A 65,290-nucleotide genomic window follows, 5' to 3' on the forward strand; every position below is an offset into this window, starting at 1 on the left:
CAAAAACCTGAAATAATAATAATAACTTGCAGGGGGGTGGGCAGGTCGAGCCCTGCTGAAGGATTTAATCCTCGCTGAAGGATTTAATCCCCTGCTGAAGGATTTAACCCCCGCTGAGGGATTTCATGGGATTTAATCCCCGCCGAGGGATTTCCCCGTCGATCCCGGGTTTCCTTTGCCCCCACAGGGTGAACCTGGCGCTGGCTTACACGGAGCTGACGGAGGAGCTGTGCAGGCTGAGGAACCTCAGCTCCCTGCAGAGCCAGATCCTGCGGGCGCTGCTGCAGGAAAAAAGCCTCAACGGCGGTGAGGGCAGGGAAAGGGGGGAAAAAACACCGGGAAAAGGGGAGGGGGGACCGGGAAAAGGGGGGAAAAACACCGGGAAAAGGGGAGGGGGGACCGGGAAAAGGGGGGGAAAAACACCGGGAAAAGGGGAGGGGGGACCGGGAAAAGGGGAAGGGGGTCTGGGAAAAGGGGACGGGGGACTGGGAAAAGGGGATAGAACTGGTAAAAGGGGGGAAAAACACCAGGAAAAGGGGATGGGGGACCAGGGAAAGGGGATGGGGGACTGGGAAAAGGAGATGGGGATGAATTCCTGCGGGTATCGGTCCCCAAGGGTGTCCAGTCCTGGGAGGGTCCCACACCAAGAGCATCCCTAGCTGGGAGCATCCATCCCTGGGAGTGTCCATCCCAAAATATCCATCCCTGGGAGCATCCATACGTGGGATCATCCACACCTGGGAATGTCCCATTCCAAGAACATCCATGCCTGGGAGTGTCCATCCCAAAACCTCCATCCCAAAATATCCATCTCTGGGAATATCCATCCCTGGGACCATCCATCCATGACTGCACCCCTCCCCCCGGAACCTCCCCCCACCTCTGGGGGTCCCCAAAGCCTCCTCACCCCCCTCCCTCCAGGATGCCGAGGCCTGTTTTTCGCATTTTCCAGACTTTCCACATTCTCCACATTCCCCACATCCTCCACATTATTTTTTACATTCTCCACATTTTCCACATTCTCCACATTCTCCTCACCCTCCACGTTTTCCACGTTTCCACATTCTCCACGTTCTCCACATTCTCCTCACCCTCCACGTTTTCCAGACGTGCACATTCTCAACATTTTCCTTATTTTCCACGTTTTCCTCATCGTCCACATCCTCCGCCTTCTCCACGCCCTCTACATTTTCCTTCTTTCCCTCGTCTTCCACGTTCTTCTCATTCTCCACCTTTTCCGCTTTCCGCGTTCCCCCCATTATTTCCCACCCTCCATTCCACACTTCCCAACCCTCCGAGCCAACCCCGCGACCGTTTCCCCTTGTCCCCTTTTTTGTCCCCCTCGCCAGGCCAGCGCCACTCCCCGCTGTCCCAGTGCCACTCTCCGGCCCAGCAGCGCCGCTCTCCCGCCCCTCAGTGCCCCTCTCCCGTCCCACCGGGACGTCCCCAGTGCCAATCCCCGGCGCTCCAACGCCGCTCGCCGGGACCCTCCACCCAATCCCCGGCCCAACAACGCCGCTCGCCGGCCCCCGGCCCGTGCCAGTCGCCGGCCCAACAACGCCGCTCGCCTGTGCCGCCTCCCAGCCAGTCTCCGGCCCAGCAGCGCCGCTCGCCTGCTCCTCCTCCTCCTCCTCCTCCTCCCTGCCCGTCTCCGGCCTCGGCGTCGCCGCACCGCCTGCCCGGCGAGAGGATGGAGCTGGCCTACGCCAAACCGTCCAGCCGCCACATCAAGGCCGGCTTCCAGGGTCGCCGCAGCTACTCGGAGGTGACCAACGTGGCTCTGTACCACCAGCAGAGCCGCTCGCTCTGGCTGCAGCCAGAAGCTTCCACCTTGCCGAAGCACCGGCCCTACGGGGAGGTTTATCTGGGCGGCGCCGGGGCGCCGCTCAGCGCCCACGAGCCTTTCGAGGAGCACGTGCGCTTCGAGAAGCAATCGTCGGACGAGGAGGAGTGGGCGCTGCCCAGCCCGCCCAGCCCCGAGGCCGGCGCCATCCGCTGCGCCTCGTTCTGCGCCGGTTTCCCCGTCCCCGACGCCGACGCCGTGCACCGGACGGCGGCCGCCTACGCCCGGGCGGAGCACGCCCAGTCCTGGCCTTCCATCAACGTAAGGGTCGTTCCCCTCCTCGGAGGGGATTGTTTGCCTTCCCGAGGGGTTTTGGGGAGGGGGTTGGGGTCTGGGGCGTGGAGGGGATCCGCGCAGGGAGGTGGAAGTGGTGGCTTGGGAAGGGTGAGTGAAATAGAGAGTGGGCGGTGCTAGAGAATAAATAATATAATATAATATAACATAACATAACATAACATAATATAATATAATATAATATAATGTATCGTAACATAACATAACATAACATAACATAACATAACATAACATAACATAACATAACATAACATAACATAACATAACATAACATAACATACAATATATATTATATAATATAGTATAGTATAGTATATATTACAGATAGAATACAGAATATAGAACATACATTACATATTATATATTATGAATTATATATTGATAATAGAGAATAGACATTATAAGTATCATATTATATAATATAATGTGATGTGAAATAATATTATAATAAATAATATATAAATTATATATTAATAATATAATATTTTATAGTATATGATATGATATAATATAATAATAAGCACTACAGTATATATTATATTATATTATATTATATTATATTATATTATATTATATTATATTATATTATATTATATTATATTATATTATATTATATTATATTATATTATATTATATTATATTATATTATATTATATTATATTATATTATATTATATTATATTATATCAATTGAAAGGCCTCTAGGTTACACCTTAGGCAGGACAAGGCCTGGCCAGGGCTACACCCAAGCTAAACCCAAACTGGTCACAAAAATGGCTGAGCGGTCACAAAAATCTTACATTTTCATAAATTTTGGTGCATTTGCATATTGGGCTTTAATCGCCTAATTACATCTTCAGGCTGTGAGGTCCCATCCTCCGTTTTCCTCCCTCCAGCCCACCCTCGTTTGTGCTGTTGGGCCTGAAAGTTGTCCTTGGCGGGCAGCAGGAGAAGGAATTGTTTTGCGTCCCTGCTGTGCGCAGAGCTGGGCGCCACTGTGAGCTCCGAGCTGCAGCCCCAAAAACATCAAAACTAAAATTTCGTGCCTCCGTTTCCCCTGGCTGCCTGGTGGCGCTGGGCGGGTTCTGGGAGGTGACAGAGGTGACAGAGGTCACACGGCCACCGCGGGCGAGGGGGGGTCTCAGCACCGCTCTGTGCCCCTCCCACAGCTGCTGCTGGAGACGGTGGACTCGGAGGTGAGGAGCTGCCCGCTGTGCCAGCTGGCTTTCCCCATCGGCTACCCGGACGATGCCCTGGTCAAACACATCGACTCCCACCTGGAGAACAGCAAGATCTGAGCCCAGCCTCTCTCTGTCCCACTCTGCCCCCGTTCCCGACCTTTGGATGCTGCATGGAAACACACCGGGAGCGCCCGGGCTCCCGAAATACCTCCAAGTCTTCAGTAGCTACGGAAAGACTGAGCCCCTCTTCACACCCCCCCCCCCACCCGGAGCCCCCCGGAGCCCCCCGGAGCCTCCTCTGAGTGGGTTCACCCCTTCCCCGTGCCGGGTTTGGATGCTGCAGTCGGGGTGACAGCATCACGCCGCGCCAGGTGGTGGCCCGAGGGGACACCTGGGTGTCCCTTCCGTGTCCCCTGCCACCCTCGAGTGTCGCTGCTTGATCTCAGGGAGGATCCCAGGGGGTCGGGTCCCGGATCCGGCCCCCCCGCCCCCCGCAGGAAGCAGGTGAGGGGAAGGGGTAGGCCCCTTTCCCCCCGGCCCCGTGGGGTCAGAGTTGGGGGGTCGGGGTGGGGAGCTGCTTGTTCTCGGTCCCCTTTGCCTTGTCCCGCCGGTTCGAAGCACCTTCCCCCCATTCTTTTACATTAAACCCCCACTTTGCCCCCCCCAAAATGCCGACCCCCCCCGTCTCCCCACAACGATGCTGCTGAGAAACCAACCCCGAGGAGCAGCACGGACCCTTCCCCCCTCCAGCCCCCCCAAAAATTGCACTGGGCTCCTTGGGGGTTCCCCTGACCCCCCCCACACACACAACCCCTGCTTTAACCGGGGGGGCTGCTGACCCTGAGCCCCCCGTCCCCCCCACGTTCGATCTACCTCAAAGCCGCCGGGAGAGAGGGGGGGGGGGTCCACAGCGCTGTCCCCCCCTCACCCCGAGCCGCTCCGCGCTGCATGTCCCCCCGTCCCCAGTGTCACAGCGCACACCCCCCCCCCCTCCCCACGCCACGCCGGGGGCTCGGCCGGGCGCGGACCCCCCCCCCCCGCCCCACACCGGGACCCCCGGGAGGAGGGACCCGCCCTCGGCGCGACGCCCCCGACTCCAAATAAAACCTTTCCAGCGCCTAAAGTGTCCCTGGGAAAGGGGTGAAGGCATCGCCACTCTTGGGGGTCGTTGGGGATGGAGAGGGGGGGGGGTCCAGCTGGAAACACCCCCCTCCCAGGGATGGGGTTGGGGTGGGGAAGGAGTTTGGGTCGGTTTGTGCGGCCGGGGGGGGGTGACAGGGTTGGGGGTGTCCTGCAGCCACGTCCCCTCTCCCGGCCCGTTTGGGGTTTGTGGGTGACACCAAACGGGACGATCAGAACTCAGCCGGCTCGTGGTGACAGTAAGGGACAGGGTGGCAGGGGGACACTGAGCCGTGGTTTTGGGGGGGGAACCATGGACGGCGGGGTGGGATCCTTCCGCTTTTCCTGGAGGAAACGTGGGGGGGGGAATTTCTGTCCTTCCCTCCCTCCCTCCCTCCAGCAGCACCGTCCCCTTTTCTCCGTGTTATTGTAGGTCCTACAGGCCCCCTCCTGCGGGGGTTTTATTGGGCAGGGAGCTCCGGGGGCGTTCGGGGGGATCGGGGGAGCTCCAGGGGGTTCCGGGGGGCTCCGGGATTCCGAGATTCTCCGGGGGGCTCGGGATGCTCCGGGAGGCTCGGGGGGACCGGCGGACTCTGGGGAGCTCCGGGGGGCTCCGGGGGGGCTCGGGGGGTTCCCATCCCGGCTGTCGGAGCTCAGCCCGGCCCCGGGCAGGGTGCGAAGGCGGTTCCCAGTGTCTCGGGGCGATGGTGTGAAGGAGATAAGGAGCGGTGCCTCAGCCGTATCTCCGCCCCATCTCCGCGTCTGGCGGGGCACGGGGGCAGGAAGAGCCGCCCGCCCCCTGCCCACCGCCCGCACCCCCTCGGTGGGCACCGGGGGGGCCGGAGGGAGGGGGTGACCCCTCCATGGGGACGTGGTGCCGCAGGAAAGTGTCCCCAGATGCGACACACCGGGCTGTGCTGGCATCTGCTGTGACAGGGCTCCTCCTCCTGTCCCCAAATTGGGACCGGGGTGGGGGCGCAGCGGGGCCTGGCTGCGGTCAGGGGGTGCCCGGCCCCAACTTTCTCCCTCCGCCCCCCCCTTTTTTTCTTTCCCCCCCCCCCCGGTTTTGTTATATCTTAATTCTTTTTTTCTTAATTTTTTTGAAATCACGTGATAAATGCCAACCGGCGGCTGCCGTTACTCATCCCGGCCCCGCTTCCCCCCGGGGGCGGCGGCTGCTGACTCAGCACCTGCCCGGTCCCCCCACCCCGGGACCGCGGGGACCCCCCCCCCCCCCCGGCCCCCCCAAAAACCACCGTCCCTCCAGGAGGTGTCACCTGGGGCAGCAATGTCCCCACCATGCTCGTGTGAGTCTGGGGGGTGTCCCAGCTCCTGGGGGGGGTCCCGGGTTGCTCGTGGGGTTTTGTCACCCCCTCTGTCACCCTTGGGGACCACCCGGACCCGTGAGGAGACTTTGAGGCCGCCCCGCTGTGAGTGAGAGCCTCTCCCGTGCCTCAGTTTCCCTTTCTCACCCCGCCGCGAGTCCCCCGCCCGCCGCGGAGGGACGTGGGGGCTGTCCGGGGACACCATTTGTGTCCCCAAGTCCTGTCACCTCCCTCCGGAGCTGGGCTGTGCCTTTGGTGACAGGGGTGACACGAGTGTCCCACGGCGTGTCCTCCCCACCCTGGGGTGCCCGACCACCCTGATGTCACCCCCAGGCTGTCCCCAAAGCTGCGCTGCCCCGAGGGATGTGGCCACGCTGTCCCCACGGTGAGGGACAGGGGACAAGGTGGCGTTTGGTGGCTCTCGGGGCGGCTGCAGCCACCAGGTCCCCCTGGTGGCCTGGCTGCGGTGACAAGGGACAAGCCAGGCCTGCCCCGGCCGTGACAGGGGTGGGCTGGGGGGTGACAGGGGCTGGGGTTTGTCACCTCCCGTCTGTCCCGAGGGCGGTCGGAGCATCGCGGGGGGAATTGTCCCCACCGAACGCCCGGGATGTCACAGGGCACTGTCCCCTGGGCCACCCTCGGGCCACCCAGCCCGGCTGTGCCACCCAGCCCTGCTGGGACACACCTGGCTTTGTGTCCCCAATGTCCCCAATGTTCTCCGTGTCCCCTGTGTCCCCAATGTCCCTCATGACCCAAATGTTCCCTATGTCCCTCCTGTCCCCCGTGTCCCCAATGTCTCCCGTGTCCTCAATGTCCCCCGTGTCTCTCCTGTCCCCCATGTCCCCAACGTTCCCCGTGTCCCCTGTGTCCCTCCTGTCCCCCGTGTCCCCAATGTCCCTCGTGTCCACCGTGTCCTCAATGTCCTCTGTGTCCCCAACGTCCCCCATGACCCCAATGTCCCCCGTGCCTCTCCTGTCCCCCGTGTCCCCCATGTCCCCAGTGTCCCCAGTGTCCCCAGTGTCCCCCGTGTTCCTCCCGTCCCCCGTGTCCCCAGTGTCCCCAGTGTCCCCCGTGTTCCTCCCGTCCCCCGTGTCCCCAGTGTCCCCCGTGTCCCCCATGTCCCCAGTGTCCCCAGTATCCCCAGTGTCCCCCGTGTCCCCCGTGTTCCTCCCGTCCCCCGTGTCCCCAGTGTCCCCAGTGTCCCCCGTGTCCCTCCCGTCCCCCGTGTCCCCATGTCCCCAATGTCCCCCATGTCCCCAGTGGGCCACACCTGGCCCTTTCCTAGGTGACAACTTCATTTTATTTTTTTTTTTTTCCCAGCAAAACCCCCTCTTATTTTGGGCACCTTCAAAGTTTCTTTTTCCAGCTTTCACTTGAATTGAGGGAGGGGGTTTTTTTGGTTTGTTTTGGTTGGGGATTTTTTTTTTCCCCTTTTCTCAGCGTTTTTTATCATTTAGGGGAAAAACGAGAACGGTTCTCTCCGCTCGGGTCCCGCTGTCCCCTGCGGAGGGGAGGGACACGGGGACCCAGGACGCTCCTGGTGCTGTGCTGGGAGCTCAGAGCCGGCTCCACGCAGGGGTGGCACTGTCCCGCTGTCCCTGTCCCCCTGTCACACACAGGGGACCCTCTGAGGTCGCGCTGGAACCTCATTTGTCCTTCCGGAGGAATCACCTCCAAGCACAAACACATCCCAAAAAAATCAGGGAATTATCCCCCCGGGATCCAGGGGGGCTCCAGGGACCCCCCCAGCTCTTCTCGGGGGGGTTTGGGTAGTGTAGGGGGAAAGGAGGAAAAAGAGAAAGGGGAAAAAAAAAAAAAAGGAAAAAGAAAACAGAGAGGTGAAGAGGAAAATGAGAAGGAGGGAAAGGAAAAGGAGGGGAAGGAGGAAAAAGAGGGAAGAAAAAGAAAAAACAGAGAGGTGAAGAGGAAAGGGGAATGGAGGGAAAGGAAAAGAAGGAAAATGATGAAAATGAAAAGAAGGAAAATAATGAAAAGAAAGGGGAGGAAAGAAGAGGCTCCAGGGACCCCCCAGCTCTGCTCAGGGGGGGGTGGGTAGTGTAGAGGGAAAGGAGGAAAAAGTGAGAGAGGAGAAAAAAGAGAAAAAAAAAGGAAAAAGAAAACAGAGAGGTGAAGAGGAAAGGGAAAAGGAGGAAAAGGAAAAGAAGGAAAATAATGAAAAGGAGGAAAGAGGCTCCGGGGACCCCCCAGCTCGGCTCAGGGTGACACAGCGGTGGCCTCCTCCCCTCGTCCCTTCCCTCGGCGTTTATAGGAAACGGCTCTGCGAGGAAGAGCCCGGCTCTCCTGCGCGGGGCTGAGCGTTTCTTTCCAGCCGTGGGCGCCCCGAGAAGGCCCCTCAGGGCCGGGGATCCGGTGTGAGTCAAAGCCGGAGCCCCGCGGGTTAACCGCAAGTCCCAGGAGCTGCCGAGTCACGGCCGAGCCGTGCCCAGAGGCGTTTATAAGAAATGGAGGGGCTGCCCTGAAAGGGGGGGCGGAGGGACCCCAGGTGGCACCGCGGATGTGCCACCCCCCCCCGCCTTGGGGACAACGCCTTTGGCTCCGGGGATGGGAGCGGAACCCGCGGGGGTTTTGTGCGGAGCTTCAGCCTCAAAGCTCTGCCCCTGCCCGGGGGTGCCCGGGTGGTCTCAAAGTGCCCGGACCACCCAAGGGTGCCCACGAAGTGTCCTGGTGGTCCCAAAGTGCCCAGAACACCCAAAGGTGCTCACAAAGTACCCAGACCACCCAAGGGTGTCCCCAAAGTGCCCAGATCACCCAAGGGTGCCCACAAAGTGTCCAAGTGGCCCCAAAGTGCCCAGACCACCCAAGGGTGCCCATAAAGTGCCCAGATCACCCAAAGGTGCCCACAAAGTGCCCGGGTGGTCCCAAAGTGCCCGGACCACCCAAGGGGGCCCCCAAAGTGCCCAGACCACCCAAAGGGGGGCACAAAGTGCCCAGACCACCCAAAGGTGCCCACAAAATGCCCAGACCGCCCAAGGGGCCTCACAAAGTGCCCAGACCACCCAAAGATGTCCCCAAAGTGCCCAGACCACCCTAGGGTGTCCCCAAAATGGCCAGATCACCCAAGGGGGCTCACAGCACACTGAGGTGAGCACAGGTCCCTCATCCAGGTGGGTGCCTGGGGCCAGCGTCACCCCAGGGTGGCTGTGTCCGGGCTGGACAGCCAGTGCCAGTGTCACCCTGGTGCCAGTGTCACATCACCCCAGGGTCCCCTTGTCACACCTGGGCACCTTCATCTGACTGGTCCTGGTTCCAGCATCACCCTTGGGACCCCAGGTCACCCTGGGTGTCTTCATTTAACTGGGGGTCCTGCTGCCACTGTCACCCCAGGGTGGCTGTGTCCGCACCGGGTATCTGGTGCCACCATCACCCTGGTGCCGGTGTCACCCCAGGGTCCCCTGGTCACCCCTGGTCCAGCTGCGTCCCAGGTGCCAGCATCACCCCACGGTCCCAGGTGCCAAATGACAACGCTGAAAGGACCCGGCGGGGGGGACACACCGTGTCCCCTCCTGGTGTCCCCAATCCCCGCGACGCCATCCGCAGTGTCCCTGTCCCCCTCTGAGCCGTGGCGGGGGGCCGCGGCCTCAAATGACAGCGCTGAAAGGACCCGGCGGGGGGGGGGGACACACACACAAACACAGCCCCGGCTGCCATGTGCCCAGCGCCACCGCGGCTGTCGCGGAGAGACAAGTGCCACCGGGCCCCTCGGGGACCCGCGGGCCGCCCCGGACCCGCCGCCTCGCTGCGGGGAGGTGACGGAGCCAACGCGCCGTGACACTGGGGGGGGGGGGGAAGAGTGTCGCGGACCCCCCCCCCCCCGCCTCCCCTCGCCTCGCCAGAGCCCGCCCGGGGGGGGACATCTCGGCTGTCACAAGCCATCTGCGTCCGGGACAGCGTCTGCCGGCGCCGTAAGTGGGGTTAAACTCGGGGTCACCCGGATCGAGCATCCAAAAAGGGGAGGAAGGGGGGGGGGGGGTGGAAAGGAGCAGCCGCCCCCTCCCCAAATCGCTCCGTGTCCTGCCCCCCCCCCCCCCCCCCCGCCTCCTGCCCGCCGTTGTCACCAGGGAGGGACGGTCAGTGTGTCCCCCCCGGTCGCTGCGTGGCTCTCGGGGACAGCAGCGGCGGTGACGCGTCCGCAGGGAGGGGACACGCACACAGCTCTCGCTGCGGGTCACCGCGGCCACGGGGACACGAGGGACGTGACCCGCGGCTGGCCCCGCTCTGGCCGCCGGCCCGAAACGCCGCAGCACCCGCCGGGAGCCCGGGGGGGGCCTGAACTGCCGGTGACCCGCCGGGGACAGCGGCTGCGGCCACCGCGGGGCCACCCCGCCACCGGGCCACCCTCCTCACGGGGTGTCACAGCCCGGCGCTGCTCCCGGATGGATCCTGTCCCCATCCCCTCGGGAAAACTGGGAGAGGGAGGGTCCCAAAGCCCTGCGGGGCCGCCACAGCCGCGTTTTGGGGACAATCCGGCCCTGTCTTGGTGGCAGGAGCCGGGTGGGATTTGGGGCTGGGGGTCCCACGGCCGTGGCAGAGGCTCGTGCTGTGGGTGGCGTGTCCCATCACCTCCATCGCCCCCCTCCCTCTTTTCCGTGCCCCCCACCACCGTCCTGGACCCTCGGCTGAAATGAAACCGGCTCCGGCTCCTTCCCCCGTGACCTATTTTTTAACATTTGGTTGGAATTTATTTTTGATTCTTAATTTTTTTATTATTATTCTTTTTATTATTCTTATTCTTTCTCTCCTCCTTTCCTCCCTCCTCCCCGCTCGCCGGCCCCGGGTGCGACCGCGGTGTCAGCCCCGCGTCACATCAATTAACGCGCGCGGGGCGTCATTTGTCACTTCGCGTTTCCCCGAGGTCCCCTCGGCCTCACCGAGGCGGTGGCGGGGGGCGCACGCCGGGCTGGGGGTGACCCCCCCCCTTGAGGTGAGGAGGGACCAGGATGTTCCTCTGTGGGGTTTTTTGGGGGTTTTTTTTTTGGGGGGAGGGATGCTGCCGCTGCCGCCCACCTCTGTGGGGTGGCGGCGTTGGGATCGAGGGTCGCTGGGACACCCGAGTCCGGTCCCCCCCGGCCCGGCCCGGCCCCCGGGGCAGCCGGTGGCGACACCTCCACTTCCGTCGGCCCCCGGGGGTATTTTTAACTGCCGGCTCTGCCGCTTGGCACGCTCCGAGTGTCCGCTCCCGCCGCTGTCCTGCCTCCCCCCGCAGCCCCCCGGGGCAGCACCGGAGCCCCCCGGAGGGCACGGGATAGGATCGGGATCGGTGGGATAGGATTGGGATGGGTGGGATAGGATTGGGATCGATGGGATAGGATTGGGATCGGTGGGATAGGATTGGGATGGGTGGGATAGGATTGGGATGGGTGGGATAGGATTGGGATCGGTGGGATAGGAATGGGATTGCTGGGATAGGACTGGGATTGGTGGGACAGGAATGGATCCGACTGGGGATGAGCAGAGAGGGGTGGCACCCCACAGATTGGGATGGGACTGCACAGGAGAAGGTGGGATCCCATAGGGCAGGATGGGATCCTGTGGGGGGTATCCGCCCCAAAAAAATCAGGATGAGACCCCACAGAGTGGGATGGGACTGCACAGGACAGAATTGATCCCAGTGGGGCAGGGTTGGTCCCATTAGGGCAGGATTGGTTCCAGTGGGTCAGGATTGATCCCAGCAGGGCAGAACTGATCCCAGTGAGGCAGCACCGGTACCTGTGGGTCAGGATTGATCCCAGTGGGTCAGGATTGATCCCAGTGGGGCAGAGCTGATCCCAGTGGGTCAGGATTGATCCCAGTGGGTCAGGATTGATCCCAGTGGGGCAGAACTGATCCCAGTGGGGCAGCACCGGTACCTGTGGGTCAGGATTGATCCCAGTGGGTCAGGATTGATCCCAATGGGGCAGCACCGGTACCTGTGGGTCAGGATTGATTCCAGTGGGGCAGAACTGATCCCAGTGGGGCAGCACCGGTACCTGTGGGTCAGGATTGATCCCAGTGGGTCAGGATTGATCCCCGTGGGTCAGGATTGATCCCAGTGGGGCAGCACCGGTACCTGTGGGTCAGGATTGATTCCAGTGGGGCAGAACTGATCCCAGTGGGGCAGCACCGGTACAAGTGGGGCAGGGTTGGCCCCAGTGGGTCAGGATTGATCCCCGTGGGTCAGGATTGATCCCAATGGGTCAGCACCGACACCTGTGGGGCAGCACCCACATCCCCACCCCTTCCACCGTCCAGGACCGTCCCCACCCCCCACCCCAGAGGGGTCCTGCCCCGCCGTGTCCCCGCGTCACCCGCGTCCCCGCGGCCTCGGGACCCCTCCCCTGGCCGGATCCCCGAGCCGGGGCCGGGCGGGGGGGGACACTTTGGTGGGGATGGGGGGGTGCGCTGGCAGCGGGGCGGGCGATCCCGCACAGGCGCGTGCCCGCGGGGCGCGCGCGTTGTCAGAAGCTGTAGCCCGTGTCTCGCCCGCGCGTCGTCCCCCCCCCCCCGCCCCCCGCCCGGGCAGCGCACATCACTCCCCGGCCTTCGCCTCCCGCTGACGAAGAGGAAGGGCCGGGGGCGCCAGCCCGGAGCCCCCCGCGCCCCCGTCACGCTAAACCGGCCGGACAGGGGCTGCAGCCCCCCGGCTCTCCCCAGGGAGCCGCGGCTCTTCGCCGAGGCTGAAGAAAATCGCCTCCTACAGCAGCGGGGCGAGAGGGGCCGCGGACGGCGGCGGGGGGTGAAACGGACTCCCCCCGGCCCGGCGGGTGCTGGGGGAGGCGGGGGGGGGGGAGCCGGAGACCGCCCCCAGAGCTGGGGACCCCCCCAGAGCCGGGGACCCCCTCCCAAGCCGGGGACCCCCCCCCCCCCCCCCAGAGCCGGAGACCGCCCCCCGAGCCGGGGACCCCCCCAGAGCCGGGGACCCCCCCCCCCGAGCCGGGGACCCCCCCCCCGAGCCGCACTGATGCGCTCACACGGGCACAGCTGCGTCCTTTGCACACCCGCGGCCGCGGCCCTTGCACACTCACGGCACAGCCGGACACCCACCCGAGCCCCTCGCACACTCCGGGACCCCCCCCCCATCTTGCACACGCGAGCCCCCTGAGCCCCCCTCACACACCTTTGCACACCCACGCGGGCCTTGATCCCCCCCCCCCCCCCCGCCCCGGGACATGGTGACACCCGGACGCGGTGTCACCGAGCCGGCGACACTGTGGGAAGCTGCCCGCGCACCTCCCACGCCGGCTGCCACGGGCGGGGGTGAGGAAGAGGAGGAGGAAGGAGCGGAGCCCGACCGAGGATGGGTGTCCGGGGGGAGAGGGGACACCATAGGTCCCCGCAGGAAGGAGCGGTGACCACGCCAGGGACGGGGGATTTTGGGGGAGAAAATCTCCTGGTGGGACCCTCGGTGCTACCAGAGCAGTGACAGCGGGGCAGAGGGGACAGGGGACACGGGGGACAGCGGGGCTGAGCACCGGGGAGGGTTTTGGATGGCAGCGGTTGGAACGATGTTAATGACTTTTCTTCCTGTCGCCTCTCCTTTTACACCGAGGGCAGCTCCGTAACCGGAGCCGCTTCCTTCCCCGAGATTAAGGAGCCGTCTGCTCTCCCTCCCCGGGCCGCTGACCTCCTCCCGCCACCAAATTGTCACCCCCGGCCTGGCCCTGGTGGCGCTGGGGAGGGGGCACCCACTCCTGTCACCCTTGGGTGTCACCGCGAGGTCGGGCGGGGCTGAGCATCCTCCCAGCGCCGCTCAGGAATTTGGGATTTGAGTTTGGGGAACCCCCTCCCCCCGTGCTCCCCTCCTTCCCTCCGGACCCCCCCCCCCCCCAAAAAAAAAAAGTCAAGGTGGGGTGGTTTGAGGGAGGAAGAGGAGCCGGGACCCTCCCCGGGGGGTGAAGATGAGCCCCCCTCCCCAAAACCCCCCCGTGCCTCGATTTCCCCAGCCCGCTGGGACCCTCAGGACGCTCTTGGTGGCCCAGGGGACCCGGCTGGGTTTTTGGGGAGGCACAAAGGTCTTGGGGTGACCCGAGGGAAGGTTTGACAAGGTGGGATTTTTTGGGAATAATCTCAGTCCTGCTTTGCTCAGGGGGGTTTGCCGAGGTGGGAATTTTGGGAATGAGGAATTCCTTCCCCGCTTTGCTCAGGGGGGGTTGGCAAAGTGGGAATTTTTTGGGTATAATCCCAGCCCCTCTTTGCTCAGGGCGGGCTTGGCAAGGTTGGATTTTTGGGAAGAATTCCAGCCCCGCTCTGCTCAGGGGGGCTTGGCAAGGTGGGATTTTTTGGGAATAATCTCATCCCCCTTTGCTCAGGGGGGTTTTGCCAAGGTGGGATTTTTTTGGGAAGAATCCCTTCCCCGCTTTGCTCAGGGGGGGTTGGCAAGGTGGGAATTTTTTGGGAATAATCTCATCCCCTCTTTGCTCAGGGGGATTTTGCCAAGGTGGGATTTTTTTTGGGAAGAATCCCATCCCCGCTCCGGGCGGGAGAAGGGGATGCTGCTCCGTCCCTCCCAGGCCGCTCCGGCTGCAGGTGGGCGGCGGATGCGGCCCCCGGGCGCGGGGGTCCCCCGGGTGGGTGGCAGGTGGCCGGGCCGGGTTTTGGGGGGGGCCCCTCGGTTTGCAATTTATTCCTCCGCACGCCGCTCTGCCTTTCGAGCGGCGGCGAGATGCAAATTCCTCCGGGGTGGGGGAACATTATTTTTGGTTTTCCCTGAGACCAAATTTAGTGTGTCCCCCCCCCCCCCCTCCCTCCTCCTCCCCTCGCGGGTGCCCGGTGGCCTCTTGCTCATTTTAATAATGAGAACAGGAACGATGGCGCTGAGTAAGAAAATTACCCCCGAGTTTCCCCCGCGGTGCCCAAAAGCCGAATTCCTGCCGCGTCCTTCCATGGGAGGCAGGAGCTGGGCTGGAGGGAGGTGTGGGGACAACGGGGACGCTTTGGGGACACTTTGGGGACATTTTAGGGACTTTGCACCCCCGGCCTGGGGGTTTTGGTGCCAGGGTCAGCGGGATGATGGCCACGGGCGGGGACACGCGGGATGGTGACATTCCCCAGAGGTGACAGGAATTCCTGTCCCCTCAGGAAGGCAGAGGGGAAACTGAGGCACGGGGCCGGGGGTTTGACCCCAGGAAGGGCCCTGCGGGGGGGGGTCCGGCTGTGGGGAGGGGGGCCGACCCCAAATCCCCAAATCTTCGTGGAGAGCCGAGCTCAGGCTGCTTGGACTGTCCCATCCCAAGGGATGCTGTGTCCCCGAGGTGTCCGGGATGTCCCAAAGGCCTCCAGGATGTCCCAGAGGTGTCCAGGATGTCCCAGAGGTCTCCAGGATGTCCCAGAGGTGTCTGGGATGTCCCAAAGGTGTCCAGGATGTCCCAGAGGCCTCCAGGATGTCCCTGAGGTGTCCTGGATGTCCCTGAGATGTCCGGGATGTCCCAGAGGTGTCCTGGATGTCCCAGAGGTGTCCGGGGTGTCCCAAAGGTGTCCAGGATGTCCCAGAGCATCCCTGTCACCGGCCAATGGGACACTTGGTGGCTGTTCAAGGTGACGGTCAGGACACGGCTCCTGTCCCTGCTGTCCCTGCTGTCCCCGCCATCCCTCCTGGCCCTGCGCGGGGACACTTGGTGACAACCATCTCCCCAGGAGTCCCGCCGCGCGCCTTCCAGTGTCCCCTGGTGTCACTTTACGGTGGCAGGAGGGGGGGGGGGACAGACTCAAGGGCGTGACATCCTGGGGACAGGGCCACCCGCTCCTTGTCCCGCCCCTCCGGACCCCTTTGGCGCCATCGGGAGGGGGACACGGGGCGGCGGGTCCCCAGCTGTGGCCACGGTGGGGACACCCTCGGGGTGGCCACGCCGGCTGATCCCGCAGCGGGGGGGGGGGGGGGGGGTTTGTCCCTGTGAATTAATGGGAATTAATTAGCGCGTGGTGACGTCAGCAGCGCTTGTGCCTCGTTAATGAGTCGCTGCCCCCACCCCCCCATCCTTAACCCCCCTCCGGTCTTTATTTTTCCTCCTATAAAAATAAAAATCTGGATTTTTCCTTGTTTTCCTTCTTTTTCTCGCTGGGGAACTCGGCTTGGAAGGGGGGATGGTCTCTGATGGGTGGGTTGGGGAGGGGGTGGCAGCGCCCTGGTGGCCTGGGGGTGTCCCCGAAGGGTGGGGACAGCTGGACGGGGGGGATGCCAACCTCAGGGAGCCGGAGAAGTGTGGGGAGGGGGCGCTGGGGGTCAGCAGGGGGGGAGCCGGGGGTCCCGTCCTGCCCTCCCTCCACCCCCCAGGGCCGCCCCCCTGTGCATCCTGAACTCCCCATTCCCTCCCGCCCCACAGGCGCGGATGTCCCCGTTCCCCATCCTCGTCCCTGTCCCTGTGACTGGCCTGTCCCCATCCAGGGCCACGTCCTCTTTCCTGTCCTCATCATTGTCTGTGTCCCCATCTCTGCCCTCGTCTCCTCATCTGTGTCCCCATCTCCAAACCTGTCACCTGTCCCCAACCCCATTCATGTCCTTTGCCCCCATCCCCATTCCTGTCCCTTGTCCCTTTCCACACCCCCATTCCCGTCCCTTGTCCCCATCCCCATTCTCATCCCTTGTCCCCATCCCTATCCCCATCCCCATTCCCGTCCCTTGTCCCTGTCCATGTCCCCAGCCCTGTCCCATCCCTTCCCCTGTCCCTCTTCCTGTCCCCATCCCCAGTCCTGTCCCATCTCCATCCCTGTCCCCGTTCCTGTCCCCATCCTCATCCCTGTCCTGTCCCCGTTTGTGCCCCATGTCCCCATCCCCGTCCCCATTCCTGTCCCTTGTCCCCATCCCTATCCTTATACTTGTCCCCACTCTTGTCCCTTGCCCCTGTCCATGCCCCCACTCCTGTCCCGTCCCCATCCCCATGCCTATCCCTGTCCCTCTTCCTGTCCCTTGTCCCCACCCTTGTCCCCATCCCCATCACCGTCCCAACCTGCATCCCTGTCCCCATCCCCATCCCTGTCCCCACCCCTGTCCCCACACCCATCGCTGTCCCCATCCCTGTGCTGTCCCCACTCCCGTCCCGTGTCCCCAAGTGCTCCCACTGTCCCCACGGGGTGGTCCCGGTACCGACCCCCGGCTCCCCCCTCCCCTCCGTCCCCACCCCCCCGAGGGGTCCCGCAGGTGCCGGGAAGGCGCCCGGCCGCCGCCAGGGGTGACAGCGTGACGGTGACACTGTCACCCGTCCTTTCCGTGCGCTGTGGGAGCGGCGGGGGTGTCACCGAGCCCACCCCGCGCCCTCCCCGCGGCGCTGCCCCACCGGGAATGGAAAATATTGACGGGAGCCGAGCTGGGCACCTGCCAAGGGAAGCGGCCGCCGCAGAGCCAAGTGCCTCCGGTGGTGGCTCCGGGGGACAGCGGGACTTCCCCGGGGACAGCGGGGTCAAGGACAGGGGCCGGGGAAGGCCTGGCCTCGGGGGGTGGGCGCCGGGGGGGGTGGCACGGCTTGGCCGAGCCCCCCGAGGCTCTCAGACCACCCCAAAACCAGCACGAGGGGAGTGGGGACACCCCTCAGGAGTGTCACCCTTTCTAGTGACACCAGAGTAGGGGTGGACACCCAATTATCCCGTCCCCAAGAGCCCCAAAACACGGGGAACAGCGTGTCCCCTCCTTGTCACTGTGCCACCTCCCGTGCCCCCCACCTCCTCCCCGCCGTGCCCCACGTCCCCTCCACGTGTCCCCCCTCCTGTCCCTGTCGCGGTGCCACCCCCGCGGGGGCGGCCCCGAGGCGGGGCGGGCTCGGCGGGCGGAGCCCCCGGTGCGGAGCCGCTTCTTTGGATAAGAAGCGCGGAGACCACGGGGACGAGCAGGTGGAGCGTGTGAGGGCACCGGCACTTCCCCCCCCCCGCCGCCCTCCCCACGGCACTTTTTGGGGCTTTTCCGGCTGTTTTAGGGTATTTTTTACGCGGTTGGGGCTTTTTTTGTTTTTTTTTTTTGGTTGGTTTTTTTGGGTTTTTTGTTGTTTTTTTTTTTTTTTGCCCACACTCCTTTCTTGGTTGCCCCCGCGACACTCGGGGACCCTCCCGGGATCACCGGGCATGGAAGGGACGGTGAGAACCGGGCCGGGAGGGCAGCGCTGACCCGGCACCGCGTCCCCCCCCATGACCGGCTGAGCGGGGGCCGGTGCCCCCCGCCCGTCCCATGGGCGCGCTGGAGCCGGGCACCGGAGCCCCCCGGCCCGCCGCCCCCATGCTCAGCACCGCCGCCAGCTTCTCCAAAGAACCTCCGGTTCCCCGGGACGCCGCCGCCGCCGCTTTTTTCGGTGATGGGGGAGCACCGGAACCGGGAGCCCCCCCGCTCCCTTACGGCGCTCCCGGGGGTTTCGGCGGCCGGTTTTTGGGGCCGTGCCCGCCTTACCGGGCTCCGCCGCCTCCCGCCGCTCCCGTGGAAGGTTTTGGGGGCGCCGAGGGAGGTTTTGGCGGCGGGGGGGGCCCGTTGTGCCCCCCGCTCTGTGCCCTGCCCGGGTACAGGGCGGCCGGGAAGGTGCAGGTGATGCTCAACAATTACCCGCTCTGGGCCAAGTTCCACAAGCATCAGACCGAGATGATCATCACCAAGCAGGGCAGGTGAGCCGGGAGGACCGGGGGGAGACCGGGGGAGGGACCGGAGAGCCCGGGAGCACCGGGGGGAACCGGGCCTGAGGGGCTGGAGGGGACTGGAGGGGACTGGGATGGGCTGGAGCGCACCGGGACGGGGATTGGGATGCGCGGGGACAGGGAAATGTCGCAGGGCGCGCGAGGGTACGAGGTGGGGACACCGAGGGCGACCTGAGAGCACCGGGGGAGGGGAACGGGGGACGGGGACACGGCGACAGATTCCGGCTGCGCCACCAGCACCGGGGATGGGGACACCGGCGGTGACGGGGTGGGACAGGCCCGGTGAGGGGCCGAGGGGGGTCCTGCCTCGTCTCCCCGAAGGGTTGGAAGGGTGGGAGGTGTTTGTGCAAGAGGGGACCCCGCCATCCTCTCCTGGGTTTCAGGAAAATCCTGGGCGGGGGAGAAAAAGCGTCCCATGGTGGTGTTTCCTTGAGGGAAGCAGAAAAAAGGGTCTGGGGGTGTCCCCAGCTGTGTCAGGGAGGGACAGGGGGGTCTCTCCAGGTGGCAGGAAGGTGACAGAGTCGCAGCTTTGATCCGGCCCCAACCCACGGGGCCGGATCCGGAGCTCGGCGCTGCAACAAGTGGCGAGGACGGAGGGACGGAGGGTGACACGGAGGGTGGCACCCGCGCCACTCCCTGTCCCCTCTGTGGGGTACAAAGCCCCGCGCTGCTCTGTGGGGCAGGCTCAACCCTCCTGCCCCACATGTCACCAGGGGAAGGGGGAGAGTTGTGGCCTCGTCCTGGTCCCCAAAAACGCCCCTGGTGACGCCACAGCCCGGCTGTGGGGACTCGCTGTCCCTCCCTTGGCCTGCAGGTTCCCGGGGCTGGGAGAGGATTGGGGGAGTTTTGGGGGGGTCTGTCAAACCCCATTTTGGGGGTTTTGGCGCCCTGTGGGGCCGCGGAGTCGTCACGACTCGAAGCAAAGAGAAGCCCAAAATGTTAAACCCGCATCGGGGTGATGAGGATGAAGGGAACCAGACGCAGGGCTGCACTTTTGGGGGGAGGCGTCTCAACCCCCTAAAAAAAACACTTTGGGGGGAGTCTCAACCCCCTAAAAACCCACTTCGGAGATGGCGCTGGCAGCGGGATCACGACAGGGCAAGGGCACAGAGCTCAAAAACCATCCCGAGGGGGAAAAAAACATCTCCGCATCCCCCCGCCGTGCCCTCAGCAGCTTCCAGAGCCCCTCCTGCCGTGTCCCCCCCCGCCCCTTTCCCAGCCCCATCCCCTCGCCCAGGGGGTCCCTTCGTGCCCGGCGCCCCCTCGGCCGAGTGACACAGATGGTGTCACTTCGATGCTGTGCCCGACCTGCTTTTAATGTGTCGGAAGTCTAAACACGTTAAGGCCGCTTGGTTTGGCACGGCCGCGCCCGGCCCCGCTCCGAGCGAGCCGGCGGCGGGCGCGGAGGGGGTGGCACGTCCCCAAATGTCACCCCGGAGGGGTTGGCGGGGCACCCCGAATCGTCGTTGGTACCCCAAATCGTTGCTTTTGTACCCCAAATCGTCGTGTTTGCGCCCCAAAACGTTGGTTTTGTACCCCAGATCGTCGTGTTTGCGCCCCAAATTGTTGTTTTTGTACCCCAAAACGTCGTGTTTGCGCCTCAAATAATTGGGTTTGTACCCCAAAACGTTGTTTTTTGCACCCCAAAACGTTTTTGCTCTCCCAGTCATTGCTTTTGCACCCCAAAACGTTGTTTTTGTACCCTTAAATCTTTGTGTTTGCACCCCAAATCGTTAGTATTGCACTCCAAATCCTTGTTTTTGCGCTCCAAATCGCTGTTTCTGCCCCCCAAATCATTGGGTTTGCACCCCAAAACGTTGGGTTTGTACCCCAAATTGTGTTTGCACCCCAAAACGTTGGGTTTGCACCCCAAATCGTTGTTTTTGCACTCCCCTCCCCCCAAGTCGTTGCTCGTCGCCCGCCGCCCTCCAGGTCTTGGGTTTGTTGCCCTCCCAGGCCTTGCAGGAATGTGCTGAAATTCCGCTTTTTTGGGGTTTTTTTTTCCCCCCTTTTCTCGTCTCTTTCCCAGCCGGGGAAGCGCCCACCCTGCCGAAGGTCTGGAAATTGGGGTGACCCCACAAACCCCGTCCCCTCTGCCCCGCTGCTTTCACCTCCCAGCCTGAAAACAGACGATTTTTGGGGGGTTTTTTGGGGGGCTTTTTTTTTGTCCCAACTCCATCCCCCGCCGCGGAGGGGCTGCGGGCTGAGGGGGGGTTTGCTCTAACGCCGAGGAGAGCGTCTCTCGGAGCCACAGAACATCCGCTTCCCCCGGCCCTGAGCTGCGTCTGCAGCGCTCGGTGTGCAGGGCCGGGCTGCGGGCACAGGAAAAACCCCAAAAAAGGGGCGCGAGGGGGTCCTGAACCCCAAAAACGGGAGACGAACATCAAAACAGGGGGACTCGAGGGGGATCTGAACCCCAAAAAGGGGCTCGAGGGGGTCCAGAACCTCAAAAATGGGACACGAGGGGGACCCGAACCCCAAAAACGGGACCCGAACCCCAAAAAGGGGAACCGAGGGGGAACCTGAACCCTTAAAAGGGGACCCGCGTGGGACCTGAACCCCAAAAAGAAGATCTCAGGGGAACCTGAACCCCAAAAAGGGGACCCGAACCCCAAAAAGGGGGACCCGAGGGGGATCTGAACCCCAAAAAGGGGCTCGAGGGGGTCCAGAAACTCAAAAATGGGACACGAGGGGGACCCGAACCCCAAAAACGGGACCCGAACCCCAAAAAGGGGAACCCGAGGGGCAACTGAACTCCAAAAATGGGACCCGAGGAGGACCTGAACCCTAAAAAGGGAACCCGAACCCCAAAAACGGGACCCGAGGGGGAACCTGAACCCTTAAAAGGGGACCCGAGTGGGACCTGAATCCCAAAAAGAGGATCCAAGGGGAACCTGAACCCCAAAAAGGGGACCCGAACCCCGAAAACGAGACCCGAGAGGGACCCGAACCCCAAAAAGGGGGACCCGAGTGGGACCTGAACCCCAAAAAGAGGATCCGAGGGGGACCTGAACCCCAAAAAGAGGATCCGAGGGGAACCTGAACCCCAAAAAGGGGACCCGAACCCCAAAAAGGGGGACCCGAGGGGGACCTGAACCCCAAAAACGGGATCCGAGGGGGACCTGAACCCCAAAAAGAGGATCCGAGGGGAACCTGAACCCCAAAAAGGGGACCCGAACCCCAAAAAGGGGGACCCGAGGGGGACCTGAACCCCAAAAACGGGATCCGAGGGGGACCTGAACCCCAAAAAGAGAAACCGAGGGGCACGTGAACCCCCAAACTGGAACGGTGGCACTGGGATTTACCCCGCTGCTTTAGTTCTCTTTTTATCTTTATTTTTTTTTTCTTTATCTTTTTGCTTTATCTTTTCCTTTCTCTTCTTTTTACTGTTCGCATCTTCTTGGGTTTCGTCTTACTTTATCTTCTTTCACTTCTCCTGATTCTTCTTCATTTTTCCTTATTTTTTCCCCTTTCTTTTTCTTCTTTCTCTGCTTTTTCTTCTTCATCTTTTTTCCATTCTTTTTCTTTCTTGTTCATCTTTTTCACTTTTTTCCCTTCTTTTTCTCTTTTTTTTCTTCGTAGTTTTCTCTTTTTCTCCCTTCTTTTTTTTTTTCTCCGTATTTTTCCTCCCCCCCTCTTCTTTTTTACCTTCCTTTTATTTCATATTTTTCTCTTTTTTTTCCTCCCCCTTCTTTTTCTTTATTTCTCTGATTTTTTTTCCCCTTCTTTTCCTTTTTTTTTTCCTCTTCCTGCTGTCCCGTGGCCCCCCACCCTGTCCCGAGCCATCCCACCCCAACCATCCTAATCCAGACCCTTTCCTGCCGGTGTCCCCCGCCTGTCCCTGTCCCCCCCGGTGTCCCCCGCGGTGTCCCCTCAGTGTCCCCCCGTGTCCCCGCGGTGTCCCCGCAGCTCCCGGGGCCGGGCAGGGCAGGATTTCTGCGGAAAGCCCCGAGGGGAGCCGCGGGCACGGGGAATTCCTGCCGCGGGCTCCTGCCGCGGGGCCGGGGCTGGCCCTGACATTTTGGGGTGACACAGGTCCCATCTTTGCCTTTTGGGGTGACACAAAGGTCTGGCCCAGTGTTTTGGGGTGACACGAGGGGCTGGCCCTGCCTTTTGGGGTGACACAGGTCCCGTCTTTGCCTTTTGGGGTGACACAGGGCTGGCCCCAGAAGACACCCCCTCTGTTTTGGGGTGACATAAAGTGCTGTCCCTGTGTTTTGGGGTGACACGAAGGGCTGTCCCTGTGTTTTGGGGTGACACGAAGGGCTGGCTTTGCCTTTCGAGGGGACACAAGGGTCCCCTTGTCACGTCCCCGTCATCTGGGGACACACGAGGGCTGTCCTTGCACTTTGGGGTGACAGCGCTGCCCTTGTGGGGTGCAGGGTCCCCCTGTGCCTTTGGGGACACAGGGGACGGCTTTGCCTTCAGAGGGGACACCGGGGTGGCTTTGGGGACACCTGGCAAACACCACGGGTGGCTTTGAATTGAGGGGTGACAGTGCCCGAGGAGGGACAGCAGAGGTGGCAGTGCCATTTGGGGACACTCAGGGCTGGCTGTGCCAGGGTGACAGTGCCCGGCTGGCAGCTCAGCAGGGTCGGTGCAGCCATGCTGTCACTTGTCACCGTGTCCTGCTGCGCTGTGACATTCAGCTGTGGCCTGTCACCCGCACTGGGCAGGGCAGATGTGGTGTTGTGCCACACAGCTATGCCGTGTCACCAGGGCTTGTCTTGTTGTGTCACCATGCTGTGGCACCGTGGCGTGTGTTGGCATGTCACTGTGCCATGAATTGGTGTGCCACCGTGGCATGTCACCGTGCCATCCATTGCTGTGCCACCACACCGTGTCACTGTGCTGTGTCACCCTGCTGTGTCCAGCAGCCACGCCATGTCACCGTGGCATAAACTGGTGTGTCACCACTGTGCCATGTTACTGTGCCACGTCCAGCAGTCATTCCATGGCACCGTGCCATGCATGGCGGTGCCACCACGCCATGTCACCATGCCACATCCAGCAGCCACTCCATGTCACCATGCCGTCCATTGGTGTGTCACCATGGCATGTCACCATGCTGTCCACCGCCATGTCACCACACCGTGTCACCGTGCTGTGTCCAGCGGCCATTCCATGTCATCATGCCATGCACTGCCGTGTCACCACGCCATGTCCAGCAGCCATTCCATGTCACCGTGCCATGCACTGGTGTGTCACCAGGCCTTGTCACCACGCCATGTCCAGCAGCCATTCCATGTCACCGTGCCATGCACTGGTGTGTCACCAGGCCTTGTCACCACGCCATGTCCAGCAGTCATTCCATGTCACCATGCCATGCATGGCAGTGCCACCACGCCATGTCACCGTTCCATGAACTGCTCTGTCACCATTCCATGTCACCGTGCCATGCATGGCAGTGCCACCACACCATGTCACCCAGCCCTACCTCCGTGTCCCGGGGCGGGGGGGGTTGGGACATGTCCCACGCGGCCGCGGTGGCTCCTGCGGTCCCCGCGCTGCCACCAGGGGAGGAGGAGGAGGAGGAGGAGGAGGAGGAGGAGGAGGAGGAAGCTCAGGAAGCCGCAGCCCCCCCGTGTCTGCCGGCGGCGGCTCCGTTGCCTTTGGGGGGGGGTTTGATCCCCCGGCCCCCCTTTCCTGTGCCCACCCTCCCTGTCCCCTGCGCCCCGCCGTGTGTCACCAGCTGTCCCCAACTCCCCGAGCCTCGGGGTTCACGCAGGGACAACCCCCAGAACAAAACCCTCCAGGGGTGAAACCAGCGGTGCCCACCCGTCTTTATTTATTTTTTCTTTTCTTTTTTTTTTTTGAGGGGGGGGGTTGGTGGGTGGGGGGCACCTCCCAAACCGCAGCGAGCGAACGGCGGGGAGCCGAGTCCTGCAGCGAGCCGGAGCTCTCGAACACCGCCGGGGGGTTTAAAAATAAAGGCGAGGAGAGCGCGGTTTCGGGTCTTGCCCCCGCCCTGCCGTGCCCGGCCCCCGGGGCTCGGTGCGGTTTCTTCCGCGGCGGCAGCAGCGTGTGAGCTCTCCGAGCCGGGCTGGCAGCGCCTGGGAGCGAGCTGTGGGAGCAAAGGGCAGAAAAGAAAAAAAAAAGAAACAACCCCAAAACAAACCCAACCAAAAAAAAAAGCCCCAAACCCCCCCCCCCCAAAAAAAAAAAAAAAAAAGGGAAAAAAACCCACCCAAAAAGCACCTTAAAAAAAAAAAAAGAGAAAAAAAAGAAAGAAAAGAAAAAAAGAAGAAAAAAAAGAAAAAGAAAGCCTAGAAAATGAAAAAAAAAAAAAAAGGAGGGGGTGGGGGGAAGCGGGCAAAAAAAGAAGAAAAAAAACCCCAAGAAATCAAACAAACAAACAAACCCAAGAAAAAAAAAAAAAGAAAAAGAAAAACCCAAAAAAGCTGTTTTCTCGCTCTCTGCTCCTCGCAGCAGCTGGGGCCGGCGCTGGGAGCTCGGCGCGGGGCTCCGGCGGCACCCGGCGGGCTTTAACGTGGTGGGAATTCGTTCTCAGCGGCCCGAGCCCGGCTTTGCCCTCGGGGAGCGCTCCAGAGGAGACGTGAGCCCGCGGGGACGGCCCGTTTGGGGACAGAAAGGGCAAAAACGGGGTCTGAAGGCTCGGGGGGACCTCGCTCCGCTTCTTTCTCTTTTTACTTCTCTTTTTATCTTTGTCTTCTTTTTTATTCTTCTTTTTTTGCTATCTTTGTCTTCTTGGTTTTAGTCTTCTTTATCCTCTCCTGCTTCCACTTCTCCCGATTCTTCTTCGGTTTTTTCTTCATTTTTTTTCTTCTTTTTTTTCCCTTCTTTTCCTTTTTTTTTTCTTCAACTTCTCCTTCTTTCACTTCTCCTCCTGATTCTTCTTCATTTATTTCCTTCTTTTTTTTTCCCTTATTTTTCTTCTCTTTTTTCCCCCCTTATTTTTTTTTCCCTTCTTTTTCCTCTTTCTTTTTCTTACTTTCTCTTCCTTGCCCCCCCTTTCTTTTTCTTAATCTTAGTTTCCTTCCCTCTTTTTTCTTTTCTTTTTTTTTCTCATTTTTCTTTTCTTTCTCTTTCTATTATTCCTTTTTTTAAATTATCTTTTTTCTTTCTTTTTCTATTCCCCACTCTCTCGCAAAGGCAATTTTGAGTCAGCCGCCGCCCGCCGACTTTTCTTTCCGCCGCTCTTCTCACTCCGCTGCCCGAGCCCGGCTTCCTGCGGGGGCCCGGGGCCGATCCCCCCTCCCCTGTTCCCGGACTCCCCTTTTCCCCTCAAAACCCCCCAGCTCCTTTCCCTTCAGGAATTCGGGGTGAATATTCCGTTCATCGGGGCTCCCCGTGTCCCCCGTGAGGGTTTGAGGGGTCTCCGGTGACAGTGACATTAAGGGGGTGGCAGCACGGGCAGGGGGGGACACGCTGGTGTCCAGCTCCGGCCATGAGAACTCCAAAATTTCCCCAGATTTCCCCAAATTTCCCAAAATTTCCCCAAATTCCACGGCTGGAGGCCCTGCCGCGAACCTGAGCAGGTCACTGGCCGGTACTGGGGGGCTACTGGGGGTCAGTGGAGGCTACTGGGGGCTACTGGGAGCTACTGGGAGCTACTGGAGGCTACTGGGGGGTTACTGGGGGCAACTGGGGGCAACTGGGGGCTACTGGGGGGGTTACTGGGAGCTACTGGGGGGTTACTGGGGGCTACTGGGGGGCTACTGGGGGCAACTGGGGGCAACTGGGGGCTACTGGGGGGTTACTGGGAGCTACTGGGGGGTTACTGGGGGCCACTGGGGGGCTACTGGGGGCTACTGGGGGGTTACTGGGAGCTACTGGGGGCTACTGGGGGCTACTGGGGGGCTACTGGGGGCTACTGGGGGCTACTGGGGGGTTACTGGGAGCTACTGGGGGCTACTGGGGGCTACTGGGGGTTTACTGGGAGCTACTGGGGAGCTACTGGGGGGCTACTGGGGGGTTACTGGGAGCCACTGGGGGGTTACTGGGAGCTACTGGGGGGCTACTGGGGGCTACTGGGGGGTTGCTGGGAGCTACTGGGGAGCTACTGGGAGCTACTGGGGGCTACTGGGGGCTATTGGGAGCTACTGGGGGGCTACTGGGGAGAGTGGTCAGTGGCGGACACGAGGGACAAGGCAGGGAGATGTCCCAACCCAGGGCTGGGATTTGAGGGGTCACCGGGAGGGGACACCGGGAGGGGACACCCCGGGGTGGGGGGGTGGTGGCAGCTGCCACCCTGCTGTCCCCCCCCGCCCCGTGTGTCCCACCGCGTCCCCTTCCTGCCCTTGGCTCAGGCTTTGGCCCGAAATAGCCGCCGGTGTCGGTTTCGGATCCCGGAAGGTGCTCGGGGAGGGGGAGGAAGATCCCGGGATGGGGCCGGGGGGGGGGGGGTCGGCCCCACAGAATCCCCCCCACCCCCAGCTGCCGGGGTCACTCAGCTCCTCACGGACACCCCGGGGAGGGGAGGGAGGGGAGGGGAGGGGAGGGGAGGGGAGGGGAGGGCGCCGCCCTGCCTCAGTTTCCCCATCTACACCCGCCCCCCGGGAAAAACGAGTTCTTGTCCCTCAGAGAAATTTATAAGTTTAATTTAAAAAAAAAAAAAAAATTAATGAAAAGAGGCGGTTAGGAGGCAGAAAGGGGCAAATGTTCTGGCTGTCCCGGTGTTTGCCTCACTGGAAAGCGCACACCTTTCTCTTTCCAATTATTGTGTTTTGAGTGCTGAATTTACCTATTCAGTAGATATTAAAACGTTCTCTTTCTGTTCCGAGTGTTCCCAATCATTTTATTTGATAGATTGTTTTGGTTTGTTTTGTTGGGGTTTTTTTTGTTTTTTTTTTCTTTTGTTTGTTTGTTTTTTGCTTTATTTTGGGTTTTTGTTTTGGGGTTTTTGGGGGTTTTTTGGGTTTCTTTTTTTTGGTGGGTGGCTCCTCTCTGTCTGGTAACGTGGGCCTTATAAATATTTTTTTTTTGAGGTTTTTTGGGGGTTTTTTTGGCTGTTTTGATAAGAAAACTAGAAATCCAGCAGCCTTCATGCAGGGCCACGAGGTGATGACCTCTCCCCTACAATTTCTGGCCTGGTCAGCTTAGGAAAAAAAAAATCATTTTTATTCTAATTTACAATTATTCTTATATTATAATTATGAATTTTCTAAATGTTCTAATTTACAATGACCAACAATCCTACAGATTTTGCATGCAGCCTCTGAGAACCGCTGTATTACCATATAAATCTGTGTTCTCAACTCCAAAGGCTGGTTTTTTATCTCCCTGATAACCTTGGTGGGGCCACACCTTTGGTGTCCCTTTGTTTGTTATCACTCAACCCATCTCGCAGCTAATCACTTTTTTCCTGCCTGCGCTGCCGGCATCTCAAAGCTCGCCCTCATTCCTATTCCACTCTACAGGTTTCGTATTTTTATAATCTCTTGCTGTTATAAATGAACGGCCAATTGAATCATCAACGGGAATTTATTAATTTATTAAATTTAATTTATTGAATGTATTAATTTAATAAATTAAGTTATTAAAGGGTCAAAATACGGGGTTTTTTTGGGAAAGCCGCTCGCGAAACAGCGCAGGGTGGACACTGGGTGTACAGTGAATCGGACTCTGTCACCCCGATTCCCCCGTGGTTCACAAATTCTGCCTGTGCAGGGTCTGTTTTTATACAGTAACGGGGGTTTCCTCATCCTTTCCTCGCTCTTCTACCAACAAATTCACCTTTTCTCTTCTCCCGCCGCCTGTCCGACGAAAACCTTCCCGAGGAGCGACGAATAATTGGAATAACCGATTCTTTTAACGTACATCGTCCGTAACACTCACCCAACGACGTCCGCAATCTTTTCCCGTCTCATCTTTCCCAACCCAGGCGCATGTTCCCCTTCCTCAGCTTCAACCTGTCGGGGCTGAACCCCGTGGCTCACTACAGCGTCTGCGTGGACGTGGTGCTGGTGGACCAGCACCACTGGCGCTACCAGGGCGGGAAATGGGTGCAGTGCGGCAAGGCCGAGGGCAACATGCCAGGTACGGGCCCTTCCTCCTCTTCCTCGTCCTCCTGGGTGCTGTCCCCAAGGCCGGGGGGTGACACTGTGGCCGCTGTCCCCTACCCCGTAGCGGGGTTTCCTCAGACGGCGAGGGTGTGATTTATGTTTGGATTGAGGTTTGGGCCGCCCCAGCCTGGCCAGTTCAGAAATTACGTTGAGGTGTGAGCGCAGGGCAGCGGTTTTTCTAGGCGTTAAAATTACAATTAATAATGCAATTATTAAACAATATTATTGGATTAATAACCCATTAATTGAATAATGAATTTGCTAGGTCTAGTTTGTAGTGTGGACACTTCAGCCACCTCAAGAACGAGACAAACGATGTCTGTTCGCGTCCCTCCTCGTGCTGTACAGCAACGAGAAAACGCTTTTAACTGTATTGAAGCGTACATAAGCCGCCACTTTAGACAGAATAAAGGGAGGATGTGTGTTTCAAACGGAGAATATACGGATCTGCGTTGCTCTGTCCAGCTTCCCATGTTTTAAGGGGTTCTCTGCTTCGGTCCCCACCCCAGGGAACCGCCTGTACCTGCACCCCGACTCCCCCAACACGGGCGCGCACTGGATGCGGCAGGAGGTTTCCTTCGGGAAATTAAAGCTCACCAACAACAAGGGAGCCTCCAACAACGTCGGGCAGGTGAGGGGAGGGTCCGGCCGGCGTGGCAGGTCGCCTGTGACCCCCTCCCTGACGGCTCGTTGTCACCTTTTTGTCCCCTCGCCGCCCTCAGATGATCGTGCTGCAGTCGCTGCACAAGTACCAGCCGCGGCTGCACGTCACGGAGGTGAAGGAGGGCGAGGTGGGCGAGGACGGGCACCCCTCCCCTCACACGCACACCTTCGCCTTCCCCGAGACGCAGTTCATCGCCGTCACCGCCTACCAGAACGCCGACGTGAGTACAGGACACCCCCTCCTCCCCCCCAAAAAATCCCCCAACAGCACAAAAAACCCCCCGAGTCCTCCCAGAAAGCGGCGATGGGATATCCCGGAGTGATCACAGGCGGCCCAAACCCACCCCGGAGCAGCCCCGTTAATCCCCCGGCACAGCCAGAGGTGTTCTCCGCTGCAGGAAAACCCCGCTGGCCTCGCCCCGGGTCATCCCTGCCTGCAGCGTCCCTGCGACCTCAGGGACATCCCCTCGGCATCCCAGGAGCTGTCCCTGTGTCCCTTCAGCGTCCCTGAGGCCTCCCGGTGTCCTGTATCCCCTCAGACTTCCAGAACCACACTCTGCATCCCTCCAGCGTTCCGCTGTCCTCCCCCAGAACCATCCCACACATCCCCTCGGCATCCCAGGATCTCCCCCTGCATCCCTTCAGGATCCTAGAGGCTTCCCGGTGTCCTGTATCCCCTCAGATTTCCAGGATCTCCCCCTGGATCCTCTCCAGAACCATCCCCTGAATCCCTTCAGCCTCCCAGAGGCCTCCCGGTGTCCTGCATCCCCTCAGCATCCCAGGATCTCCCCCTGCATCCCTTCAGGATCCTAGAGGCTTCCCGGTGTCCTGTATCCCCTCAGATTTCCAGGATGTCCCCCTGGATCCTCTCCAGAACCGTCCCCTGGATCCCTTCAGCATCCCAGAGGTCTCCCAGAAGTGTTCCATACACCCCCTCAGCATCCCAGGATCTCCCCCCGCATCCCTTCAGCCTCCCAGAGGCCTCTCGCTGTCCTGTGTCCTCTGAAATTTCCAGGATCTCCCCCCGGATCCCTTCATCCTCCCCCTGGATTCCCCTCTATCCCCCCCAGGACCACCCCGCACACCCCAGAACGCCTCCTGAACCCCTTCAGCCCCCCTCAGCCCCCCCCGCACTGACAAAGGGTGGCATTCTGGTGGGCTGCGGGCCAAAGGGACAGCGTGGGGACATCCCGGAGGAGTGACAATCCCCCAGCATCCCCCCCCCACCACCATCTCCATGTCCCCCTCCCCTCACAGATCACCCAGCTGAAGATCGACCACAACCCCTTCGCCAAAGGATTCCGGGACAACTTCGACTCGTGAGTGCCACCCCTCCTCCTGTCCCCTCCTGTCCCCCTCATGTGGCAGGAAGAAAACTCCCCCCCCCCTAAAAAACCCCACCCTCGCCTCACCCGCAGGATGTACACGACCTCGGAGAGCGACCGCCTGACGCCGTCCCCTCCGGAGGCTCCCGGCTGCCAGCAGCTCCTGCCGGCCCCGCGTTTCCAGCCTTTCCTCCCCGAGCAATTCCCGCTGACCCCGCCGGGGCGTTTTTTCGGCGGGGACCGCGGCTCCGCGCTCCCCTTGCCCCCCAAAGAACCGCCTCACTGGTATTTCCCCCCGCAGCAAACCCCGGCTCCCGGCGGGCTGGAGTACGGCGGCTACGACGGGGGGTACGGAGCGGGCAAATTGGTGCCCTACGGGGTCAAACCCTTCCCGTTACCGCCCGCCCCACACCCGCCCCTGCCCTATTACCCCGAGGGGCCGGCGGGTTTTGGGGTGACGGGGGGTTGGGGCTCGGGGCAGTTCGGTTCCAAAGGGGGAACCGCGGCTCTGGGCTGGTACCGGGAGCCCCGGGAGGAGAAGGGGAAGGAGGTGGAAGGTTGGGCGCCCGAAACTCCCGGAGCTTTGGGCTCGGGGGATTCGTCGGACTCGGGGTTGTACGAGTGTAAGAGGAGGAGGGTGTCCCCTTACCCCTCGAGCACCGAGAGCTCCCCCCCGGCCCGCAACGGCGACATCTACGGCGACAAGGACCCGGTCACCGACGGCGGCTACTACGGCTTCTACGGCAACTGAGCCACACGCCGGGGGGGGACAGAGGGGCCCGAGAGCCCCAAATTGGGGTGTAAATAGGTCCTGTGGGCCGGGGTGGGGAGAGAGGGGACCCCCGGCACCCCAAATTTGGGTCCTGTGGGCCGGGGTGGGGAGAGAGGGGACCCCTGGCACCCCAAATTTGGGTCCTGTGGGCCGGGGTGGGGACAGAGGGGTCAGAGCCACACCCGAAAACCCCAAATTTGGGTCCTGTGGGCCGGGGTGGGGAGAGAGGGGTCAGAGCCACACCCGAAAACCCCAAATTTGGGTCCTGTGGGCCGGGGTGGGGAGAGAGGGGACCCCCGGCACCCCAAATTTGCGTCCTGTGGGCCGGGGTGGGGAGAGAGGGGTCACCTGGGCACCCCAAATTTGGGTCCTGTATGTTGGGGTGGGGAGAGAGGGGACCCCCGGCACCCCAAATTTGGGTCCTGTATGTTGGGGTGGGGAGAGAGGGGACCCCCGGCACCCCAAATTTGGGTCCTGTATGTTGGGGTGGGGAGAGAGGGGACCCCCGGGCACCCCAAATTTGGGTCCTGTGGGCCGGGGTGGGGAGAGAGGGGACCCCCGGCACCCCAAATTTGGGTCCTGTGGGCCGGGGTGGGGAGAGAGGGGTCACCTGGGCACCCCAAATTTGGGTCCTGTATGTTGGGGTGGGGAGAGAGGGGACCCCTGGGCACCCCAAATTTGGGTCCTGTATGTTGGGGTGGGGAGAGAGGGGACCCCTGGGCACCCCAAATTTGGGTCCTGTATGTTGGGGTGGGGAGAGAGGGGACCCCCGGCACCCCAAATTTGGGTCCTGTGGGCCGGGGTGGGGAGAGAGGGGTCCCCCGGGCACCCCAAATTTGGGTGTAAAGGGGTCCTTTGTGCCCAGGTTGGGGCTGCGGGGTCAGAGCCACCCCCGGTTCCCCAAATTTCGGTATAAAGGGGCCCTGCGCGCGCCCCACCCCGGTATTTAACCCCCCAAATCCTGGGACGACTTGAGCAGAGCGGGGTGGGGGGATCTCTCAGTGACACAATCAGCCCCCGGTGCCACCCCGGTGGGGCCGCGGGGGCGAGCGGGGAGGGGACGGGGACAGGGAGGGCAAAAAGGTGGTGAGGGTTGGTTTGTTTTTGTTTTTTGTGTTTTTTTTTTTTTTGCTGCCGGTGGTTTTTAAGGGTGGGGGGGGGGGGATTAACGCTGAAATATTTATTGAGCCGCTCCCCGTGCCCGGTTTGGGGCGGGGCGGGGCGGGGGGGGCTGCAGCATATCATAATAAATCGTGGGACACGGCTCTGGTTAATTGTGTGCGTGTGGGGAGGGGAAACTGAGGCACGGGGTGGGGGGGATTTGTGCACCCCCATCCTCATTTGGGAGCCCCCCGGGGGTGGGGATGGTGATGGGGGGGGGGAAAGAAAGAATCTCTCTGCACACCCCGACTCTTCACAGCCTTTATTAGAGGGGCCCCTGTGCACAATTTTGGGGTGGTGGGGTGAAGAGTGGGGGGTCATCCCGCCCGCGGGCACCCTGCGACCCCCTAAACTCCCCCCCCTCCCCTCATTATCATCCTGTGCCCCCAGGGCAGGGTGTTGGGGACCCCAAAGTGCCTCAAGCCGTCCCCAAGGCTCTGCCCTGGGGATGAGGACGAAGGGGGGGAGGCACTGCCAGTGCCCCCCTCCCACCCTCCTCCTCCTCCTCCTCCTCCTCCTCCTCCTCCTCTCCCGTTTTTAAATCACAGTTTTGTGGAAACACCGGCAAAAATGGCTCGGAAAGAGGGGGGGTCTGCATCCCCCCCCCCAGTGCTGGGGGGACCAGCCCCGCTGCTGTGAGGGGCTGGGGGGGCTCAGCACGGCCCCCCCCGGGGTTTTGGGGGGGCTACCAGAGCACGGCGCTGTCCAGGTGGGCGAAGCCGGGGTCCAGGCGCAGCTTCCAGTAGGTGTTGTTGGTGACCCAGGACTCCTTCCCGCTGGCGTCCGTCAGGCGCCTGGGGACGGGGGCAGGGATGGGACTTCCAGGGGGGGTTTCCTCATTTCCTGAGAGCCCCACGACCCCCTGAGAGCCCCAGGACCCCCTGAGAGCCCCACGACCCCCTGAGAGCACCAGGACCCCCTGAGAGCCCCAGGACCCCCTGAGAGCCCCAGGACACCCTGAGAGCACCAGAACCCCCTGAGAGCACCAGAACCCCCTGAAATCCTCACATCCCCCTGAGCCTTGGGGTGTCCTCAAGACTTCCAAGGGGTTTTTTCCTCATTCCCTGAGAGCCCCACAGCCCCCCCGAGCCTTGGGGTGCCTTCAGGACCCCCAGAAGCTCCCCCCATTCCCCGAGAGCCCCCCATCTCCCTTCCCACGTGTCCCCCCGTCCCCGGGAGCCCCCCAGACCTGAAGAAGCGGGCCTGGTGGGTGATGTTGTTCTCCTCCATGACGCGGCGCCGGTCGCGCTGCAGCTGCTCGATCTGGCGCTTCTGCGCCTCGGCCGCCGGCACGTTCCCCTCCTCCAGGAACCTGCGGGGACAAGGGACACGGCTGTCACCAGCTGACCACCCTCTGACCACCAGCTGGCCTTAGTGACCAGCTGACCACCCTCAGTGATCACCTGGCTGTCTCCAGTGACCACCTGTCCGTCCCCAGCGCCCCCCAGGCCCCGCTGACCGCTGGTCCGGCCGCAGTGACCATCTGACCAGCCTCAGTGACCACCTGTCCGTCCCCAGCACTCCCCAGCCCACCCCCAGGCCCCGCTGACCGCTGGTCCGGCCGCAGTGACCATCTGACCAGCCTCAGTGACCACCTGTCCATCCCCAGCCCACCCCCAGGCCCCGCTGACCGCTGGTCCGGCCGCAGCCGCGTGTCCGTGGAGGGCAGCACCCTGCGCAGCTCCGGCGTCAGCTCGTTCAGCTCCAGCGCGAACTGCGTGAAGCCGTAATTCCTCTCGTGGTCTCGGGGCATGGGGTCTGTGCGGGGCCGCGGGGGACACTCAGAGACCCCTCCAAACACCGCGGTGACCCCCTCGGGGCGGTGTGTCCCCCCCTCCCCGGTCCTTACTGGCTCTCCAGACGCAGAGTCCCGGCGCGGGCCCGCGGTGCAGCCCCTCGTGCCACTTGCCGGCCAGGCGCTCCACGGCGGCGCCGCCGCGGCTCAGCACCGCGCCCTGCACCTCGTTGGCCCCCGCGCCCCAGTACCGCGCCTGGGGACAGCGGGGACACGGCGGGGACGTCAGCGGGGACGCGGTGGGGGCGTCAGCGGGGACACGGCGGGGACGTCAGTGGGGACAGTGGTGGGGACAGCAGTGGGGACAGCAGAGATGGCGGTGGGGACATCAGTGGGGACAGCGGTGGAGGTGTCAGTGGGGACAGCGGGGACGTGAGCAGGGACGTCAGTGGGGACACCAGCAGGGACGTTAGTGGGGACAGCATTGGGGACAGCAGTGGGGACAGCAGTGGGGACAGCAGAGATGGCGGTGGAGACATCAGTGGGGACAGCAGAGGGGACAGCAGTGGGGACAGCAGAGATGGCGGTGGAGACATCAGTGGGGACAGTGGGGACGTGAGCAGGGACATCAGTGGGGACAGCAGCAGGGACGTTAGTGGGGACAGCAGTGGGGACAGCAGGGACGGCCGTGGGGATGTCAGCGGGGACAGCAGTGGGGACGTCAGTGGGGACGTCAGTGGGGCGGCCACAGGGGACTGGAGGATGGAGTGGGGAAAATGGGGAAGGCGTGGGGCTATTGGGAAAGGGCGGGGCCAATGGGAAAGGGCGGGGCTATGTTAGGGTGGGGTCACTGGGAAAGGGTGGGGCTGCAGGGAAGGGGTGGGGCTCTGATAGGGTGGGGCCCTTGGAAAGGGTGGGGCTATTAGGAGAGGGAGGGGCCTATTGGAAAGGGTGGGGCCAGTGGGAAAGGGGTGGAGCTATAGGAAAGGGCGTGGCTATAATAGGGTGAGGTCAGAGGGAAGGGGTGGGTCTTTTGGGAAAGGGCAGGGCGATGATAGGGTGGGGTCAGTGGGAAAGGGTGGGGCTATTGAGAGAAGGGGAGGAGCTATAAATAAGGGGGCGGGGCAGACTAGGGGCGGGGCAACAACACACTCCTTAATCACCAAATCACTGATGGGGCGCGGCCACACCTAAAAGGGGGCGTGATCCATTTGCATTAACCTAGAGGGGCGGGGTCAGGGCAGCGAGTGGGCGGAGCCTGGTCACTAAAAGGGGCGTGGCAGGGGCGGGGCACACCTTGCAGAAGGTGAGCTTGCAGTGGTAGGAGGCGTCGCGGGTGTTCCGGATCAGCACCTCCCCGTAGTGCTCGATCCAGCGCGGCCCGCTCAGCACGTTGTGGATGCACGTGGTCACCTTGTTCCACTCGTAGTGGTCCCCGGTCCTGAGGGGACACCCAGCTTGTGGGGGGCCACGGGGGGCGGTGGGCGTGGGGTGGCCCCACCTGCGGGGCTGGGGGGGGTGGGTCTCACCTGGGTAACTGGACGTTGACGGTGCCCACGGGGACGATCTCCAAGGATTTGCCCCAGAATTTGTTCTTCCACCTCATGTCTGGAGGAGCAGGAGGAGGAGGAGGAGGAGGAGGAGGAGGATGAGGAGGAGGAGGAGGAGGAGGAGGAGGTGAGACCCCCCCCAATCCCCCCGCCCTGGGGCGTAGCAGTGCACCCCCACCTCAGCACGTGTTCCCATAATTAGGAAAGGATTTGCGGTCCGTTCTTTGCTTCCCTTACAAGGCAAAGAACAAGAAACTTCGGTGTTCCCATAATCAGGAAAAGATTTGGGGTTCACTCTTTGTTTCATTTATAAGGCAAAGAACCAGAAACTTCGGTGTTCCCATAATTAGGAAAAGATTTGGGGTTCACTCTTTGTTTCATTTATAAGGCAAAGAACCAGAAACTTCGGTGTTCCCATAATTAGGAAAAGATTTGGGGTTCACTCTTTGTTTCATTTATAAGGCAAAGAACCAGAAACTTCGGTGTTCCCATAATTAGGAAAAGATTTGGGGTTCACTCTTTGTTTCATTTATAAGGCAAAGAACCAGAAACTTCGGTGTTCCCATAATTAGGAAAAGATTTGGGGTTCACTCTTTGTTTCATTTATAAGGCAAAGAACCAGAAACTTCCACGCTCTTCCCACCGTAATTATCCTTGTGCCAGGGCAAGGGCACCTGTGGGATCCTTGAGCTGCACTTCAAACCCTTTAGTTATTTTTAATTGGGCAGCACCCACCAAAAACCCCTCCTAGATCGTTCCACACTTAGAGGAGAGCACAGAGACTCGCATTTTGGGGCACTTTTGTGAATTTTTGTGCATTTTTGGGGCCTGACAGCAGGTGTAAGCATCCTCCCTGTGCACCTTGCACGGCTTCTTTCATTTTTGTTCCGTACAACTCGTTACTTTCGCCTCAATTAAAACCCTTTCTCCTTTTTCCAAACTCCTGCCATCGTGCCGTCTGGCTGTTGTTATTAAATACCGTCATTGTTTCATTATTTATTTGGTGGCTTTATTATTTTATTTAACCGTTTCCGAGGCTGCAGGCAGCCCTCAGGAGGCGATGGACCTTCCTTGGGGGGGGGGGGGCTCGTAACATTCCGACCTCTCCTAAAACTCATCGTTGGGCACGAAGAAAACAGGACAAAGAGGATTTAAAACCTTCTATCTTGACTTATTTGTGCTCCTGTGCACTAAAACCCCCAAATTTTCTACGACTCCGACGAACGGGTGGGAAACCCTCCGCTCACCTTGCCAGAAGACGAAATTCTCCGACTCGGCGTGGCAGGCGGAGACGGGAGGGTGGTGGGACACCTGTGGGGGACAAAGAGGGACGTGCCAGCGCCCTGTGCAGCCGTGGGGTGTCCCCCACCCAGGACCCCTCCCCGCCCGAGCACCCACCTGCTCGCTGATGAAGCGGAAGCCTCTGTCCGGCCTCACGCACTCGTAGGTCTCGCCCAGCACGGGGTTGAAGGGTTTGCAGCCCGCCCGGTAGTAGGTGGAGGCGTAGGCGGACACGGCGAAGGCGGCCACGTACACCTGTCACCGAGGCCGCCGCGCCGTTGTCACCGTGCCCGGGGTGGGGACAGGTGTGGCCTCACCCCGTTCTCACGAGGGGCAGCAGGGCTGCGTGGCCTCAAGGGTGTCTGAGGGTGCTGAATGCTCAAATTGTCCCTGTCCCTACGTGTTCGTGGGTTCCCTCCGTGTCCCAAAATCCTCAAATTGTCCCTGTCCCTGCGTGTTTGTGGGTTCCGTGTCCCAAAATCCTCAAATTGTCCCTGTCCCTACGTGTTCGTGGGTTCCCTCTGTGTCCCAAAATCCTCAAACTGTCCCTGTCCCTGCGTGTTCGTGGGTTCCGTGTCCCAAAATCCTCAAATTGTCCCTGTCCCTGCGTGTTCGTGGGTTCCCTCCGTGTCCCAAAATCCTCAAATTGTCCCTGTCCCTGCATGTTCGTGGGTTCCGTGTCCCAAAATCCTCAAATTGTCCCTGTCCCTGTGTGTTCGTGGGTTCCGTGTCCCCAAATCCTCAAATTGTCCCTGTCCCTGCCTGTTCGTGGGTTCCCTCCATGCCCCAAAATCCTCAAACTGTCCCTGTCCCTGCCTGTTCATGGGTTCCCTCCGTGTCCCAAAATCCTCAAATTGTCCCTGTCCCTGCGTGTTCGTGGGTTCCGTGTCCCAAAATCCTTAAATTGTCCCTGTCCCTGTGTGTTCGTGGGTTTCGTGTCCCCAAATCCTCAAATTGTCCCTGTCTCTGCGTGTTCGTGGGTTCCCTCCGTGTCCCCAAATCCTCAAATTGTCCCTGTCCCGCCATGATTTTGGGTTCCCTTGTGTCCCCAGACTCCTCAAACTCTCCCTGTCCCCACATGTCACCAAATCCTCAAATGCTCCCTGTCACCCCATGATTTCGGGCTTCTCTGTGTCCCCAAATCCTCAAATTCTCCTTGTCACCCCATTAAATCAGGCTCCTCCAAGTCCCCTCAATCCTCATTCTCCCTGTCCTCACACGTCCCTAAATTGTCCCACAGGTCCCTAAATCCTCAAACTGCCCTGGTGTCCCCATGTCCTCAGGCTCCCCCGTGACCCCGCTGTCCCTGGTGTCCCCACTGCCCTTGGTGTCCCCAGTGTCCCCAGTGTCCCTGGTGTCCCCAAATTCCCCTGGTGTCCCCGCTGTCCCTGGTGTCCCCACTGTCCTCAGTGTCCCCGAACCCCCTTGGTGTCCCCAAATCCCCCCAGTATCCCTGATGTGCCCCGGTGTCCCTGAATCCCCCCAGTGTCCCCAGAGCCCCCAGTGTTCCCACTGCCCCTGGTGTCCCCAAACCCCCCAGTGTCCCCAGTGTCCCCAGTGTCCCTGTGTCCCCAGTGTCCCCAAATCCCCCCGGTGTCCCCATGTCCCCAGGTGTCCCCGTGTCCCCTCGGTGTCCCCAAATCCCCTCAGAGTCCCCGAATCCCCCCAGCTCCCCCCAGTGTCCCCGGTGTCCCTGAATCCCCCTGGGGTCTCCAGTGTCGCTGCTGCCCCCGAAACCCCCTGGTGTCCCCAAATCCCCCCGGTGTCCCCGAACTCCCCCAGTGTCTCCGCTGCCCCCGGTGTCCCCAAACCCCCCCGGTGCCCCCAAACGCCCACGGTGTCCCCAAATCCCCCCAGTGTCCCCGAACTCCCCCAGTGTCTCCGCTGCCCCCGGTGTCCCCAAACCCCCCCGGTGCCCCTGAACGCCCCCGGTGTCCCCAAATTCCCCCGGTGTCCCCAAACCCCCCCGGTGTCCCCGAACCCCCCCGGTGTCCCCGAACCCCCCCGGTGTCCCCGTGTCCCCCGGCGGTGTCCCCGCCCTCACCAGGCGCTGCCGGGGGTCGCGGGCGCGGCTGGCTCTGTCGAGCAGCGCGCTGTACTCCAGCTCCTCGCAGAGGCGCTGCAGGGTGTTGAGCGGCTCGTTCAGCTGCACGGGCAGCGCCACCCGGGACAGGTCCTTGCCCACGCTGCTCCTCAGGAGCCCCCACAGGCTCACGTCCCCCGAGGGGGCCGGGGGAGCGGGCAGGCGGCTCCTCCTGCCAGGGTCCGGCCCCGGCAGCTCCAGCGGCGGCTCCAGCGGCGGAGGATCCGCCGGGACCCCGGGGCGGTCTGCTCCTGCCGGGCAGCGGGCGTGGGATGGAGCCGTGCCCCCCTCTGGTCCTCCCCTCCCCGGTTCTCCCCGTCCCCACTCCTCCCCTCCCTGTCCCTCCCCATCCCCGGTTCTCCCCTCCCCGGTCCTCTGCTCCCCATTTCTCCCATCCCCAATCTTCCCCTCCCCATTCCTCCCCTCCCCAGTCCTCCCCTCTCCATTTCTCCCATCCCTGGTCCTCCCCTCCTCGTTCTTCCCCTCCCCGATCCTCCCCTCCCCATTTCTCCCCCTCCCCATTTCTCCCCTCCCCATCCCCGTTCCTCCCCCTCCCCATTTCCCCCCGCCCGGTGTTTCCCCTCCCCTCGGTCCCAAATTCCCGCTCCTCCGCCGGTTCCCGCTCCCTCCCCGGCGCCGCCGGTACCTGTCGGGGGGCGGCCGGGCCCCCCCGGCTCGGTGGTCTCCTCGCAGCCCCCGGCGGTGACCTCGCTCAGGCACGACTCGTCCTCCGAGGGCTGCGGAGGCGCAGGGACCGTCGGCGGCTTCGGGGGTCCCGGGGGGAGGGGGGGATGTGGGGGGCACCCCACGGAGGGGGAGGGTGGGGCGCTACCGGGAAGGGTCCCCCCCCCCCCCAAAAAAAAAAAACAGGGTGGGATGAGCCCCGGGGTGCGGGGATGGGCTGGGGAGGGGAGCAGCGGCGGGGTGGGGGGAGCACCGGCAGCACCCGACCCCCGCCCAGCGGGCTCAGAGGCTGCGGAGACCCCCAGAGCGGGGAGGGAGGGGGCTACGGGGGTCTGGGGGGGATCCAGGGGCTGGGGGGGACACGGGGAGCGGCTCCCGGGCCGGCTGGTGAGGTGGGACAGGGGGGAGAGAGAGGGGACAGATGAACCCAGAGCGGAGAGGGGGCGGCAGGGGGGCGTCCGCAGAGCCCCCCACCAGCACAGCCCCCCCCCGACCCCCAGAGCCCCCCCAGAGCCCCCTCACCTCGTTCTCAGAGGAGCTGGCGGACAGGAAAACCTCGCAGGCGTCGAAGAACTCGGTGTGGGAGTCGGCCAGCGAGACGATGCTGCGGTTGGAGAGCTGCTGCTCCCGGCCCTTGGCGGGCAGCGAGTCCGGCTGCGAGGAGAGGGGGAACAACCTCCAGCTCAGCCCCCACCCCTGGGGGGGCCCCCAGCACCCCCATCCCACCCCACCCCACCGCCCTGACCTCATCGGGGTGCAGCGAGGCAAAGGAGTCCAGCGTGGTGTCGGAGGAGACGGAGAGCGAGTGGAAGCGGCGCAGGCCGGGCTGCGGGAAGGGGGAGGCTGAGCTCGGGCCCGTCCCCTGCAGCCAGGACAGGGCCGGCAGGGACAGGGCACGCCGTCCAGCAGCACCCCAAGGTGCCCCTCGGTGGGTCACTCACCCCGGTGGTGCCGGGGCGCGGGGCCGGACCCTGCCTGTCCAGCGTTTGTCTCATCTCCTCCAGACGCGCCCTCTCGGCCACCAGCGCGGCCACCACGCTGCTCAGCGAGCCATGCACTGCCCGGGGGGAGGAGGAGGAGGACACGGGGAGGGGCTCAGCGTGAGGGTCAGCACCCCAAAACCCACCCTGAGACCTTCCCAGCCCCATCCCACCTTTCTGAGCCAGGACCCAGAAGCTGCGCTGCAGCTGGCTGTACTCCGGGGGCAGGCTGAAGGGCAGCTGGCTCTGCGACGGCTCCAGGTAACGGGACAGGTTGGGGACAGAGCCGTGCAGGCGGCCCACCTGGCGGGATGGGGACACACGGGGGGGTCAGCGGGGTCACCTGGGGGGCTCCGTGTCCCGGCAAGGGCAGAGCTCAGGGGGGGAATGAGGGGGTTTCGTTTGGGGCCTGGTATTTTCTGGGTCTGAGAGGGTTTTCAGCCTGCTGGCAGCTAGCCGGTAACTTTTTTTTTCCCCCATGGAAAAAAAAATTCTCAAGAAAGAGAAAAATCTCCGAACAAAATCTTGGCAAACAGCTGTCCTTCCCCAAAACTATCTCTCTCTTTCTCCAGGTGGCGTTTTGCTGTTTCTGCGGTTTAACCCACGGGATTGGAAAAGTGTCGCTCCCAATCACCCCAATCACGTTAAGGCTGGATCAGGACACCTTACAAAAGCTAGTAAGAATTAGACGCTAAAAGCCTTTTTTCTGTGCTCTTTGCCTCCTGGAATATTCGGAGTCTCCCATCTTTCGTGTCCCACAGCGACAGCTCCGGCTCACCCTCACCCTGCCGATGGTGTCGTCCTTGGCAAAGCTCTGCGTGCACCAGATCCTGGTGCTCCTCCGGCCCTTCTTCGGCCTCTCCGTGGCACCCGAGGGCTGCGAGGAAGAGGAGGGGGCTGCAGCCGGACCCTCCCCAGGAAAAGGGGGAGGCACGGGACCCTCTCACCTGGCTGTGCCTCTCTCACCTGGCTGCCGGAGATGAGCGGGGCCGAGGGGATGCGGTGCAGGGCCTCCAGGTGCTGGAGCATCCCCGTCAGCTCCTGCAGCTTGGCCTGGCACTCGGAGAGCTCTGCCACGGGCACGGGGGTCAGGGAGGGGACACAGAGGGGACACAGAGGTCAGGGAGGGGGCACGGGGGTCAGCGAGGGGACACGGAGGGGGCACAGAGGTCAGGGAGGGGGCACAGGGGTCAGGGAGGGGGCACAGAGGTCAGGGAGGGGGCACAGAGGGGACACAGAGGTCAGGGAGGGGACACGGAGGGGACACAGAGGTCAGGGAGGGGGCATGGGGGTCAGCGAGGGGACACGGAGGGGACACAGAGGTCAGGGAGGGGGCACGGGGGTCAGCGAGGGGGCACGGGGGTCAGCGAGGGGACACGGGGGTCAGGGAGGGGACACAGGGGTCACAGAGGTCAGGGAGGGGGTACGGGGGTCAGGGAGGGGACACGGAGGGGACACAAAGGTCAAGGAGGGGGCACAGAGGTCAGGGAGGGGACACAGAGGTCAGGGAGGGGGCACAGAGGGGACACAGAGGTCAGGGAGGGGACACAGGGGTCACAGAGGTCAGGGAGGGGGCACGGGGGTCAGCGAGGGGACACGGAGGGGACACAGAGGTCAGGGAGGGGACACAGAGGGGGCACAGAGGTCAGAGAGGGGGCACAGAGGTCAGGGAGGGGGCACAGAGGTCGGGGGGGACAGAGAGGTCAGGGAGGGGACACAGAGGTCAAAGAGGGGGCACAGAGGTCAGGGAGGGGACACAGAGGTCAGGGAGGGGGCACAGGCCACCTGCCCAGCCCCACACACCCCCTCGGGCCGCGCTCACCGGCCGAGCAGCGCTCCAGCCCCTCGCTGTCCTTCAGCCAGGCGTTCACCTTGTCCCGGGAGCTGGCCAGCGTGGACAGGGCAGGGGCACTGCCCGAGGGCAGCATCCGTGTCCACTGGCCCTGCAGCAGGGCACAGAGGGCGTCACCCAGGAGGCCACCCACCCCCTGCCTGGCGCCGTCACCCCGAGCTGTCACCCACCTGAGCGCTGGGACCTCCGGGGGGACACGGCTCCGGCCGCTCGCCGTGGTGGTGGGTGCACAGGCTGCTCACCCAGCTGGAGAACACCTCCGGGGACTTGATCTGGGCGGGGGCAGCACAGGGGGTGAGTTAGTTGTCCCCCAACCCTGTCCCGTCCCAGCTCCAGCCCGCCCTCAGGGGCACCTTGAGGTGATAAATGTTGTCCTCCGTGTCCAGGTCAACCCTCTGCGCCTTCTTGTTGACGGACATGACGGACTGCCGGACGTCGATGGCGCCGTGCAGTTTGCCCTTGAGGACCTGGGGGAGCCCGGGGGGGGGTCAGGGGGAAGCCCCCCCACCTTTCTCAGGGGGGCCAGGGGGGTGTCCCCCAGCCCTGAGCCCCTGGGGAGCGCAACTCACGTCCTGGCGCGTGGTGGAATATTTCAGGATCCCGTTTTCCAGCACGAAGTACCGCTGGGGATAAAGGGGGAAATGGGGTTTTTTTTTGGGGGAGAGGGGGTTCAGAGAGCCAGCTCCCCCCTGCCCAAATCGTGCCAGGACCAGCTGGGATCGCTGCTCCTGGTGCCGGCTCTGCCTGTTACCTTGTGCCAGCCCTTCAGGGGCCATTTCCTCTTCTTGAGCAGGTACCCCTCGTGCCGGTGGGGCTGCCGCCCGGGGCTGCCCCGGCCACGGGGCTCCTCCACCACCTCCCAGCTCTCCGAGCCCTGTGGGGACAGCGCGGGGCTCCCTGAGCGCCAGGGGCTGCTGCCCACCTTGTCCCCGGGCAGGGGACATCTGGTACCCACAGGGGCATCATCCTAAAGCAGACCCCGAAGCTTCGCTGTGGTGCTTCTGAGCCGCCCAAAATCCAAACCCAAATAAGAATCCAAAAGCAGACCCCAAAGCCTCCCTGTGGTGCTTCTGAGCCCCCCAAAATCCAAACCCAAATCCAAACCCGAATCCAAATCCGAATCCAAGTCCAGAAGCAGACCCCAAAGCCTCCCTGTGGTGCTTCTGAGCCCCCAAAATCCAAACCCAAATCCAAAAGCAGACCCCAAAGCCTCCCTGTGGTGCTTCTGAGCCCCCAAAATCCAAACCCAAATCCAAAAGCAGACCCCAAAGCCTCCCTGTGGTGCTTCTGAGCCCCCAAAATCCAAACCCAAATCCAAAAGCAGACCCCAAAGCCTCCCTGTGGTGCTTCTGAGCCCCCCAAAATCCAAATCCAAAAGCAGACCCCAAAGCCTCCCTGTGGTGCTTCTGAGCCCCCCAAAATCCAAGTCCAAAAGCAGACCCCAAAGCCTCCCTGTGGTGCTTCTGAGCCCCCCAAAATCCAAGTCCAAAAGCAGACCCCAAAGCCTCCCTGTGGTGCTTCTGAGCCCCCCAAAATCCAAAACCAGATCCGAATCCGAATCCAAAGCCAAACCCAACCCAACCTGCTGGACGCTGCTGTGCTTGGAAGACACGGTGCTGTTGGAGCGGGACAGGGCCCTCCTGGGAGAGGACGGGTCCTTCTCGTGGCTGCCCATGGCCGGCGAGCGGACGGGGCGGGAGGCAGCGGGCCGAGCCGCCCGTCCCGTCGGGGCTGCGGGGCCGGGGCTCCGAGCTGGCCCGTCACGGCGGGAGCCGCTGCGGGGAGGGGACGGCAGGTCAGGGAGCTCGGCCACGGCGTCTGCAGCCTGGCCGGGACGCGGGGTGACAGCGATGCGGCCGTCGCCAGCTCCCGGGGGACTCTGCATGGCACGGCCGCCGGCACCCAGAAAGTTCTGCGGGAGCCGGAGCCTTTGACCCCGGCGCTGGCAGCGTTATCTCCCGGCTGCGCCGCCCAGTCCGGGTCCAGAGTCCGGCCCCGCCGCCCCACGGGGCAACGGCGGCACGGCCCAGGAGGGTGGCACCGGTGCCAAGGCCGGGATTAAACCCCCCCCCCCGTCCCCTCCGCAGCCTCCCCAAAAACCGGGACAAGACCCCCGCAAAGCCCGGCGTGCGTTCGCTTTGCCCTTCGCCATTCCACGGGGGGAAACTGAGGCACGGAGAAAGCTTCTCCTGTGGCCTTGCCACCATCCCCTCTGACGGGGCACCCGTGTGTCCCGCGGGATGGATCCTACCGGGATAATCCCGGGATAGCGGCGGCCAAGCTGAGCACCGTGCCGGTAACCGCGGGCACCGGTCCCCGCCGTACCCACGGCGCCCCGGTAACCGCGGCACCGGCAGGTAACAACCACGCTGCCACAGATAACCCGGCACCGGTAACGGCGGCCCCGCGGCTCCCAGGGGAGGGGGGCACCGGGGGATCTCTCCCGCCGGTGCTACCGGGGATCCACACCGACCCCTGGCACCGGAGCGGGGCTGTGCCGGTACCCCCGGGGATTTAGGGGAGGGTAAAGCTCATCCCGGTGTCCCCGCGCCGGTGTCACCCGCCGGTGACAGCGGGGGCCGGGCGGTTTCCCCCGGTGCCGGTGGCCGGTGCTCACCTGGGCGGGCGGAGGGAGGGCGGCGGGGGCCGGTCGCATCCTGCCCGGCGGCGGCGGCGGCGGCGGCGGCGGCAGGAAGCGGAACACGGAGGGCGGGCCGGAGCCGCTCGGCTCTGCCCCCTGCTCCGTGGAGGACCGGAGCCGCCGGCACCGGGAGCCGCCGAGACCGGGAACCGCCGGCACCGGGAGCCGCCGGCACCGGGAACCGCCGAGACCGGGAACCGCCGGGACACCGAGAACCGCCACGGAACCGCCGGCAGCTCCGGCCGCGCAGCACCGGATCCCACCCGAGAGTAGCACCGGGGGAACCCCCCGGGAGGGGCAGCGCTGCACGGGGGTCCCGGGGTTGGTCATTCCAGTGGGGGGCGGGGTTGGATCATTGACACGCCGGGGTCTCTAAAATCGCCAGCCCGCGGGGGTCTCAGGGTGTCTGAGGGTCTCAGGGTCATCATGAGAGGGTCTTGGGGCTCACCATCCCATAGGAATCCCGGGAATTACGACCCCATGGAAGTATCAGGAATCACCAACCCATGGGTGTCTCAGGATAATCATCCCATGGGGGTCTTGGAGCTGATCATCCCATAAGGATCCCGGGAATTACCACCCCATGGAAGTCTCGGGAATCACTGACCCACAGAGGTGTCAGGGATCACGCCTGCAAGATGATTTCCCTCTCCCCCCACCCTCGGGGGGGGAGGCAGGAAAAACCCCCAAACCCACCCCCCAAAATCCCAAACGCGGCCTCGGCATTTCCACACAGACACTTTAATGGACACGACGGCGATGCCAGGGGTGGGACCAGGGTGACAACACACCCCCATTCCAAAGGCACAGGGTTTGGAGTGCCCAAACTCCTCCCAAGAGGGTTCATCCCTCCTCCTCTGGCTGATCCCAAAGATCCCTGATCACAGCTGGGACGCTGTTCCCAAGGGAATGACTGGAATGGGGGGGGGGGGGCACAGAACCCTCAGCGTCAACCCTCCAGCCCCCTGAGCCCTCTCTCTGGAGCTGATTCCATGGGAATTGTGTCCGTGATCCCCCAAATCCTTTATCCTGGGTGGGGCGGGGGGGGGGTGCTCTCCATGTCCCACAGCCAAGGAAGGAACCGCTTCCCGGTTTCCATCCTCAGTGATTCCCGGCGCCCCGGCCCGGGGGATGCTCCGGGGCTCCCCGCAGCTCTCGGATGTGCCGATCCAGGAGCGCCGTGAGGTGGGCGGGAGCCCGCTGGAGCAGGGAGGAGGTCTGCGAGGCCAGCAGCGACAGCGCTGCCACCGTCTGGCCCCGGGACGCCTCCAGGGAGGGCAGCCGGGCCAACTTCTCCACTCCCTGCCGGCTCAGGATGGTGTCGTCGATGCAGGCGCCTGGAAAAGGGGAGACCGGGGATGGGCGTGGGACAGCAGAGCCCATCGGGAGGGGACTGATCGATCCTGGGGGCTGCCCACGCCTCGTCTGTGTGGGGGCAGCTCCGTCAGGGGTCCTCATTCCCAGCCCCGGATCCTCATTCCCAGCCCTGTCCCTCATTCCCTGTCCTGGGCCCTCAATCCCTGTCCCAGGCTTGCATCCCCAGCCCTGGGCTCACATTCCTAGTCCTGGATGAGCCTCCTGAGCCCTGGATCCTCATTCCCAGCCCTGGATCCTCACTCCCAGCCCTGTCCCTCATTCCCAGCCCTGTCGCTCATTCCCAGCCCTGTCGCTCACTCCCAGCCCTGTCCCTCACTCCCAGCCCTGTCGCTCACTCCCAGCCCTGTCCCTCATTCCCAGCCCTGGATCCTCATTCCCAGCCCTGGATCCTCATTCCCAGCCCTGTCCCTCATTCCCAGCCCTGGATCCTCATTCCCAGCCCTGTCGCTCATTCCCAGCCCTGTCGCTCATTCCCAGCCCTGTCCCTCACTCCCAGCCCTGTCGCTCACTCCCAGCCCTGTCCCTCATTCCCAGCCCTGTCCCTCATTCCCAGCCCTGGTTCCTCATTCCCAGCCCTGTCCCTCATTCCCAGCCCTGTCCCTCATTCCCAGCCCTGTCCCTCATTCCCAGCCCTGTCCCTCACTCCCAGCCCTGTCGCTCATTCCCGGCCCTGGCTGAGCCTCCCATCCCCATCCCCAGCCCCGTGGCCCCACTCCCAGCCCCGGCTGGTCCCGATCCCCACGGTTTGCGGAGCGGGGCGGTGTCCCTCACCCAGCAGGGTGACCTGTGGCACGCCCTTGAGCACTCGCAGCATCTCCCTGGCCGGCGCCTCGGGGCTCACCAGCAGCACGTTCCGGCACACGAACAGCGGGAGCAGCTCCCGGTACCGAGACTGCGCCAACACCGGCCGCATCACCTGGGAGAGAGCCCGGGGTGACCCCTGGGATAGCCCTGGACCCACTGGGATAGCCCTAGATCCACTGGGAGAGCCCTGGGATCAATGGGATAGCCCTGGATCCACTGGGATAGCCCTGGATCCACTGGGATAGCCCTGGGATCAATGGGATAGCCCTGGGATCAATGGGATAGCTCTGGATCCACTGGGATAGCCCTGGGATCAATGGGATAGCCCTGGGATCAATGGGATAGCTCTGGATCCACTGGGATAGCCCTGGGATCAATGGGATAGCCCTGGGATCAATGGGATAGCCCTGGACCCACTGGGATAGCCCTGGGAGCAATGGGAATGCTCTGGGAGCACTGGGATACCCTGGGAGCACTGGGATAGCCCTGGGAGCAATGGGAATGCTCTGGGAGCAATGGGATAGCCCTGGGAGCACTGGGATAGCCCTGGGGATAGCCCCGGGAGCAATGGGAATGCTCTGGGAGCACTGGGATAGCCCTGGAGTCACTGGGAGAGCCCTGGGAGCTCCAGGATTCCCCCAGGACCACCTGGATACCCCTGAAAGCACCAGGAGAGCCCTGGGATCCACTGGGATAGCCCTGGGAGCAATGGGATAGCCCTGGGAACACCGTGGCCCTGTGGGCTGAGCCCAAAACTTTCCCCTACAGGGAAAAACCCTCGCTGGGCGTGGGGGAAAGCTTTACCACGGAGCACCTCATAGAATCCACTAATTTAGTCTCCGCCTCCTGAACCGTCAGGAGCGTTCCGTGCCCCCCACCTCGTTGAGGACGAACTTGAGGTGGATGTTGTGGCGGCGCAGGTAGTGCCGGAGCGTGGCCACGTCCTCCTCGGCCATGGGGTTGTAGTGGCACACGGCCACCATGCGGCTGTCCCGCAGCGTCTGCTCCGCCTGCCGCCGCAGCACCCGCGCGTAGCCGTCCTCCTGGGGACACGGAATGTGGGGATTGGGGATTTGGGGACAGGCTGGGACACCTGGAGACACAGGACCTGTGTGTACCCGTCCTCCCGGGGACATGGAATTTGGAATCTGGGGACTGGAGGGCAAGGTGGGACCGCTGGAGGCACAGGACCCACATGATGCTGTCCTCCTGGGGACAGGGAGTGTGGGAATGTGGGGTCTGGGGACAGGGAATTTGGGAATGTGGGGTTTGGGGACAAGGTGGGACACCTGGAGCCACAGCACCCATGCATAGCTGTGTCCTCCTGGGGACAGGGAATGTGGGATATGGGGAAAGGGGGACGGGGTAGGACCCCCACTGTGATCCCACAGCTGGAGGTGCTTGGGGAGACAGTCCCGAGGATTTTGAGGTGTTCCCATGGATCACGAGATGATCCCACGGATCTCCAGGTGTTCCCATGGATCTCGAAGTGATCCCGCAGATCCTGAGGTTTTCTCACGAACCTCGGGCTGCCCTCACGGACCACGAGGTGACGCCACGAATCTCAAGGCGATCCCACAACCCCCCAAAGCATTCCCCTGGACCCCAAAATCCCCCCACACACACCCCCCAGGATTCCACAGATGGGGAACTCACCCCCGTTTCCAACCACCCGCCACACCCCAGCGAAGTCTTCCACCAGCTCCAACCAACCTCCGCGCCCCATCCCCGCCCGATCCCGCAGGAAAACGCCGCTCCCGGTGCCTCACCCGGTGCTCCCGGGGGCTGTCGGGGGGCAGGCAGCGCGGGGGCACGGCCGGCCGCGGGGGCAGGTACTCGGTCAGCGCCAGCAGCTTCTGCCGCTGGAAGTGCATGGCCTTCCAGTGCCGCGTCACCGCCTTGGAGCCGCGCCGGAGGAGCTGCAGGGCGGGCAGCCAGGCTGGGCCCGGGGGACGGCTCAGTGCGGGCACCGGCACCGGCACCGGCACCGGCACCGGCACCGGCACCGGCGGCTGCTCAGGGCTGTTCCACTCCCGTTCCCACTCCCGTTCCCGTTCCACCCCCGTTCCCATTCCTGTCCCACTCCCATTCCCATTCCTGTCCCACTCCCGTTCCCGTTCCACCCCCGTTCCCATTCCTGTCCCACTCCCATTCCCATTCCTGTTCCACTCCCATTCCCATTCCCGTTCCCATTCCTGTTCCACTCCCGTTCCCATTCCCGTCCCCATTCCCGTTCCCACTCCCGTTCCCATTCCCGTCCCACTCCCATTCCCACTCCCGTCCCCATTCCCGTTCCCATTCCTGTCCCATTCCCGTTCCCATTCCTGTCCCACTCCCATTCCCATTCCCGTCCCACTCCCGTCCCCATTCCCGTCCCACTCCCATTCCCATTCCCGTCCCCATTCCCATTCCCGTCCCACTCCCATTCCCACTCCCGTTCCCGTTCCAGGCCCCTATCCCGTTCCCATTCCTCTCCCAGCCCCGTTCCCACTCCCGTTCCTAATCCCATTCCCGTTCCTGTCCCGCTCCTGTTCCAACTCCCTTTCCCATTCCAGGCCCCTGTGCCCGCCCCGTTCTCCTCCTGTTCCCATTCCCGTCCCAGCCCCGTTCCCGTTCCCACTCCCGGCCCCTGTTCCCGTTTTCTTTCCCGGTCTCTCACCCCGCCGCCATCGCGTCCCGCCGCCTCCCAGCGCCGCCATCTTGGCCGCGACCCCGCAAGGGCCTGTGGGAAGGTGGAGGACCCGCCGCTTCCCGCGCGCCCGTCTCCATGGCAACGGCGCGGCCTGAGCGCGGCCTGGGCCCCTCCGAGCCCCCCAGAGTGAGGGAATCTGAGCCCCAAAGCCGGGAAACCGCTCCCGGTGAGCCCCCCTGGCCTTTCCGGGCGTCTCGGAGCCCCAAATCTGTGGTAGGTGGTCCCGCTGAGCCGCAGTGGGTCCATCTCAGGGGTCTCTAAGAGCCCCCCCATCCAGTGGGGCCTGGTCCCGGTGACCCCCCCAGCCCCATCCCGGGGGTCTCTGAGCTCCCCAGCCCGGGGCTCCTGGTGCCACTGATCCCCCTCAGTGCCAGTGCCGAAATCCCCCTGGAATCAGAGCCCCTCTGAGCCCTCATCCCACTGACACCCCAAATCCACGAGTTTTTCCACTCTTTTCCCTCAGATTTTTCCAGCATCTCCCTCAAACCCCCCCTGGAGGAGGTGACGAGGCCACCGCCTGCCACGGCTGAGCGAGGGGACACTTTTTGTGGGGGTGAGTGTGACATCTGGGGGGGGGGAGGGGGGCTGGATCCTCGAATTTATTTATTACTACTGTTTCTAATTTTTATTTAATTTTTAAAATTTATTTTATTATTTTTATTTTTTAAAATTATTAAAATTTATTACTACTGTTATTACTGCTATTATTACTGTTACAAATAAACTGTTTTAAATACATCTTCATATAATTAACATATAAATAATATATATTATAATTAACATTCCAGAGGGTGGAAAACCTTCAGGCTCTGCCCATCCTGAGCATCCTGGACCTGTCCCAAAACCTGATCCTGGTGCTGGACACAGGTGAGGAGTAGGGAGGGATCCAGGATTTGTGGGATTCCCAGGAATGGATCCAGGATTTGTGGGATTCCCATTGTGAGGAGCAGGGAGGGATCCAGGATTTGTGGGATTCCCAGGAATGGATCCAGGATTTGTGGGATTCCCATTGTGAGGAGCAGGGAGGGATCCAGGATTTGTGGGATTCCCAGGAATGGATCCAGGATTTGTGGGATTCCCATTGTGAGGAGCAGGGAGGGATCCAGGATTTGTGGGATTCCCAGGAAGGGATCCAGGATTTGTGGGATTCCCATTGTGAGGAGCAGGGAGGGATCCAGGATTTGTGGGATTCCCAGGAAGGGATCCAGGATTTGTGGGATTCACATCTCCACCTTCCCTGCCTCAGTTTCCCTGGCTGTGGGGCTGAAGTGCTGCTTTGGGGAGTTTTCCTGAGGAGTGAGGGATGAGCTGGGGGAGTTTGGGGATTTTGGAGCAGGGATTTTTTTTCTTCCCTCTCTCCCTTTGCAGAGGAGTTGCCCCGCAGCCTCCGGATCCTCGACCTGACAGGGAACGAGTGCACCTGGCAGGATGGATACAGGTGAGGCAGAAGAGGGAGAACAACCCCCCCAAAAAAACTGGAGAAGCCTCGGGGTGACCCAACAGGAAGGAATTGCTGCCTGGGAGGGTGGGATGGAATTCCCAGAGGAGCTGTGGCTGCCCCTGGATCCCTGGAACGTGTCCCTGGATGGGATTTAAGGTCCCTTCCCACCCAAACCATCCCATGAAATATCAAGCACAGCCTGGCCCACCAAACCCCAGCGATGTCAATCCCTGCTCTCCAATCCTCAGGAATTCAAATCCCTCCTCTCTAAACCCCAGGGATTTGAATCCCTGCTCTCCAATCCTCAAGGATGTCAATCCCTGCTCTCCAATCCTCAGGAATTCAAATCCCTCCTCTCTAAACCCCAGGGATTTGAATCCCTGCTCTCCAGTCCTCAGGGATGTCAATCCCTGCGGGACACGCGGCACTCAGGGCACTCTCAGGGCTGGCATTCCCGGAATTCCTGTCCCCTCTCTTCCGTGTCTCCCCGACAGATTTTTTTCGCGGATGTGCACCGGGAGCTGGCGGGGCGGGCTCAGAGGAGGAGGAGGAAGATCCTGGAGGAGCACCAGGCTCGGCTCGGCTCGGCCATCCAGCCCCCAGGGAAGGCTCTGGAAAAAGAAACCCGTGCCAAAGGAGCGGGGAATGGGTAGTTATCCCAAAAAGCCCGCAGCAGCAGCAGCAGCAGCGGCAGCCAGGAATAAAGTGTTTATTCCCACCCCAATCCCCCAGCCGTCCTGAGGGGCCGGGAAACGAGGGAAAATGAGGGAAAGCACACACAGGGGCTCCCAATCCCATCCCACATCCCTGCCCTTCCCTTTGCACCTCCTCCCAGGCCGTGGCCACCTCTGGGCGCTTTCTCCAGGGGTTAAACTTGGGGGCCGGGAATGTTTTGTGGGGAAAAAAAAAAAAAAACCCCACCCAGCCCACCCACCTGTGAGGGGTTTTAGGTGTAAAACTTCATCTCGGCCTCCACGCAGTCGAAGAAGAGGTCGGCCAGCTCCTCGGGGCGTGGGCTCACGGTGCCCTCCAGCAGCTCCCTCATCCCCTGCAGGCCCTGCTGCTCCAGCCCCTGCAGCGCCTCCAGCAGCTGCTGGCCCCGCTCCTGGGGGGATCAGGGCGGGATCAGAGAGCTCAGGGGCTCTGGAACCATCCCAGAGTGGGAGCAGAGAGCTCAGGGGGTCTGGAACCATCCCAGAGTGGGAGCAGAGAGCTCAGGGGGTCTGGAACCATCCCAGAGTGGGAGCAGAGAGCTCAGGGGGTCTGGAACCATCCCAGAGTGGGAGCAGAGAGCTCAGGGGGTCTGGAACCATCCCAGAGTGGGAGCAGAGAGCTCAGGGGGTCTGGAACCATCCCAGAGTGGGAGCAGAGAGCTCAGGGGATCTGGAAACATCCCAGAGTGGGAGCAGAGAGCTCAGGGGCTCTGGAACCATCCCAGAGTGGGAGCAGAGAGCTCAGGGGCTCTGGAACCATCCCAGAGTGGGAGCAGAGAGCTCAGGGGGTCTGGAACCATCCCAGAGTGGGAGCAGAGAGCTCAGGGGGTCTGGAAATATCCCAGAGTGAGATCAGAGAGCTCAGGGGGTCTGGAACCATCCCAGAGTGGGAGCAGAGAGCTCAGGGGGTCTGGAACCATCCCAGAGTGGGAGCAGAGAGCTCAGGGGGTCTGGAACCATCCCAGAGTGGGAGCAGAGAGCTCAGGGGCTCTGGAACCATCCCAGAGTGGGAGCAGAGAGCTCAGGGGGTCTGGAAATATCCCAGAGTGAGATCAGAGAGCTCAGGGGGTCTGGAAACATCCCAGAGTGGGAGCAGAGAGCTCAGGGGCTCTGGAAACATCCCAGAGTGGGAGCAGAGAGCTCAGGGGCTCTGGAAACATCCCAGAGTGGGAGCAGAGAGCTCAGGGGGTCTGGAACCATCCCAGAGTGGGAGCAGAGAGCTCAGGGGGTCTGGAACCATCCCAGAGTGGGAGCAGAGAGCTCAGGGGGTCTGGAAATATCCCAGAGTGAGATCAGAGAGCTCAGGGGGTCAGGAACCATCCCAGAGTGGGAGCAGAGAGCTCAGGGGGTCTGGAACCATTGTAGGGTGGGATTAGAAAGCTCAGAGAGTTTGATCCCATTGCAGGGTGGGGAAGGGTCTGTGGAGTCTGCAGGGTCTGCGGATTCTGTGAGGTCTGGGGGTCTGGGGGGTCTCTGGGGTCTGTGAGGTCTATGGGGTGGGTGTGTGAGGTCTGTCGGGCCTTTGATGTCTGTGATGCCCACACAGTCTGTGGGGTCTGTGAGGCCTCTGGGGTCTTTGGGGTCTGTGGGGTCTCTGGGGTGTGCAAGGTCTGTGGGGGGTCTGTGGGGGTCTCTGGGGTCTCTGGGGTCTGTGGGATCTGCAGGGTCTTTGGGGTGTGCAAAGTCTGTGGGGGGTCTGTGGGGTCTGCAGGGTCTCTGGGGTCTGTGGGGTCTGTAAGGTCTGTGGGGTCTGTGGGGTCTGCAGGGTCTCTGGGGTGTGCAAGGTCTGTGGGGGGTCTGTGGGGTCTGTAAGGTCTGTGGGGTCTCTGGGGTCTGTAAGGTCTGTGGGGTCTGTGGGGTCTCTGGGGTCTGTAAGGTCTGTGGGGTCTGTGGGGTCTGTGGGGTCTGCAGGGTCTCTGGGGTGTGCAAGGTCTGTGGGGGGTCTGTGGGGTCTGTAAGGTCTGTGGGGTCTCTGGGGTCTGTAAGGTCCGTGGGGTCTGTGGGGTCTCTGGGGTCTGTGGGGTCTGTAAGGTCTCTGGGGTCTGCGGGGTTTGCCGTACCCGGTCGCGCTCCATGAGCTCCAGCGCCGCCTGGTGCCGGCGGTACAGCTCGTGCCGCCGATCCACGGAGCGCTGGAACCTCGGGATCTGCCTGGCCGGATCCTGCGGGAACGTCGGCGACATCACCTGCGGCGCCGCCTTGATGCCGGCCACGAACACGAAGGGCTTGAAGACAGACCTGGAGAGGAGAGGCTGGGGTGAGGGAGGAGAATTCCTGGGAATTCCGCGGTCAGGTTGTGTGTCGCCCTAACTTTGCCCGCTTTTCAGCGTTTGCACTCTGTTCTCACGCAGCTTCAAGAAAACAAGGTATGTTTTTAGAATTGATCTCTTTGTTTACATATTTACATATTTCTCCTCTGGGAGGAGAAAGGTGACCGATGGAGGTCCTCACCAACCAGGTCAAAGAGGTGGCAACCTTACGCAGCCAATCTTGTGCCTTCTGAAAGAATTGTATGTCAGATGGAGTCAGAAAATTAAATATAGAACTTTCCTGCTGGCCTTCCTGCTGCCTGCCTCGTTCTTTTGTGTCCCAAAGGGTGACAGTTGTGAGAGCAAAAAAGAGAGGGTTTTATTATTTCCGCCTGGCTGGATATAGTTTTTTGGAGTTTGAGCAGGGATTCGACGATGAGGTTGACACCTCTTTGACCCCACTGATCAAACTAGATGTTTATGGATTGCTCTTCCTCCAGAAGGGAATTTGAAAACAACTTCTTGTTCACGTTACCAATGCTGAGAAGTCCAATATAAAAACACAAACATCAGAAGGGTGAAAACATCAGAGCAGCGCTGTCCCTGTCCCCGGCGCGGGGCTCACCGGGAGGGGTCGGGGGTGGCGGTGAAGAAGTGGACGCAGGGCAGGGCGGGGTCGCGGGGCAGCACGGACACCATGCTGCCCGCCGTGCGGAACCCCTCGGAGTCCACGCAGATCCCGCTGGCCTTGTCCCGCAGGATGGACATCAGCGTCTCAGCCGTGATGTGACCTGCGGGGACAAGGGACAAGGGCCGCCTCAGCGCTGCCAGCTGGGCCGTGGGCGGTGGGGAGGCGCTGGGTGAGGGGTGGGTGGCCGTCCCCGTGCCATGCCCTGTCCCCAGGAGCTGTGCCAGCACAGGAGCAGCCTCTGGTGAGGCATGGGTGGCCATTGCTGTCCTTGTCCTGTAACCAACCCTGTCCTGTCCCTGTCCTATCCCCCTTCCTGTCCCTGTCCTGTTTCCATCCCCGTCCCCATCCCCATCCCCATCCCCATCCCCATCCCTGTCTTGTCCTGTCCCCATCCCATTCTTGTCCCTGTCCCGTTTCCATCCCATCCCCTCCCCATCCCTGTCCCCATCCCATCCCCATCCCTGTCCCCATCCCATCCCATCCCATCCCCATCCCATCCCCATCCCATCCCCATCCCCTCTCCATCCCCATCCCCGTCCCTGTCCCCATCCCATCCCATCCGATCCCATCCCATCCCATCCCCGCCCCTATCCCCATCCCTGTCCCTGTCTTCTCCTGTCCCCATCCCCACCCCATCCCCGTCCCCATCCCCACCTGCGTGCAGCCTCAGCAGCTCCCTCCCGGCCTGGAGCCTCGCCTTGGCCGCCTCCATGCGCGGGGGCTGCGACTCCAGGGAGAAGGCGCGGGCGAAGCTGAACTCGCCGTCGCCGCTCCACCAGCCCCGGCTCCGCGCCCGCTCCCGCAGCCCCGGGTGCTCGGCCGTGATGTCGCTGCCGATGCTCAGCTGGTTGGAGATGTTGCGGCTGCCCTCTGCGCCGAGCAGGGAGCGGGGGTCACTCGGGGGGCTCCGGGGGGACACCCCGAGCTCCCGGTGCTCCCGGTGGACTCACCGCGGATCCGCTGGGCCGCCCAGTAGCGCCCGGCCGTCTCCAGCACCCAGGCCTCGGCGCGGTCGGCCAGCAGGAAGGTGTTGTGGTACACGAAGGGCACCGGCTCCTCCTTGCAGCTCCCGCCTTGGCCGTGGCGCTCCAGCAGGGCCGTGATCACCTGCAGGGCCTCGTGGGCTGAGCTGCCCCGCTCCAAAGCCAGCCTGCGCTGGGAGAGCCCGTCAGACAGAGCCAGGGGCTGGGACGGTGGGGACACGGTGCTGTCCTCACTGTCATCATCATCCTCAGCATCCTCAGCACTGTCACCATCCTCACTGTCCTCACCATCCTCACCGTCCTCTACTCGCCATCCTCACCGTCCTTTCCATCCTCAATATGTCACCAACGTCAGCATCCTCACTGTCCTCAACATCCTCAACAACCTCAGCATCCTCACCAGCCTCACCATCCTTGCTGGCCTCACCATCCTCAGCATCCTCAACATTGTCACCAACCTCAACATCCTCACTGTCCTCACCAGCCTCAGCGTTCTCACCATCACCATCCTCATCATCCTCACCATCTTCACCATCCTCCCCACCCTCCCCATCCTCACTGCCCCCAGCATCCTCAGCATCCTCAGCATCCTCAATATCTTCACCATCCTCACCGTCGCCCCCCCATCCTCATCATCCTCACCATCCTCAACATCCCCACCATCCTCACCGTCTTCATCACCCTCACCATCCTCAATGTCCTCCCCACGGTCCCCACCCTCGCCCTCCTCACCTCACCAGGTCCATGCCCAGCAGGGCCTCGCCCTCGCCCAGGGGCTCTCGGCTCCACACGCCCTCGTTGCCCACGCAGACCCCGCAGTCGTTGGCGCCCATCTCGGCCCCCCAGAGCCAGGCGGGGCGGCTCAGCACCACGGCGTGGGTGTGCTCCACCTGCTCGATCTGCAGGTACGTGCACTGCGGGGACACGGGGGTGACACCTGGGACACAGCGGTGACACTGGCATGGTCACTGCTCTGTCCCTGCAGCCACCACGGCGTGGGTGTGCTCCACCTGCTCGATCTGCAGGTACGTGCACTGCGGGGACACGGGGGTGACACCTGGGACACAGCGGTGACACCGGCATGGTCACTGCTCTGTCCCTGCAGCCACCACGGCATGGGTGTGCTCCACCTGCTCGATCTGCAGGTACGTGCACTGCGGGGACACGGCGGTGACACCGGCATGGTCACTGCTCTGTCCCTGCAGCCACCACGGCGTGGGTGTGCTCCACCTGCTCGATCTGCAGGTATGTGCACTGCGGGGACATAGGGGACACATGGGTGACACCTGCATGGCCACTGCTCTGTCCCTGCAGCCACCTTGCCACACAGGTGTGACACCTGGCACACAGAGGTGACACCTGGCACACAGGGGTGATGCCTGGCATGGTCAGTGCTCTGTGCCCTGCAGCCACCATGGCACACGGAGGTGACACCTGGCACACGGGTGACACCTGGCATGGTCAGTGCACTGTCCCCTGCAGCCACCATGGCACACGGAGGTGACACCTGGCACACGGGTGACACCTGGCATGGTCAGTGCACTGTCCCCTGCAGCCACCATGGCACACAGGGGTGCTCTGGGGGGACACAGAGGTGACACGTGACACGTTCTGTGCTCTGTCCCTGCAGCCACCCTCACCCAGGGACTTGCACAGAGCAGAGGGGACACACGTGGGTGACCTGACCACTGATGCACTGACCCCAAACAGCCACTCTGGGCCCAGCACGGCCTCACCTGGACTTTGTCCCCGGGCCGGTGGGTGGCAGCGGGGACATAGACGATCTCCTGGACCTCGTCCCGGGGCCGGTCGGCGTTCTTGGCGAAGATGACGGCGGGGGACGCCGTGTGCGGCGGCAGCGCCACGAAGCAGTCGCAGGACGAGGGCACAGGAGCCTCCCCCGCCATCCTAAACCGGGGCAGGGCGGGCACCGAGGGCGGCGTCAGCCCCCTGTCCCCGTCCTCGATGTGTCCCCAGAGTCCCTTTGGGGCCGGAGGGGCTGTGGTGATCTGGGGAGGTCCCTAAAACTTGGGGGACATCAGGGACCCCACGTCGGGGTGGGCTGGAGGTACCGAGGGGGGTGGGAACCCCTTGTCCCCGCCCTGGATGTGTCCCCAGAGTCCCTTTAGGGCCGGGCATGGAGGGGCTGTGGTGGGCCCATGTGGTCCCTAAAACTTGGGGGACATCAGGGACCCCACGTCGGGGTGAGTTTGGGGGTACCCCCCCGCCCCGGGACCCCGCAGCCCCGGTAACCGGGATCCCCCTCCCGCCCCTCCCAGCACCGACGGCGGACGGACCCCCCCCCACCCCCTCAGAGCGCCGGTAACCGGGACCCCGCGGGGCCCCGCCGTGCCCACGGACCTGCCGCCGCTTCCGCCCCGCCGCCGCCGCCCGGGCCCGCCCCGGCTCGCCCTGTCCGGCCCCGGCCCGCCCTGTCCAGCCCCGGCCCGGCTACGGCGGCGCCCGGTGGCCGGAGGCCGCGCGGCGGCACCGGGAGCGACACGGGCACCGGCACCGGGACCGGCACCCGCGTGGGTCGGGGGGTGGGGGGGGGGGTCCCAATTTTCCTCCCGTGGGGAAGAACGGATGGGGGACGCTGGTGTGTGCTGGGGGAGTCCCGTGGGTCAGAGCCCCGCGTGGGCAGCACCGCCGTGGGCACCCCTGGACCTCCGTGGACACCCTTTCAGCCCCGCGGGCATCATCGGCGTGGGCAGCACCCCCGTGGGCACCCCTTCGTGGGCATCCCCTCGCCCCCGTGGGCATCCCCTCACCCCCGTGGGCATCCCCTCACCCCCGTGGACGCCCCCTCACCCCCGTGGGCATCCCCTCACCCCCGTGGACGCCCCCTCACCCCCGTGGACGCCCCCTCACCCCCGTGGGCACCCCCACACCCCCGTGGTCCCCCCCGGCGTGGGCAGCGCCCCGCCCGGCCCCCGGCATGCGGCCGGACCTGCCGGGCACCGCCCTGCCCTGGGGGGGGACTCTGCTCCCCTGCCCGGCCCGGGGGGGGGACCGGGATGTGACCCTCGTGGGGGGCTCGGCTGGTTCCAAACAGTGTCACCCCCACGCCCGTCAGCCTTCGGAGGGCAGGGTGGGGGGCACAGGGCGGGACCCCTGAGCCCCTTGGTGGGGACGGTGTGGGGTCGGGATCCCAGACTCCTGAGATGCTCGAAATAAATTATTTGGGGTCAGGGACCACTGAGCCCCTTTGCAGGGCTGATTCGGGGTCAGGATTCCAGACCCCTGAGCCCCTTTGCAGGGCAGATTTGGGGTCAGGATTCCAGACCCCTGAGCCCCTTGGCAGGGCAGATTTGGGGTCGGGATTCCAGACCCCTGAGCCCCTTTGCAGGGCAGATTTGGGGTCAGGATTCCAGACCCCTGAGCCCCTTTGCAGGGCTGATTTGGGGTCGGGATTCCAGACCCCTGAGCCCCTTTGCAGGGCAGATTTGGGGTCAGGATTCCAGACCCCTGAGCCCCTTTGCAGGGCAGATTTGGGGTCGGGATTCCAGACCCCTGAGCCCCTTTGCAGGGCTGATTAGGGGTCAGGATTCCAGACCCCTGTGGGTCCCTTTGCAGGGCAGATTCGGGGTCAGGATTCCAGACCCCTGTGGGTCTCTTGGCAGGGCAGATTTGGGGTCAGGATTCCAGACCCCTGTGGGTCCCTTTGCAGGGCAGATTTGGGGGTCGGTCCACCTGAATCCCTTGACAGGGATAATTTAGTGTCAAAGCACCAAACCCCCCAAAATCCTTCAACAGCCAAAACAATTCGGGGGTTCGGGACGCCGCACCCCCTCACCCTTCAGCGCAGGGACGGAGCCGGAGAGAGCCGGAGCGTGGAAAAAACACGCGGCGTTTATTCCAGTACAAAAAAAAACCCCAAAATCCCAAACCCCGCAGAACCCCGCAGCCTCTTCACAGCACAAACACACCGAGCCGGGAGAGGGGACACCCCGATCCATCCCTCCTCCCCCCAAAAAAAATCCCGTCCGGGCCGGTCCCTCCCTACCCCAGGAGGAGGGGGGAAGATGCGGCCCGGGGGTGGGTGGGTGGGTGTTTTGGGGTGGGTGGGGGACGCGGCGGTTCGGGGCGCGGGGCCGGGATCCCCAAAGGGCGGCAGCAGGCTGGACTGGTTTCCCGGCCGCTCCGCTCCTTCCCCGCCCGGTTTTACAGCCTTCATTGCCCCATCGCGGCCAAGGCAGAGAGCCCCGGGGGCTGCGGGGGCTGAGCGCACCTGAGGGGGGGGGGGCTGAGCACACCTGGAGGGGCTGAGCGCACCTGGAGGGGCTGAGCGCACCTGGGGTCCTCCCCCCGGCTCTGAGGGTGAACCCCGAGTCCCAACGTGGTCGTGGGACCCCCCCCCCTGCCCGCCTGTTCCCACCCTGGTGCAGCCCCCCCCCACCAAAAGGGACCCCACCCCAAAATGCTGCTGGGCCGCTCAAAAGGTGGGACATTGGGGAGGGTCCTGAGCCCCCCCCACCGCTCCCGGGGTCCCGCCGGGAGGTGAAATCCCATTTTTTTGGGAGGGGCGAGGCACCGAGGGGGAGTTTTGTGCTGGAAAAGGCAAATTTGGGAATCGGGGACGTCCTTCGAGAGCTGCAGACAGCCCAGGTCACCCGAGCCCCGCGCAGGGGACAACGAGAGGTGGCCGTGGCTGGGTTTGGGGACAAATCCTGGCAGAGCCCCCCCACCCCACCTGCGAGACTTCACCTCGTGCTGGGGGGTCCCAGCCCCTCGTCCCCGTCCCAGGGACACCGGGACAGGGTTGGGGACACCGGGACAGGGGTGGGGACAGCGGGACACATGGACAGGACCCTTTTTTTGGGAGGGGGTCCTACCCCTCCCCATCCTCAGAGCCCACGGCCACAGCTTCGGCCTGGGGACAATCCACTCTTTTGCCCGAGTGGCAAAACCTGGCCTCACCTTAATAAAATAAAAATAATTAATAATTAATTAATAATAATTAATAATTAATAATTAATAATAATATTAATAATAATAAAACACTCAAAACCGAAGGACTCGGGGCGCCCTCTGGGCACGGACCCCACTCGACTTCACCTCTACCCCTTTCCCCACCCGTGACCTCGGGGTGCTCCGACCCCCAGGACCCCCCAAAAGGAGGGCGGGGTCAGCCAGGGGGTCACCCCCACCCCTTACCCTAAATCTCCCCCCCTCCCCCCCCCCAGATTCCCAACTGGTTTGAACTGGTGTTGGCTGGGGGGCAGCGCCGGGGGGGGGGGGGCGGGGGGCGACCCCCGGGATGCCTCGAGCAGCCAGCGACCCCCACCCCACCCCCCAAAAAAACCTCCCCAGGTCCCGGGTTCAGCGTCTCCTTCTGTGCCCGAGGGGTTCTGCCAAAACTGGGGTGTGAGACCCCCCCCCCCCCTTCCAAAATAAGATCTAAAAAACCAAAAAAACCCACCGAGATTCACGGACCCCCCCAGCCAGGGGGTGCGGGACAGAAAAGGGGGTGCCCGGGGGGGGAGGAAAAATTTGGGGTCCCCGGGAGGTGCAGGGACCTGGGGAAGGGACAGTTTTGGGGTCCCCGGGGGACGGGCAGCATGCACGGAGGGGTGGGGAGGGGGGGGCCAGGCAGAATTCCCTGGAATTCCCGGGGAGGGGACAGAGGCAGCATGCACGGAGGGGACACGGCGGGGGGGGGTGGCCGCTGTCCCCTGAAGGGACAAAGGGACACCCGCGGGGAGGGGCGGGGGGCTCGGGGGCAGCGCCGGGCCGTCAGGAATGCGGCCGTCCCGGCTCTCCCGGAGCCCGCGGCCGTCCCGGTGCTTCCCGCCCGCGGCCGCGGCGGTGGGTGTGGGAAAAAAGCTGCAGGTGTGTGTGTGTGTGAGTGTGTGTAAGTGTGTGAGTGTGTGTGTGTGTGTGAGTGTGTGAGCTTTGGGCAACCGCCCCGCCGCTCGCCCCCCCGAGCTCCCCCCACGGCTCACATTCAAGCAGGAATTATTCTTTTTTTTTTTTTTTTCCTTTTTCTCCTTTTTTTTTTTTTTTTCCTTTTTACCCCCCCTTTCTTTTTTTTTTTTTTTTAGCCATGGTTAATGCCAAAAAAAAAAAAAAATCGGGTTTCACATCCTCAAGACCCGCAGTCAAAGCGGGGCTTTAAGGGGTGAGGGGGAGCTCAGCACCCCCACCCGGGGGTGTCGCGTGTCGCCCGTGGGTGACAAAACCTCGCACGGGGTGGGGGGCTGAGCTGGGGGTGGCACATTTTGGAGGGGACGGTGAAGAGGTTCCCGGTTTTCTCCTCTCCTCTCTCCCTTTTCTCTTTCTCCTTCCTCCCCCTTCGGGGCTGGACGTGCCCGGGCAGCTCCCCCGCTCCTTCGGCTCCCATTGATGTTCCTCCCAAACAGCCCCGCCGCCTGCCAGCAGCCTCCCGAAAAAAAAAAAAAAAAAAAAGAAATTTGGGAAGCCGGGGGAGGATGAGGGTGGGGGGAAGAGAGAGAAAAAAAACCGGGGCGGGAGAGCGGGAGCGGGACAAGTGAAACCGCCTCGGGGCAGCAGCTCCGGCTGCGGCGCTCCCCCCAAACGCCACCGCCAGCCCCTTGGTGTCCCCGAGCTCGCCACCTTCTCCCAGCACAAGGTGCCAGCCCTGCGCCCCCTAAAAAAAAAAAACACCCCTTCGGAGACCGGCCCCGAAAAGTGTCTCCGCCCGGCCCCCAGCCCACCTCCAGCGAGCGGCTCAGTTTGTGGGGGCGGCCGTGGCCCCCTCCGCCTCCCTCTTGCCTCCCTTGGGGACAGACGAGTCCCCACCCGCGGCTCCTTTCCCCTCGGGCTCCGCTCCCTCCTTGCCCCCTCCTCCTCCTCCTCCTTCGTGCGTCTTCATGTGCTTGCCCAGGTGGTCGCTGCGCATGAAGACGCGGCCGCAGACGGGGCAGGAGAATTTCTTGGCCCCCGTGTGGGTCTGCAGGTGCCTCTGGAGCTCGTCGGAGCGGGTGAAGCGCTTCCCGCAGAAGAGCCAGTTGCACACGAAGGGCCGGTCGCCGCTGTGCCAGCGCAGGTGGGCTTTCAGGTGCGACGTCTTGGCGTACGCCTTGCCGCAGCCGGGGATGTGGCAGTTGTGCAGGTGCTTGCGCTTCACCCCCTCGGGGCACGGGCCGCCCCTCTCGGCCTCCTGGCAGTTGGGGCAGCGGCAGGCGGCTTGGCCCCCTCCCCTGGGCACGGCTCGCCGGCTCCCCTTGGCTCTCCCCCCGCTCTCCGCCGCCTCCGGCCCTCGGGGTTCCGGGGGTCCCTCCAACGATTTCACCCCCTCGGCTGCCAGGAGATGCTGCGGGCCCGGCGGAGGGGGGCAGCAGGTGAGCGGGGGGCGCGCAGAGCTGGTGCTCGCCCCCTCCTCCGTAAGCCCCTAACCCCGCGGGCAGCCCGGGGTGAGCGGGGGGCACCTGCAGCCCACCCCCGCCGCCCTGCCCGGGGGGCAGCTCCATCCAGCTGGCACCGGCGTGCAGATCCCACCAGTTGACACCTCCGCCCTCTTCTCCCGGAGCTCCGGAGTGCGGGGGACGGAACCAAGGCTCGTAAGGATGCGCCATGTCCGGGGCGGCCGGCAGCAGCTTGGCGTAAGCTCCGGGAGCCGCGGGACCCTCGGGGGGCAGCTCTAACCTCGGGGGGCCATGGGGCTCGTAGGCGGCGGCGAAAGCGGCGTCGTCGGGCCCGGCCAAGGGCAGCTCGGGCGGGGGAAGCGGCGAGGAGAAGTCGGCGGCTCCCGGCGCGGCGGGGTGGTGCGCTTGGAAGGGTTGCAGAGGCTGCAGGTCCAGGTGGGTCGGGGAAGAGCGGGGCGCGTCCGAGGGTTGGGATCCCAGGGAGCCGCAGACCGCCGTGAGCATCGCGGGGCGGCGGCGCGCACAGACCTGCGGGGGCCGGGCGGGGACGGGGGGAAAGCGCCGTGAGAGGAGAGCGGAGCAGGGGAGGGGGCACAGCTCAGCGCTGTCCCCTCCCTCCCCGGCCCCGCACACGCGGTTTAGAGGGCTTGAGCTGCTCGGCGACACCGCTGTGACACCAGGAGGGTGGCAGCGGTGTGGGGGGACGCCCCGAGCACCCCGTCCCCGGTGCCAGCCGCGGGTGGCGGGCGGGGAGTGACGCCCGCGGCGCTCAGGGGTCGGTGCCTGATGCCCAAATGCGAGGGAACCTCCGACACCTGCTCTGTCGCCTCCCTGGCTGCGTCCCCTCAACACGGCTGGAGTCCCCAAGGGGACGGAGGTGACATCCGCAAGCCCATGTACCCCAGCCACGGGGAGGGACACGGCACCCACGGGGGGACACGACACCCACGATGCCAACCCGCCTCTCCCTCACCCCATCCGGGCTGGGGAACCCCCGCCCTCCCCCCCGTGCTCCCTCCCCGAGCCCCGGGGCTCAGCCGGGACCCCTCAGGATGAATTTTGGGGGGGCCGCACCCCGGGGGCGGGATGAGACACCGGAGCCCCCCCCCCGGGGCAGCGCTTTGAAGCCGGGCTCGGGGCTGGCTCCGCGCCCCCAGGGAACCCCCAGAGCCCCGGGGGAACCCGCAGACACCCCGAGGCACCCCCAGAGCCCCCGAGGCTCCCGGCAGGGCGGCCGTGACTCAGCGGGAGCTTCGCAAACCCCACTGGGGACCGGCCCCACCCCGGTGTCGAAATCCACCTGTGCCGCCACCGGCTCCCGCCCCCCCCGACTTCCCACAGAGACCACCCCCCCCCCCCCCGGTCATTGTCACCTCCCGGCCACCCCCAGCCCGGCGGGGGACAGGGACAGACCCTCAGGGGGGTGCTGAAAGATTTGGGGATCCCCTGAGCAACAAGGTGTGTCCCCCTCCCCCCAAATCCCTCCAGGGCAGGGAGAGGGTCCCCACAGGGCTGGAGACCCCCCTCAGCTGCTTGGGGACACCAGGCTGTCACCCGGGAAGGCACGGGGACCCCAAAGATCGGCGTGGGAGTTTGGGGGGGGGGAGTTCCCAAAATCCCCCCGACGGGACCCACCTGTACCTGTGCTACGGACACGGGTGGGGGGTCGGCCTCGAGCTGGTGGCAGGATGAGGTTCCCCCCCCCCCCCCGGTTCAGGTTTTGGGGTCCTGAGCCCCCCGGGGTTAAGGTTTTGGGGCCTTGCTCCCCAGCGGGGGCTCGGCTCTGCCCACGCCAGCCCTGGGGACTGTCCCTTCCCCCTGGGGACACGGAGGGCTGGCACTGACGGCGTCCACGGCTCCCACCCTCAATGGGGTCCTGAGCTCCCCCCCCGCCCC

General features: G+C 63.0%; 7 protein-coding genes across 16 annotated transcripts in view; 3 read left to right on the forward strand and 4 right to left on the reverse strand.

Annotated features, from left to right (window-relative positions):
• Positions 1-4,426, forward strand: part of TBKBP1 (TBK1 binding protein 1) — a 15,216-nt gene extending 10,790 nt beyond the window's left edge. For both annotated transcript variants that reach the window (XM_066205318.1, XM_066205319.1), the window contains 3 exons: positions 188-306; positions 1,350-2,104; positions 3,306-4,426. In XM_066205318.1, coding sequence (XP_066061415.1) covers positions 188-306; positions 1,350-2,104; positions 3,306-3,434 — 1,003 coding nt within the window. In that variant the 3' untranslated portion in view covers positions 3,435-4,426. The remainder of the gene's footprint in view (positions 1-187; positions 307-1,349; positions 2,105-3,305) is intronic.
• A 13,163-nt stretch (positions 4,427-17,589) lies between these two features.
• On the forward strand, positions 17,590-31,217 carry TBX21 (T-box transcription factor 21). The gene is made up of 6 exons (XM_066205320.1): positions 17,590-18,334; positions 28,209-28,363; positions 28,899-29,020; positions 29,112-29,273; positions 30,310-30,371; positions 30,471-31,217. Exons 1-6 carry the CDS (start codon positions 17,910-17,912, stop codon positions 31,126-31,128), a joined length of 1,584 nt encoding a protein of 527 aa, XP_066061417.1. The 5' UTR covers positions 17,590-17,909; the 3' UTR covers positions 31,129-31,217.
• A 1,342-nt stretch (positions 31,218-32,559) lies between these two features.
• Positions 32,560-45,142, reverse strand: OSBPL7 (oxysterol binding protein like 7). Of its 5 annotated transcripts, XM_066205313.1 has the most exons (23): positions 45,093-45,142; positions 44,058-44,250; positions 43,227-43,349; positions 43,045-43,098; positions 42,829-42,942; positions 42,646-42,747; positions 42,446-42,566; positions 41,590-41,693; positions 41,402-41,500; positions 40,797-40,926; positions 40,585-40,700; positions 40,389-40,469; positions 40,166-40,297; positions 39,606-39,696; positions 38,921-39,210; positions 36,994-37,131; positions 36,843-36,906; positions 35,575-35,653; positions 35,342-35,486; positions 34,160-34,301; positions 33,942-34,068; positions 33,500-33,622; positions 32,560-33,104 (listed from the first exon to the last, which is right to left on the reverse strand). In XM_066205313.1, the coding sequence occupies exons 2-23, from the start codon at positions 44,148-44,150 to the stop codon at positions 32,996-32,998; spliced, it is 2,577 nt and encodes an 858-aa protein (XP_066061410.1). In that variant the 5' UTR covers positions 44,151-44,250; positions 45,093-45,142; the 3' UTR covers positions 32,560-32,995. The 5 variants fall into 5 exon arrangements, with proteins under 5 accessions (XP_066061410.1, XP_066061407.1, XP_066061408.1 ...); XM_066205310.1 differs by lacking the exon at positions 45,093-45,142 and having other exon boundaries at positions 41,408-41,500; positions 44,058-44,360; XM_066205311.1 differs by lacking the exon at positions 45,093-45,142 and having other exon boundaries at positions 38,921-38,995; positions 44,058-44,360.
• Positions 45,143-45,841: 699 nt separating this feature from the next.
• MRPL10 (mitochondrial ribosomal protein L10) lies at positions 45,842-50,081 on the reverse strand. 5 transcript variants are annotated; one of them, XM_066205338.1, is made up of 5 exons: positions 49,957-50,081; positions 49,067-49,236; positions 48,176-48,340; positions 47,335-47,409; positions 45,842-46,453 (listed from the first exon to the last, which is right to left on the reverse strand). In XM_066205338.1, the coding sequence occupies exons 1-5, from the start codon at positions 50,064-50,066 to the stop codon at positions 46,218-46,220; spliced, it is 756 nt and encodes a 251-aa protein (XP_066061435.1). In that variant the 5' UTR covers positions 50,067-50,081; the 3' UTR covers positions 45,842-46,217. The 5 variants fall into 5 exon arrangements, with proteins under 5 accessions (XP_066061435.1, XP_066061433.1, XP_066061434.1 ...); XM_066205336.1 differs by having other exon boundaries at positions 47,265-47,409; positions 49,011-49,236; XM_066205337.1 differs by having other exon boundaries at positions 47,265-47,409; positions 49,957-50,005.
• Positions 50,065-52,134, forward strand: LRRC46 (leucine rich repeat containing 46). The gene is given in 5 exon segments (XM_066204809.1): positions 50,065-50,115; positions 50,525-50,542; positions 50,778-50,856; positions 51,358-51,427; positions 51,585-52,134. Coding segments are annotated over 5 exon segments (768 nt in total).
• Positions 51,954-58,481, reverse strand: SCRN2 (secernin 2). The gene is made up of 9 exons (XM_066205326.1): positions 58,428-58,481; positions 57,803-57,974; positions 56,799-56,980; positions 56,034-56,233; positions 55,738-55,953; positions 55,018-55,183; positions 54,204-54,381; positions 52,365-52,535; positions 51,954-52,041 (listed from the first exon to the last, which is right to left on the reverse strand). Exons 2-8 carry the CDS (start codon positions 57,971-57,973, stop codon positions 52,377-52,379), a joined length of 1,272 nt encoding a protein of 423 aa, XP_066061423.1. The 5' UTR covers position 57,974; positions 58,428-58,481; the 3' UTR covers positions 51,954-52,041; positions 52,365-52,376.
• Positions 58,482-62,688: 4,207 nt separating this feature from the next.
• Positions 62,689-63,898, reverse strand: SP6 (Sp6 transcription factor). The gene is given in 2 exon segments (XM_066205331.1): positions 62,689-63,351; positions 63,353-63,898. Coding segments are annotated over 2 exon segments (1,140 nt in total). The 3' UTR covers positions 62,689-62,757.
• Between the last annotated feature and the right edge of the window lie 1,392 nt (positions 63,899-65,290).

The sequence above is a fragment of the Chamaea fasciata genome, unplaced genomic scaffold, assembly GCF_029207755.1.
Source record: "Chamaea fasciata isolate MVZ Bird 193981 ecotype frontalis unplaced genomic scaffold, bChaFas1.0.hap1 SCAF_27, whole genome shotgun sequence".
Taxonomy (NCBI): Eukaryota; Metazoa; Chordata; class Aves; order Passeriformes; family Sylviidae; genus Chamaea; species Chamaea fasciata.

Coding starts and splice junctions, on each gene's coding strand:
- TBX21 (XM_066205320.1), top strand. CDS start 17,910: ATGGGCGCGCTGGAGCCGGGCACCGGAGCCCCCCGGCCCGCCGCCCCC. Junction 18,335..28,208: donor ATCATCACCAAGCAGGGCAG/GTGAGCCGGGAG, acceptor TTCCCAACCCAG/GCGCATGTTCCCCTTCCTCA. Junction 30,372..30,470: donor TTCCGGGACAACTTCGACTC/GTGAGTGCCACC, acceptor CCTCACCCGCAG/GATGTACACGACCTCGGAGA.
- OSBPL7 (XM_066205309.1), bottom strand. CDS start 44,360: ATGCAGAGTCCCCCGGGAGCTGGCGACGGCCGCATCGCTGTCACCCCG. Junction 40,470..40,584: donor CGCGCCCCGGCACCACCGGG/GTGAGTGACCCA, acceptor CCCTTCCCGCAG/CCCGGCCTGCGCCGCTTCCA. Junction 39,211..39,605: donor GCCCGGCCGCCCCCCGACAG/GTACCGGCGGCG, acceptor GCTGCCCGGCAG/GAGCAGACCGCCCCGGGGTC.
- MRPL10 (XM_066205335.1), bottom strand. CDS start 49,432: ATGGGAACGGGGGTGGAACGGGAACGGGAGTGGGACAGGAATGGGAAT. Junction 47,410..48,175: donor TCAAGTTCGTCCTCAACGAG/GTGGGGGGCACG, acceptor GCTCTCTCCCAG/GTGATGCGGCCGGTGTTGGC. Junction 46,454..47,264: donor GCCACAGGTCACCCTGCTGG/GTGAGGGACACC, acceptor CCCCTTTTCCAG/GCGCCTGCATCGACGACACC.
- SCRN2 (XM_066205326.1), bottom strand. CDS start 57,973: ATGGCGGGGGAGGCTCCTGTGCCCTCGTCCTGCGACTGCTTCGTGGCG. Junction 55,184..55,737: donor GCTGCTGAGGCTGCACGCAG/GTGGGGATGGGG, acceptor TTGTCCCCGCAG/GTCACATCACGGCTGAGACG. Junction 54,382..55,017: donor GCCACCCCCGACCCCTCCCG/GTGAGCCCCGCG, acceptor TCTCCTCTCCAG/GTCTGTCTTCAAGCCCTTCG.